General features: G+C 50.2%; 1 long non-coding RNA gene and 1 other non-coding gene across 2 annotated transcripts; one reads left to right on the plus strand and one right to left on the minus strand.

Moving 5' to 3' along the window:
- Positions 1-13760: 13760 nt before the first annotated feature.
- Positions 13761-21240, minus strand: LOC127042496 (uncharacterized). Its single transcript, XR_007771957.1, has 2 exons — positions 21203-21240; positions 13761-14222 (listed from the first exon to the last, which is right to left on the minus strand). It is a non-coding gene; the product is annotated as an uncharacterized LOC127042496 (long non-coding RNA).
- Positions 21241-29082: 7842 nt separating this feature from the next.
- Positions 29083-29164, plus strand: TRNAG-GCC (transfer RNA glycine (anticodon GCC)). Its single transcript has one exon. It is a non-coding gene; the product is annotated as a tRNA-Gly (tRNA).
- Positions 29165-71653: the final 42489 nt, after the last annotated feature.

Consider the following 71653-nt stretch of genomic DNA (forward strand, 5'->3'; position numbering starts at 1 on the left):
AGTTTTGGGGGATAGCTGGAGCAGAACACAGGTCGGCTGGCAGAGCAGCTGGTGGACCGAGCTGAGCAGTTTGTGGGGAAGGCAAAAGCAGAATCCCATGGAGAGGCAGAGCAGTCAGCAGTGGACCACATAAGGTGCCCCTTTCTACTCAGGCTGGCAGGGGGAAAAACCCTGCAGATAGACTCTTGAACTCTGGGGTTGCGCAACTGTGGGTGATTTTGGGGTTGCTGGACTCTTGAAACGTTGGAGATATTGGACTTTGGAGCCTTGGGGTGATTTGGGGATTGCTGGACTCATGAGCCCAGGGAAAAGGACACGGCCCAGTTGAGGTGTTTTCCCAATTTAATGCTATGTTGTTTATCTCACGTTATTAAACATTTTCTGCTACACCCAGACTCTGTGCTTGCGAGAGGGGAAGTATTGCCTCTTTGAGGCACCTAGGAGTGCGTATGTAAAATTTTCCCATGTCACTGGGTGGGGACTCGAGCTGGTTTGCATTACATTGAAGGCAAGGGACCCCTATGTATTGAACCCAGTCCTTGCTGCTATCAGTTCAGCCTGGCAGAAGGGTTCCACCTACGTCCAGGCTCAAGGGGTCCCTGGGGGGCTTAGGGAGTTCGTGGGGGGCACAGATATCTAGGTCCAGACTGTAGGGGGTCGGGGGGGGGCTCAGGAGTTTGGTGGGGGGCACAGATACCTACGTCCAGGCTGCAGGGGTCCCAGAGGGACTTAGGGGGTGTCACGTAGTGTGGTGGAATCTGGCCCTGCACCCCTCTTCCTGGGACACACAGTGACTCAGCCAGCCAGTAAAACAGAAGGTTTTTTTGGCCAACAGGAAGGAAGGATACAGCAGGGCTTTTGGGCACAACCAGGACCCCTCAATCGAGTCCTTCTGGGGGTTCAGGAGGCTTAGTTCCCAGTTTGGGATTCCCTGAATTCCAACAACCCAGCTCCAAACCAAAACTGAACTAACTCCCTCCAGCCAGCCCCTTCCTTTATTCAGCTTCCTGGGCAAAGGTGCTGACCCCCTCCCCGCTGCCTAACTTAAGTTACAGGCTTTGGTCCTGTCCCTCACCTAAAGTCACCCGCTGCTCTCCCATCCCCCACACAGACAGTCCCCACTCCATCACAGTAACGCCCAGAGCATTTCGCGCATGGAGCAACAGTAACACTGTGTGGCCATGCAGGGTAATGCCCAGAGCATTTCCCCTGTGGAGCAACAGTGACACCATGTGGCCACACAGGGTAATGCACAGAGCATTTCCCGCATGAAGCAACAGTGACACCGTGTGGCCATACAGGGTAATGCACAGATCATTTCCTGCATGGAGCAACAGTGACACTGTGTGGTCACACAGGGTAATCCACAGAGCATTTCCTGCAAGGTGCAAGAGTGACACCGTGTGGCCATGCAGGGTAATACACAGATCATTTCCTGCATGGAGCAACAGTGACACTGTGTGGTCACACAGGGTAATCCACAGAGCATTTCCTACATGGAGCAACAGTGACACCATGTGGCCACACAGGGTAATGCACAGAGCATCGCACCTACGTGGAGGCTGTAGAGATCCCTCGAGGGCTTATGGAGGTTCGTAGGGTCACAGATATCTACATCCAGTATGGGCGGGACCCTGTTAGAGTTAGGGGGGTTGTGAGGGGCATAGGTACTTGCGTCCAGGCTGTAGAGGTCCTGGTGGGGATTAAAGGCTTCCTGGAGAACAGCAATATCTACGTCCAGTCTGAAGGGGTCCCTGGACGCTTAGGGGGTTGTGGTGAGCACAGTGATCCCTGGGGGTATAGGGACTTGGTGAGGGGCACAGATACCTATGTATTTCCTGGAGAGGTCCCTGGGGGGGGGCTTAGTGGTACTGTAGGAGACACAGATACCTACATCCAGGCTATAGGCATTCTGGGGGGTCTAAGGGCTTTGGGGGGGCACAGATACCTACATCCAGGCTGGAGGGGTCCCGGGGGGCTTAGGTGGTTTGTGGGGAGGGGCACAGATATGTACATCCAGGCTGGAGAGGTTCCAGAGAGGATTAGGGGTTTTTGCGGATGGCAGAGATACCTATCTCCATACTCTAGGGGTCCCGGGGGGCTTAGGGTTTTTTGGGAGGCACAGATATCTATGTCCAGGTTGGAGAGGTTCCTGGGGGGTTTAGGGAGTTCCTGGGGGGCACAGATACCTAGGTCCATGCTGTAGGGTTCCCTGGGTGGATTAGGGGTTTTCTGGGTGGCAGAGATACCTACGTCTAGGCTGTAGGGGTCCCTGGGAGGCTTAGGGGGTTTGTGGGGGGCAGAGATACCTACTTCCAGGCAATAGGTCTTCCAGGGGGAATTAGTGTGTTGCGGGGGCACAGATACCTAGGTTTAGGCTGGAGGGTTCCCGGGGGGGGGCTTACGCCGTTTGTGTTGGGCACAGATATCTGCATTCAGGCTGGAGTGGTCCCTGGGGGGGCTAAAGCGGTTTCTGGTGGGCACAGATAACTACCTCCAGGCTGGAGGGGTTTCTCGGCACTTAGGGGTTGTGGGGGCACAGATACTTCCATTCAGGCTGGAGGGTCCCTGGGGGGCTTAGCGGGTTCATGTGGGGCACAGATACCTAAGTCCAGACTGGATGGGTCCAGGGGGGGCTTATGGGGTTCAGGGAGCACAGATGCTTATCTCTAGGCTATAGGGGTCCCTGGTGGGCTTAGGGGGTTTTGGGAGGCACCAAATACCTAAGTCCATGCTGTAGGCCTCCCTACAGGTGCTTATGGGTTCGTGGGGTGCACAGATACTTATGTCCAGTCTGGAGGGGACAGGGGGGGTTGGGGTTTCATGAGGGGCACAGATACAAACCTCCAGGCTGTAGGAGTCCCAGGGGGGCTGTGGGGGTGCAGATACCTACATCTAGTCTGGATGGGTCCTGGGGGTTATAGGGGGTTTGTGGGGGGCACAGATACCTAGGTACAGGCTGTCGGTGTCCCGAGGAGATTAGGCGGTTCACTGGGGGCTCAGATACATCCAGGCTGGATGTGTCCCGAGGAGCTTAGGGGGTTTGTGGGGTGCTCAGACACCTGTGTCCAGGGTGTAGGGATCCCTGGGAGGTTAGAGGTTCGTGGGTGTCACAGATAGGGACTTCCAGGCTGAAGGGGTCGCTGGGACGTTTAGGGGGTTTGTGGGAGTACAGATGCCTACGTCCAGGCTAAAGGGGTAATGGGGGTGCTTAGGGAATCGGGGCGGACACAGATACCTACGTCCAGGGTCTAGGGGTCCCGAGGGGATTGGGGGTTGAGGGGGGAACAGATGCCTACGTCCTAGCTGAAGGGGTCCTGGGTGGTTTAGGAGGTTCGTTGGAGTCACAGATCCCTAAGTCCAGGCTGTAGGGGTTCCTGGGGTATTCGGGGATTTCTGGGGGTCACAGATACCTACGTTCAGACTGGAAGGGTTCCAGAGGGCTTAGGAGATTTATAGGGGGACAGATACCAACATCCTGGCTGTAGGGGTTCCCATGGGGATTAGGTGGTTTATGGGGGGCACAGATTACTCATAGACTCATAGACTCTAGGACTGGAAGGGACCTCGAGAGGTCATCGAGTCCAGTCCCCTGCCCTCATGGCAGGACCAAATACTGTCTAGACCATCCCTAATAGACATTTATCTAACCTACTCTTAAATATCTCCAGAGATGGAGATTCCACAACTTCCCTAGGCAATCTATTCCAGTGTTTAACTACCCTGACAGTTAGGAACTTTTTCCTAATGTCCAACCTAAATCTCCCTTGCTGCAGTTTAAGCCCATTGCTTCTTGTTCTATCATTGGAGGCTAAGGTGAACAAGTTTTCTCCCTCCTCCTGATGACACCTTTTTAGATACCTGAAAACTGCTATCATGTCCCCTCTCAGTCTTCTCTTTTCCAAACTAAACAAACCCAATTCCTTCAGCCTTCCTTCATAGGTCATGTTCTCAAGACCTTTAATCATTCTTGTTGCTCTTCTCTGGACCCTCTCCAATTTCTCCACATCTTTCTTGAAATGTGGTGCCCAGAACTGGACACAATACTCCAGTTGAGGCCTAACCAGCGCAGAGTAAAGCGGAAGAATGACTTCTCGTGTCTTGTTTACAACACACCTGTTAATGCATCCCAGAATCACGTTTGCTTTTTTTGCAACAGTATCACACTGTTGACTCATATTAAGCTTGTGGTCCACTACGACCCCTAGATCTCTTTCTGCCATACTCCTTCCTAGACAGTCTCTTCCCATTCTGTATGTGTGAAACTGATTGTTCCTTCCTAAGTGGAGCACTTTGCATTTATCTTTATTGAAGTTCATCCTGTTTACCTCAGACCATTTCTCCAATTTGTCCAGATCATTTTGAATTTTGACCCTGTCCTCCAAAGCAGTTGCAATCCCTCCCAGTTTGGTATCATCCGCAAACTTAATAAGCGTACTTTCTATGCCAACATCTAAATCGTTGATGAAGATATTGAACAGATCCGGTCCCAAAACAGACCCCTGCGGAACCCCACTTGTTATACCTTTCCAGCAGGATTGGGAGCCATTAACAACTACTCTCTGAGTACGGTTATCCAGCCAGTTATGCACCCACCTTATAGTAGCCCCATCTAAATTGTACTTTCCTAGTTTATCTATAAGAATATCATGCGAGACCGTATCAAATGCCTTACTAAAGTCTAGGTAAATCACATCCACCGCTTCTCCCTTATCCACAAGGCTCGTTATCCTGTCAAAGAACGCTATCAGATTAGTTTGACATGATTTGTTCTTTACAAATCCATGCTGGCTATTCCCTATCACCTTACCACCTTCCAAGTGTTTGGAGATGATTTCTTTGATTACCTGCTCCATTATCTTCCCTGGCACAGAAGTTAAACTAACTGGTCTGTAGTTTCCTGGGTTGTTTTTATTTCCCTTTTTATAGATGGGCACTATATTTGCCCCCTTCCAGTCTTCTGGAATCTCCCCCGTCTCCCATGATTTCCCAAAGATAATAGCTAGAGGCTCAGATACCTCCTCTATTAACTCCTTGAGTATTCTAGGATGCATTTCATCAGGCCCTGGTGACTTGCAGGCATCTAACTTTTCTAAGTGATTTTTTACTTGCTCTTTCCTTATTTTCTCTTCTAAACCTACCCTCTTCCCGTAAGCATTCACTATACTAGACATTCCTTCAGACTTCTCAGTGAAGACTGAAACAAAGAAGTCATTAAGCATCTCTGCCATTTTCAAGTCTCCCGTTACTGTTTCCCCCTCCTCACTGAGCAGTGGGCCTACCCTGTCCTTAGTCTTCCTCTTGCTTCTAATGTATGACAGATACCAATGTCCTGGCTGTAGATGTTCCTCCACGGTGGCCTCAGGGCTGGAAGAGCTCCCACTCCCTTCTATTACCTGGGAGCTGCAGCAGGGGCACAGAGCTTCTCTGGTCTCACTCCTTTACCCCTGCCCCGCTGTGGCCCTGACACCAGAGAAGCTCTGTGCCCCTGCTGCAGCCTCTGCGCCATATCAGGGAGTGGGAGCTCCTCCAGCCCTGGGGCCACCGTGAGGGAGACTTTTCCAGAGGGACCCAATTTGGCCAGGGGTCCCCGGGACCCCGACAGCCTGGATGTAGGGTTATGTGCGACCACAGCCCCTCTATGTACCCCAGGAACATCTACAGCCAGGACATTGGTATCTGTACCCCCCGAACCCACAAAGCCCCCCAGGGACCTTTACAGCCAGTATGTTGGTATCTGTGCCCCCCATAAATCTCCTAAGCGCTCCAGGACCCCTCCAGTCTGCATGTAGGTATCTGTGACCCCCATAATTCTCCTAAGACCTCTGGGACCCCTCTAGTCTGCACGTAGGTATCTGTGACCCCCAGAAATCCCTGAATGCCCCAGGAACCCCTACAGCCTGGACTTAGGTATCTGTGACTCCAACGAACCTCCTAAACCACCCAAGACACCTCCAGCTATGACGTAGGTATCTGTTCCCCCCTCAAACTCCAATCCCCTCGGGACCCCTAGACCCTGGACGTAGGTATCTGTGTCAGCCCCGATCCTTTAAGCACTCCCATTACCACTTCAGCCTGGACGTATCTACCTGTGACCCCCACGAACCCCCTAAGCCCCCAGGGATCCCTACGGCCTGGACACAGGTGTCTGAGCACCGCACGAACCCCCTAAGCTCCTCGGGACACATCCAGCCCTAAGCCCCCCGAGACCCCTAGAGTATGGAGATAGATATCTCTGCCATCCGCAAAAACCCCTAATCCTCTCCGGAACCTCTCCAGCCTGGATGTCCATATCTGTGCCCCTCCCCACAAACCACCTAAGCCCCCCGGGACCCCTCCAGCCTGGATGTAGGTATCTGTGCCCCCCCAAAGCCCTAAGCCCCCCCAGAATTCCTATAGCCTGGACGTAGGTATCTGTGTCTCCTACAGTACCACTAAGCCCCCCCCAGGGACCCCTCCAGGACATACATAGGTATCTGTGCCCCTCACCAAGTCCCTATACCCCCAGGGATCACTGTGCTCACCACAACCCCCTAAGTGTCCAGGGACCCCTTCAGCCTGGACGTAGATATTGCTGTCCTCCAGGAAGACTTTAATCCCCACCAGGACCTCTACAGCCTGGACGCAAGTACCTATGCCCCTCACAACCCCCCTAACTCTCCCAGGGTCCCGCCCATGCTGGATGTAGATATCTGTGACCCTACGAATCCCCGTAAGCCCTCGAGGTATCTCTACAGCCTCTACATAGGCGTGATGCTCTGTGCATTACCCTGCATGGCCACATGTTGTCACTGTTCCTCTATGAGAGAAATGCTCTGTGCATTACCCTGCGTGACCACATGGTGTCACTGTTGCTCCATGCGGGAAATGTTCTGTGTATTAGCCTGCGTGGCCACACGGTGCCACTGTTGCTCCATGCGTGGAAATGCTCTGTGCATTACCCTGCGTGACCACATGGTGTCACTGTTGCTCCATGCAGGAAATGCTCTGTGCATTACCCTCTGTGGCCACACGGTGCCACTGTTGCTCCATGCGTGGAAATGCTCTGTGCATTACCCTGTATGGCCACATGGTGTCACTGTTGCTCCATGGGGGAAATGCTCTGGGCATTACCCTGCATGGCCACACAGAGTTACTGTTGCTCCATGCGCGAAATGCTCTGGGCATTACTGTGATGGAGTGGGGACTGTCTGTGTGGGGGATGGGAGAGCAGCGGGTGACTTTAGGTGAGGGACAGGACCTAAGCCTGTAACTTAAGCTAGGCAGCGGGGAGGGGGTCAGCACCTTTGCCCAGGAAGCTGAATAAATAAAGGGGCTGGCTGGAGGGAGTTAGTTCAGTTTTGGTTTGGAGCTGGGTTGTTGGAATTCAGGGAATCCCAAACTGGGAACTAAGCTTCCTGAACCCCCAGAAGGACTCGATTGAGGGGTCCTGGTTGTGCCCAAAAGCCCTGCTGTATCCTTCTTTCCTGTTGGCCAAAAAAACCTTCTGTTTTACTGGCTGGCTGAGTCACTGTGTGTCCCAGGAAGAGGGGTGCAGGGCCAGATTCCACCACACTACGTGACACCCCCTAAGTCCCTCTGGGACCCCTGCAGCCTGGACGTAGGTATCTGTGCCCCCCACCAAACTCCTGAGCCCCCCCCCGACCCCCTACAGCCTGGACCTAGATATCTGTGCCCCCCACGAACTCCCTAAGCCCCCCAGGGACCCCTTGAGCCTGGACGTAGGTGGAACCCTTCTGCCAGGCTGAACTGATAGCAGCAAGGACTGGGTTCAATACATAGGGGTCCCTTACCTTCAATGTAATGCAAACCAGCTCGAGTCCCCACCCAGTGACATGGGAAAATTTTACATACGCACTCCTAGGTGCCTCAAAGAGGCAATACTTCCCCTCTCGCAAGCACAGAGTCTGGGTGTAGCAGAAAATGTTTAATAACGTGAGATAAACAACATAGCATTAAATTGGGAAAACACCTCAACTGGGCCGTGTCCTTTTCCCTGGGCTCATGAGTCCAGCAATCCCCAAATCACCCCAAGGCTCCAAAGTCCAATATCTCCAACGTTTCAAGAGTCCAGCAACCCCAAAATCACCCACAGTTGCCCAACCCCAGAGTTCAAGAGTCTATCTGCAGGGTTTTTCCCCCTGCCAGCCTGAGTAGAAAGGGGCACCTTATGTGGTCCACTGCTGACTGCTCTGCCTCTCCATGGGATTCTGCTTTTGCCTTCCCCACAAACTGCTCAGCTCGGTCCACCAGCTGCTCTGCCAGCCGACCTCTGTTCTGCTCCAGCTATCCCCCAAAACTGCTAGACTCATCTCATTCCATGGGACACTCCCACAAACTGTTCCTGTCTGTCAACTACTGTGTTCTGCAATACAGTTTCAGAGTCCCCCACAAGCTAACACATCTTTTCAGTGATTTCAGCTCAAGAACCTAGAAATTCAACTTTTAAGAGAATAAAAAATCAATACTGCTATTCAACTGTTAAAAGTAAAAAGAGTGCAATTGGTGACTCTAGCTCACCCAAGGAGCCCACTCCCTTGTCTAGTGAGTGCCACTCAACTGATGGTGAGAATCCCTGTCTCAAAACTGTTTCACAGTTCCTCATCCACACAATCAGGGTGACAACACTCCACATCTCACACCCCAACAACAAATAAACTGGGGATACCATAGCTGCCAAAGTAACCATCCCAGGCTGCCGTGGCCGTGTCACGCACGGTGAGTGTGTCTATGCAAACATGATCAGACCCTGAAATCCTTTTCCACACTTGCCATAATTCACCACCAGATGTGAGGATAGAGTTCATCCTGCTTCTGTTTACATAGGTATCTGTGCCCCCCACAACCCCCTAATCCCACCAGAACCCATCTAGCCTGGATAATGGTATCTGTGCTCTCCACAAACCTCTAAGCCCCCCAGGGAACCCACAAGCCCAGATGTAGGCATCTGTATGCCCCACATAACCCCTTAATACCCACAGGAACCTTCCAGACTGTAGGTAGGTATCTGTGTCCCCTAGAGCCCCACAAAGTCCCTCGGGACCCCTACAGCATGGATGTTTGTATCTGTGACCGACAAAAACCGCCTAACCTACCCAGGGCCACCTACCATCAGGATGTAGGTATCTGTTCCCCCCCCAAACACACCTAATCCCCCCGGAACCCCTCCAGCCTAGATGTAGGTATCTCTGACCCCACGAATCCGCTAAGACATGACAGGACCCCTCCAGCATCGACATAGGTATCTGTGCCCACACGACCCTCCTAAGACCCCCAAAACCCCTCCAGCCTAGACGCAGGTATCTGTGCCCAGCATGAACCCACTAAGGTCCCTAGGACCCCTCTTGCCTGGATGAATGTATCTGTGCCCCTTACAAACCCCTAAGCCGCCCCCAGGATCCCTATAGACCGGACGTAGATATCTGTGCACCCTCACGAACCCACTGATCCTCCCAGCGACCCCTACAGCATGGAAGTAGGTATCTGTACCCCAAAATTCCCCAAAGCAACCCCAGGACCCCTACAGCCTCGATATAGGTATCTGTACCCCCGCACAACTCCCTAATACCCCCAGAACTCCTCCAGCCTGGACGTAGATATTTGTGACTTCCAGGAACCCCCAAAGCCCTCCCCAAGACTTCTCCAGTCCCTACATAGGTATCTCTGCCCCCCACCAGCCTTCTAAGACCCATAGGGCCCCAACCAGCCTGGTTATAGCTATGTGTACGCCACACAAACCCCCTAAGCTCCCCAGGGCCCCCTCCAACCGGTACGTAGGTATCTGCGCAACCACAAACCCTTAAGTCCCCCAGGGACCCCTCCAGACCATACGTAGGTTTCTGTGACCTTACCAACTCCTTAAACCCCCAGAGACCACTACAGCATGGACGTATGTATCTATGCTCACCACAACCCCCTAAGCCATCCAGGGACCTCTCCAGCCCTGACGTAGATATTTGTGCCCCTCATGAAGCCCCTAATGCCCACCAGAATGTCTCCAGCCTGGACGTAGCTATCTGTGCCCCCCATGACCCCTAAGTCCCCCAGGGATCTCTACAGCCTCTACATAGGCGTGATGCTCTGTGCATTACCCTGCATGGCCACATGTTGTCACTGTTCCTCTATGAGAGAAATGCTCTGTGCATTACCCTGCGTGGCCACATGAAATCACTGTTGCTCCATCCAGGAAATGCTCTGTGCATTTCCCTGCTTGGCCACATGGTGTCACTGTTGCTCCATGCAGGAAATGCTCTGACGATTAGCTGGTGTGGTCACAAGGTGTCAATGTTGCTTCATGCGGGAAATGCTCTGTGCATTACCCTGTGTGGCCACACGGTGTCACTCTTGCTCCATGAAGGAAATGCTCTGTGCATTACCCTGTGTGGCCACATGGTGTCACTGTTGCTCCACGGGGGAAATGCTCTGGGCATTACCCTGCATGGCCACACGGTGTTACTGTTGCTCCATGCGCGAAATGCTCTGGGCGTTACTGTGATGGAGTGGGGACTGTCTGTGTGGGGGATGGGAGAGCAGCGGGTGACTTTAGGTGAGGGACAAGACCTAAGCCTGTAACTTAAGCTAGGCAGCTGGGAGGGGGTCAGCACCTTTGCCCAGGAAGCTGAATAAAGGAAGGGGCTGGCTGGAGGGAGTTAGTTCAGTTTTGGTTTGGAGCTGGGTTGTTGGAATTCAGGGAATCCCAAACTGGGAACTAAGCTTCCTGAACCCCCAGAAGGACTCGATTGAGGGGTCCTGGTTGTGCCCAAAAGCCCTGCTGTATCCTTCATTCCTGTTGGCCAAAAAAACCTTCTGTTTTACTGGCTGGCTGAGTCACTGTGTGTCCCAGGAAGAGGTGTGCAGGGCCAGATTCCACAACACTACGTGACATCCCCTAAGTGCCTCTGGTACCCCTGCAGCGTGGACGTATGTATCTATGCTCACCACAACCCCCTAAGCCATCCAGGGACCTCTCCAGCCCTGACGTAGATATTTGTGCCCCTCATGAAGCCCCTAATGCCCACCAGAATGTCTCCAGCCTGGACGTAGCTATCTGTCCCCCCCACGACCCCTAAGCCCCCCAGGGATCTCTACAGCCTCTACATAGGCGTGATGCTCTGTGCATTACCCTGCATGGCCACATGTTGTCACTGTTCCTCTATGAGAGAAATGCTCTGTGCATTACCCTGCATGGCCACATGGAATCATTGTTGCTCCATCCAGGAAATGCTCTGGGCATTTCCCTGCATGGCCACATGGTGTCACTGTTGCTCCATGCAGGAAATGCTCTGTCCATTAGCTGGTGTGGTCACAAGGCGTCAATGTTGCTCCATGTGGGAAATGCTCTGTGCATTACCCTGCCTGGCCACACGGTGTCACAGTAGCTCCATATGGGAAATGTTCTGTGCGTTACCGTGCGTGGCCACATGGTGTCACTGTTGCTCCATGCGGGAAATGCTCTGTGCATTACTGTGATGGAGTAGGGACTGTCTGTGTGGGGGATGGGAGAGCAGGGGGTGACTTTAGGACCGGACACGTGCTCAGCCTGTAACCTGAGCTAGGCGGGGGGAGGGGTCAGCACCTTTGCCCAGGAAGCTGGATACAGGAAATGGCCAGCTGGAGGGAGTTGGGTTAGTTCAGTTTCGGTTTTGGTCTGGGTGGTTGGAATTCAGGGATTCCCAAACTGGGAACTAAGTTTCCTGAACCCCTAGAAGGACTTGATTGTGGGGTCCTGCTTGTGCCTCCAAGCTCTGCTGTATCCTTCGCTCCTGTTGTCCAATAAACCTTCTGTTTTACTGGCTGGCTGAGAGTCACTGTGAGTCCCAGGAAGAGGGGTGCAGGACCGGACTCCCCCAAACTCCGTGACAGACCCTAAGCCCCTCCGAGACCCCTGCAGCCTGGACGTAGGTATCTGTGCCTTCCACCAAACACCTAAGACACTCAGAGATCCCTCCAGCCTGAACTTAGGTATCTGTGCCCCCCACAAACCCCCTAAGCCCCCGAGGGACCTATACAGCCAGAACATTGGTATCTGTTCCCCATATAGACTCCATAAGCCCCTTGCGACACTCCAGTGTGCACGTAGGTATATGTGCCCCTCAGAAACCCTCGAAGCCCCCAGGAACCCCTACAGCCTGGACATAGGTATTTGCACTCCCACAACCCCCCTAACCCCCCCCTCCCGGGACATCTACAATCTGGACGTAGATATCTGTGCCCCTCACGAAACCTCTAACCCCCCCTGGGAACGATACAGCCTGGACATACGTATCTGTGCCCACTCGAACCCCTAAAACCCACTGGTACCCCTACAGCCTGGACATCATAGGTGTCTTTGGCCCCCACAAATCCCCTAAGACTCCCAGGATGCCTCCAGCCTGGACGTAGGTATCTTTGCCCCCCACTAACCTCCTAAGCCCCCCTGGTAACCCTACAGCCTGGATGTAGGAATATGTGCCCCCCACGAACCCTCTAAGCCCCCATGGGACCCCTAGAGCATGGAGATTGGTATCTGTGTCCCCCCCAAACTCTCTAAGCCCCCCAGGGACCGCTATGGCCTGGACATAGGTATCTGTGCACCCCAAGGCCCCTAAGATCCCCCGGACCTCTGCAGCCTGGCTGTAGGTGTGACGGTGCTGCCCGTGGGAGCCAGCTCAGCTCACTCAATCAGAGTGAATTGCAAACAAAACAGGGCAGACAAATCCCAAACGCTGCTGGTTATTTCAATACTTAGATTTACCAAGCCAGCACAAAACAGCTTCTGTAGTACCTCACTGGTTACTTAGAAGTTTAAACCACGCCGTTCCCTTAAAGTACCCAGCCTCAGGCCTCCGTCCAGACACACCTGTTAGATATGATGATGATTCCTGAAAATCTTACTTCATCATATAAAAGAAAAGATTCTTCCGATCCCAAAGGATCAGCCACATAACCAGGTTCAATTATAACTTAGATTTTACCTAAAATACATGCTATAGCCAATTCTTATTAACTAAGCTAAAATTTATTAGAAAAGAAAAGAGAGAGAGTGAGTGTTGGTTAAAAGATTAATAGACATATAGACTTGAATTCAATTTTTGAGGTTCAGATACAAAGTAGACATGAGCTTGTAGTTGCCAAAAGTCCTTTTAGAAATAGTCCATAGGTTATAATCCACTGTCCATATTCAGGGTGGCTCCAGTCAATGACTGGGGATCTCAATCCTTGTGGCTTAAGGTTTCCCCCTCTTGAAACCCAAAGCAGATCTGAGATGAAGAAGGATCGTGTCCCAGGTTCTTAAACATTTCCAGCAGCCTTTCAGCCTGAGAAAACAATAGGCTTAACTCTTCTTCCAAACATCCTGGCAATTAGTACATCCATCAAACAGTCCAGATACAGATTACCACAACCTTCAAAGAGACACAGACAATAATACTATTTCACTCAAGTATCATCATAAATGTTAATATTCCTTTTTTGCTCTTTGAATTAAAACTATAGCAATAGACAAGACTTGTTTGCTGACATCACAAGACCTGAGCAAACACCTCCCCTTCTACCTCTAACACTGCAGACTTGCATTTCAAAGCTCTGTTCATTTACATATCTTGTTAACCAGTTTTTAAGGTTCACCCACGGGTCAGGTCAGTCGGTGAGGTGAGTTAATTAACTCTTTCTGGCCCTGTCACCTTTCAATGAGATATTAGATTATACTTATGTCAGGGACTCTAACCCAGACGGCAAAGTTCGTTGTCTGAACGCGAGAGAGACAGGCAACACCAGCAAGGTCCAATCAAAAGCTCTTTATTGACAAGTGCACGCATCAATAGAGAGCAGCTCGTCTCCAGAGAGAACCAGCCTGCTCTTTACATCTTAGTATAAGCCTATATAGACAGTTCCGTCGCGTCATAAATTATTCACTGGAGCAACCCACCCCCTTCTTCTAACAACTAGAAACTAGACACCTTTAGTATACATGCATGCCTAAAGTTAGAAATGTAGGGGAGTTAAAAACAAACAAAGAACAAAACCAGGGAGCGAAAACAAGGAGGCTGGGAAACTAGGACTCTTATCAGTTCTTCGAAGGAGCTGCCCGAACACAGCACATCTGGTACTATGCCAGGAATGCAGCTTCTCTCTTATCTCACTTTTTCCCAGCGCTTGTGAGACATGCTGCTGCTTCTCAGTCTTTTCCACTCAGGGATTACCCACAAACCTCTGTTAGCCTGACTTTGGTCAGGTTGGCATACCTGCTTTTGTCTGCTATATCTTTATTCAGGCCTAACAATCCCCCCTTTGTCCCTAGAGGACCATAATGGGACTCTTGGGACACATATCCATTTAACAATTGTACGGGGGAGGCTAGTAAACCATGACCCAAGGTCTGAGTGGAGGTCCTTAAAACTAAAAGTGTGATCAAGAGATATAGCATGGAAAACAACAGCAACATTCTTAATAGCTTGTAAATCTTTGTCAATTAAGCCAGAGTGATTAACAGCAAAGCAACATTTTTCCCCAATGCGAGCACAAGCCCCTCTCTAATTCAGCATTCATGGCATTTAGCACACGTCTATTTTGCAAAGTTACTTCTGCTACTTCATCAGTCTTTCGTTGCAACTTTTGGAAAGCGTCTATTAATGCATTAGCTGGTTTTTTTCAAGCTCTGCAGAAATATTTACAACTGCTCTCTTGATCTTAGCCACCCACAATCCAGGAATGAGTGCACGGACAAAAGAGTGGAATCCTGTTTGTCTGACAACTAAGGGATTGGGGCACTGACTATAAATCAGTTAGGTATACCAAGTGGTCTAATTTCCCAGATGTTTCGGTGAATAATCCAGTCCCATGTGCATCCTCCCCATGGACCCGTCAGGATTCGGTATGTGGAAGCCCACACCCCCCAGTCCAAATGCTTGGAAGGAGCACTGTAAATGTTTACACTTCCACCCAGAAAGTCTTTAGTATATCTCCATGACCACAGATCAGATGGTACTCCTGATGTGTCTGTAAGGGCAGTGGGCCAAGTCTGGTACTCAAGATCACTCCAAATGGCCATCAGCTGGTCATTCAGGAAATTCTGAATCTCCAAATATACTAGATCCCACTGCAATGCCTTCCCAGCCTCAGTGATATTTAATACCATCTTTCCTTGGTGTAGTACTATATTACATTTGTTATTTAACTATTTTCAGGTACTTTTAAAAGGCATTGACATTAATAGCATAGGAGGGGGTTACATTATTAGTCACTGGAATGGTTTCAATACAGGTAAAATTTCCAGTGGCAGAACAAACTCTTCGGGTACTTGTTATTTAAAATCCAATTAGAGAGAGCAATACATGCTGAAGAATTTATCCACAACACAGGGCACAGCCTGTAGAATAAACCCCAAAATCCAATCAATACCACATTCCCAAGCATGGGTCCCTCAAATTTTTTCTGCCAGTGTACAATTCTTTGTTTCTTCACCGGGGTCAGTTCTTAATGCCCTTTCTAGTCAGGAATTCCTGGACTTTAGCAATTTCAGTGGAGTGAGTGTTCCTTCTTCTTTCCCAAAACAGTCTTGGTGCAGCATCATATAGGGGAGAGGTTACTAGCACATCACCCTGTAATGGTTTTGCTTTTTCTAGAAAAATTCAAAGGCACAGTAGATCTGTCAGTGGATAAGGGAGAGGCTACTAGCACTTCACCTCGTACTTTTTCCCTACTGTCCAGAAGGCACAGTGGAGCTAGAAGGTGAAATAGGCTAATCATCAGTAGGAGAATTCTCCCAATGTGAAGGGGTCTTTTTGCAGTGAGAATCTTGGGTCCAAGCAGTCAGTCTTTGGTACTTCACAGCGGTGTTGGTAGTCATCAGGACTTAAGGGCCTTTCCAGCATGGAGCCAAGGCAGTCTTTCGTTGGTGGACCTTTACATCAATCCCGTCTCCTGGTTCCAAGGAGTGGCAGGGCTGCTAGGGTCTTTGGGTAGCGCTTCCTTACCTGTGAGAAAAAAAACTTAACACATTTCATTAGTGCCTGGCAGTGTTTTTCAGATCTCATAGCTGCATGGGCAAATTCAAGCCCTCCTTTTCCTGGTTGTTAACCAAGTCTTAACTGTGAGCAGTGTCCTTGAATGGAGTCAGTGTCTTATCTATAGCCTGAGCTTGCTATTTTATTTTATTTTATTTTTTCAGTTAATTCATTCTGTTCTTTGTGCTTCTTCCCTTCTTGGCTTCTTTTAACCTGCAAAGGAAACTTTCACTTTTTACTCATACACCTTTTTCCCAACAATGATTGTCATTATACAGTACATTAGTCTTATTATTTAATATATGCCACACACACTCTTTTACTAAAATAACCTTATTACAGAGCTTTCGAGCAACAAGCCAGGACAAGCACACCCACTTTGAGGAGTTCACTCAATACAACCTCTAGTCCAATAGCCTTCCACCATCCCCAGCCCTCTGGCTAGAAATCTGAGGTAGCCAGAAAGATCCCATGTACAATATGGGGAGTGGGTTAACTTTTCATGTCCTTGCTTTCAAAGACTGTTGGTATGCAAATTTTAACAACAATTTTTGCAATTAACAATTTGACCAATAAAGTTTCTTTTCCTTACTTAAGGAAATGCATTAGACTTTAGTATATCACATTCTCCTGATTTACCTACACACTTTGTATTCCAAGTTGAACAAAACAAGTATCTGCATTTTAATTTAAACTTTTTGTTTGCTTTTAAACTAGATTATTTTATAAAAATACTAAACACAAAAATTCCGGCCACAAGACAAACACCACAAGACAGAACATAGAACACAAAACATAATTTCTATTGTGCCAGTAAATGCATGGTACGTTGAATGCTGTTTAGCTGGCATCAGTTTTCTCTGATTATCTGAAAGACAAAAAAACAGAGGTCTACCCCTTCTGGGCAGACAATCATTGCTTAAAATAGACAAATACCCTTGTTGATTTCAGGAAAAACAGAGGAATTATCCCATATTTTATGTGTTTCATAGGCAGCCCAGGTTTCAGTGGCTCCTACCTTATCAGTTAGATAATTTGCATGAATACAGATGCTTTCTGGCTTGCTTTTTACTTTTAACTCTTGCTTTCAAACACTGAAAGAAAACATCACTACTTATAGTGCCCTTACAGCCTAATAAAATTTCAATTACATAGCACTATATACATTCTTCAGCTAATTTAACTAAATTCTAAATGATTGCAATTAACAATTTCTTTGCCTCAATTTATTTACAAACATTTCAAAGACACCAAGAACTTTCCTCTTCAGCATTTTTGCAAAGTTCAACTGCTGTTTCCTCCAGCAACTACAGAGTTAACTTCTCACTCTCCCTTAAATCACTTGCTTGTCTCCCAACAGCCACTTTTATCAACTCAAATCACCATTCCAAGTAAGTTCTGGGTATTTGAAATCCCCATGCTTACACTTACTTACTCCTTCCTTCCACTACACCCTTAAAGTTTTCCAACCTGTTTTCCAATCTCTCTGTCTGTTGCCTGCCCGCCTGGGCCCGATCCTGCTTTTCTCACTGAACCGTCCCTTCCATAGGCACCAACTTCTTCCACTACCAGTTTAGCTAGGAGGGTGGGCTTCTCAACTAGCCCCCCACCCCTCCTGGTCTCTTCCCTTAAACATTCTTACTCACAAGACTACCCGAGTCCTCCTTCATGAGGCTTGCCACCTAGACGAAGACACATGGCCCATTGGGCAAAGGCCATTTACTTAACATATAATTTGAAGGACTACTCTTAGAGGGTTTACCCAGAGACTCATTCATCTGTTTGACACTTAAACAGAAAAGAGAATTACACAGAGAGCAGAGGGAATTACAGTCTAAGACAGACTTTCCCACTTCTATACACTGACCGCTACAGGGGACAGGACAGAAGGATCTCAATTTAACCTCAGAGCTGTCTCGCACACATGGCTTCCACTCCGAGGAATTACGAACAAGAGGTTCAGTTCCACCCACACTCCTAACACCCAAATGAACAGAGAAAAAAAACAACAACAGTAACTGGTTAAATAGAACAGAACCAGAACCAAATAGTGTTTCCTTATCCTATTAGGACTCACTTTTACTCGTGCAGTTCTCAGCATATAACACCAACAGTACCAAGCAAAGCAAACACAAAATAACAAGGGTAAAACAAATAGATGGTGCAAATTCTGCAGGGCTCCCCCCTTCTTAATTGCTCACCAAACTGTGACAAATTTCTGTTACCAATCTATCCCTCATGTCAGATGATCAGGCTGACACTACAGGATCGTTGGGGGAAGATAAGGAAAACACACCATATAACTGAATTTTAAAGCTTCATTAATAAAATAATAAAACAACAACGGAGAGTGTTGGGAACGCTCCCACATCACTCAGGAAAATATTAATGCCCCAAGCCCGAAGCTCCTTTCATACTTACACACGTACGTCCAGACTGGCCACTTCTGTGTATAATGTTCAGAGGAGGGGGAGAGGTGGAAGGGAGATTATCCTGTATACAGCTTGTCCAGAATTTCCAACATGCTTCTGCTCTTGGGAGGGCTGTTCTTTTACACCCTGGAATCTCCTGCGGCGTCTCTTTCAGAGATTCCAGTCCAGGTCGGCTGCCTGTGGCTTCTTTGGTGTCACCAAGCCACACCGACTCCAGGGTCACAAAGGCACACTGTTGGATCTTACTGGACAGTTAAGCTTTGCAAATGTAATTTCAGTTCTGTAACTTGTATTTCCTTTGCTTCGCCTCTGTCTATATTTTTTCCTTCACAGCCAGCTGGGGCCGAAAGCAGCCCCTCCCTGCACCAAGCACAGTCCGCGCCGATTCCTGACCCTGAACGCAGAGCACCCCCCTCCTTCCATCCCGGGGCCAAGATGATTTTTAAATTAACCCATTCCTTATGTCTTTTTCTTTCTTTTTCTCTTTCCCATTAAACATTCTAGTAGCAATGCTAACTACTTCAGACAAACTTTTCCCTTGCGTACCATCTGGATGCTTTCTAAATCTTTTTGCAATATCCTTTGCACATTGTGACATGAAAACCATTTTAACCATCTCCTTTCCATGATCAGTTTCAGGATTTAAATTCCCATGCTTTTTAACTTCACAAATCAGTCGAGCACAAAAGTCAGAGAGGTGCTTATCTGGATGCTGAACACAAGCAGTCACCTTGCTCCAATTTGGAGTAGCCTCCCCTGCATCTCTAATACCATTCAAAACAGCTTTTAAAAATCTATCCAACTTTGTCTTTTGAGCTGGATTATTGGGATTCCAGTTAGGGTCAGTAATTAGCCAAGGTGCATTCAAATGAGCTGCAGATTTTTCTTTTACTTTTTGTCTTTCATCTTCTGTCATGAGAGTATCTAATAACTGATTTACATTTGCCCAAGTGGGCACATGAGTGAAAAAGATTGTGCAGAACATTCTTTCCACTGCCTCAGGATTGTCTCATAAGTGAGGCATAGTGCACTGCCAGTTAAACAAATTTGAAGTTGCAAACAGGGTATGGGTAAAACCATCTCATATTCCCCAGCAACCAGTAGAACCAGATAAGTTCTCAATGAGGCTTGTAATATCAGAGGTGTCTCAGAAACATTCTCTCTCATGGAGTTAAGTAACCTAGTGGGGGTCCACAAGGGCAAGGACAAGGGCTGCTGTAATATTGGGGGTGTTTGAAAAGCAGTCCCTGACCAAGTTTGCAAAAGGCTGGCTGGAGGCTGCACAGAGGGGGTGAGGCTGCCTGATTCCTCTGAAGATGAGGGAACATCACTCTGAGCTCCCCCTTGATTCTCCTCTGTCCCTGAACTGTCCCTAACCTGCTTTTGAATCCTTGCACTCCATCAGACGGGGAAGAACAGGAACAAAATTGTCCTCCTCCCGGTGCGGCTCTGGTGCATATGGTGGGTGATTTTTTTACAAGAGCTCTCCATACAAACAGCTTCAAAAGCTACCCATCCCTCCATGGGTTTATAATTATACCATACAAACAAGTAATCCATTTGTCTCGGCCTAAGATCAACCAAAATATCCCTTAAGGAGTTCCTCCTATCTGTGGAAAAGGTTTCACCCACCGGCCAGTCTCTAGTTGGGGACAAATGAAAGGTAAATGATGGCCATTGGATCCAACACAGATTTCTCATCTTAAATTTAACTAGATCAGCTGTCTCAGAAATCTCTTTCCAATCTCTAAGTATCAGAGACAACGGGGCATCCCCCGGGCACTTACTGCCAACTTGTCTCATTTTAATGAAGGGACTCTAACCCCTCCTCCCCGGGTCGAGGTAAAGGGACTCTAACCCCCACCTCCCCGCATCGAGCGCTCGCTTACCTCTCCAGGGACTTGAACACCTGGACTGAGACTCAAACCCAGACTGGGACTCTAACCCAGACAACTTGGATCCTGTGCAAACCTGGACTGGGACTCTAACCCAGACCTGGACTGGGACTCTAACCCAGACCTAAGTAGTCAGGGACTCTAACCCCGACAACCTGGACCCTACTCAATGGGTAGGTGGACGTTGCTGGATTTCCAAGAGTTTCATCTGGTTCACAGAACACGCCTTATCGCCAACGCAGAGATCAGATCACCAGGCAAGGCTCCTCTAAACTGGAGGATGCGCGCTGCGTTGCCTCAGGGTCCGATCCCCCGCTGGAGAGTCAGACGGGTCCCGGCGGAGTCGCCAAAGATGTCAGGGACTCTAACCCAGACGGCAAAGTTCGTTGTCTGACCGCGAGAGAGACAGGCAACACCAGCAAGGTCCGATCAAAAGCTCTTTATTGACAAGTGCACGCATCAATAGAGAGCAGCTCGTCTCCAGAGAGAACCAGCCTGCTCTTTACATCTTAGTATAAGCCTATATAGACAGTTCCGTCGCGTCATAAATTATTCACTGGAGCAACCCACCCCCTTCTTCTAACTACTAGAAACTAGACACCTTTAGTATACATGCATGCCTAAAGTTAGAAATGTAGGGGAGTTAAAAACAAACAAAGAACAAAACCAGGGAGCGAAAACAAGGAGGCTGGGAAACTAGGACTCTTATCAGTTCTTCGAAGGAGCTGCCCGAACACAGCACATCTGGTACTATGCCAGGAATGCAGCTTCTCTCTTATCTCACTTTTTCCCAGCGCTTGTGAGACATGCTGCCGCTTCTCAGTGTTTTCCACACAGGGATTACCCACAAACCTCTGTTAGCCTGACTTTGGCATACCTGACTTTGGCATACCTGGTTTTGTCTGCTATATCTTTATTCAGGCCTAACAATTATAATGTCACAGTCTCGGGGAGTTGACTGCTGCAGCTCCCCGTAGACTCTGCCTGCGCCTCTCACCAAGCTGGAGTACAGCAGGCGAGGGGAGAGCACTCAATGTATTGCATCTACACTAGACGCGATATATCAACCGCCGCTGGATCGATCGCTGCCCACCGTTTCGGCAGGTGGTATAGACATACCCCGAGTATCTGGTGATCGGAGCTGGACCCCCGAGGGGGACACATTGAAGGAACTCAGGGGTTAAGGTGCCTCTATTGTCAACTGTCAGGGCTGCTGTGGCTCAGAGGAGGGTGCCTGACTGCCTGGCAGGCTTAGGCGCCGCAAGCCTTAGAGGTGGGAGAAGTGAAGCGGCCACGGCGTGCTCGGGGTGCTCGTGCTCGGAGCAGGGGTGAGCTCGGGCGACGGGGGTGCCGCAGGGCAGAGCAGGAGAGTTGCCACAAGAGGGGAGCCTCAGGGTGGAGGGGGGAGCTGCCACAGGTGGGGCGCCTCAGGGCAGGGGTGCGGGGGGGGGGAGGGTGCAAGGTGGAAGTTTCGCCTAGGGCATGAAACTTCCTTGCAACTGCACTGCCCCACGCCCTGCCTGCAGCCAGCCCTGCACCCCCTGCCCTGCCCTGCCGGCAGTCAGCCTTTGTCTCCAGCCAGCCCTGCACCTTCTGCTTTGCCTGCACCAGCCGCATCCTCCCTGCCCTGTCTCCAGCCAACCCCTGATGCACCCCCCTGCCTGAAGCCAGCCAGCCACGCAGCCCTTGCCCTGCCTGAAGCCAGACCCTACCTCCAGCCAACCCCACATCCACTGGTGCCCTGCACTTCCCAGGGCAGTAACCCTGCACATCTGCTTCAATGAGAGGGGCAGGGAGCAGCTGGGACCCACACATGTGCACACCCTAGGGTGACCAGACAGCAAGTGTGAAAAATCGGGACGGCGTGGGGGGTAATAGGATCCTAGATAAGACCCCAAAATTCGGACTGTCCCTATAAAATTGGGACATCTGGTCACCACAGCACACCCCCAGGACTCCTGAGTTCCATTGCTGGGTTTCCTATTGGTTCCTCTGCTGGTTGTTTTCCTTTTCCTGGGGACTTTGGGCAAGTTGCTCCCCACTCTCGGGCTCTGTCCCCAGCAGTCAAATGGGGATTTCATACCTTCCCGCTATTGGAAAGTGCTGGGAGAATCCCCCAGCAAAAGCTGCTCTGACAGTGCTAAGCAGCATCTGACCATTCAAGGTCGGAGCTCACTGCCCAGGAGGAGTGCTTGGCTCTGGGGTTTCACTTCAGCCCAGTGTAGAGAGAGAGCCCTAACCATGGAGTTTGGCTCAAGAAGACCAAGTCTCCAATTTGTTAAGGGTGTTTTGAATTTCAATCCTGTGCTCCAAAGTGCTTGGTGTCAGTTGTAAACTTTAGGAGCATGCTCTCCACTCCATTTTCCAAATCATTCATGAAAATATAGAATAGTACCTGACACCGGACTGATCCCTGCCAGACCCACTAGGTTCACCCTCCCCGTTGGGCAGCTAAACATGGAGAAGGGCTCCTGGAGTCTTGGCTTTCAACCAGCTCTGCACCCACATTACACTGATTGCAGCTGGACTACATTTCCCTCGTTTGCTTCTGAGAATGTCCTATGGGACTGTGTCGAAAGCCTTAGTAACACCAAGCTAGATCCCATCTATTGTTTACTCACCTCTACCAGGCCCAGAACCCTGCCAAAGAAGGAAAGAGGATTGGTTTGGAATGATTTGTTCTTGACAATTCCACGCTCACTAGTCATAAGAACCAAATCATCCTGTAGGTGCTGCTGACAAACTGAGTGTTTAAGAATGTATTGCAGGATCTCTCCAGCTATGGCAGTCAGGCTAGCTAGTCTGTAAGTCCCAGAGGTCTTTTTGTTCCCCTTTGAAAGATAGGTCCTGTCTTGTTCATGGATGGGAAGATGTTCTTTTTCAGGGGTCTCAGACGAGAACTGGGGCACAACACCTGGTTTGTTAAGGCCACAAAAACGGAGGCAGGAACCTCTTCTCTGCTGCTGGCAAAGAACCACAGGTACCTAAAAGATAGGGACTCACATCTTTGAATGGGCTTTAAAAAGGCAGTGGTTAATAAGTTTGGCCCCGATCATTTCTTGTTTCCACAGACTAGACATTTTAGCAAACTTTAGAATTCCTTGGTGCTAAACACTGTGAAACTCCCCTTTCTCCTTCACAGAGGGCTTTAATACCCCTTATCTCACTTGGGCTCTAAACTGCCCATAGTTCGAGAACTGTTCCTGTTCCGATTGGACAGATGGGAGAAGGGAAGTGACCTACCCAAGGCCTACACAACAAGGCGATGGCAGAGCCAGAAAGAGAAGCAACCAGTTCTGACTCCTGTTCTAACAGATGAAAACACCCCAGAGCCCAGGAATCGAGATGGTGGGAAAATTTCATTCAAACCGTTTCTGTCCGAAAATCCCATTTAGACTAAACCAGTTTGTTTCTCAAAATCATAACAAGTGGGATGAAAGATCTTTGCAAAAATATTTTGTTGCAAAACAAAAGCATCTCCTCTTTGTCAGAGTGTGTTAAATTGTCTCCTCGCACACAAAGAGGAGACACTTACATCTCAACCATTAGATAAGATGCTTCAATCTGAGCTAAGTCGTTGCTACTATTAACAATTTCAAAATAAAAAAATACAAATAAAATAGACGATTTCAGCTAATCTATTATGTCATAATCTGGGAAACTTCATATTATGCACTACTTCTAGTGACACTCCCAAATGGATCCGCATCCTTCACCCACCATGAGGTAGGTAAGAGCGGATCATTATTATCCCTACTTGAAAGAGGGAGAAGCTCAGGCTGAGAAAGGAGAATTGACTTGTCTTAGGTCACACAGCCCGTCAGAGGCAGTGTTGGGAATAGGACCGAAGAGCCCTGATTTTCAAACAAACCATCGGATCTTGAATTTCAGACATTGAATGACCTGAATACTGTGCTCTCAGATGAGCTCCAGACCAACAACAGTGACAGTAATTATTCAGCAAGTATTTGAGGAGAACTGCAATGTTAGAGGGAATCATCAACTGCTCAGAGACAATTAATGCAGAGAAGCAGCAAAATTAATCAAAGATAGAACTGGTTCTGACTTATTTACTTGATCTTAAAAGAGAACAACAAGGACCTGAGTCTCCTCCCTGTCAACATCCCCCTGCTCAACGAATCAGGGTAGAGACGGAGGACGGGAGGCTGAGGGTTCTCACCAGAGAGCCCAAAGGATGGCCCAGGTCACCGGTGGGGATCACTGCCCGAGCACTATTTCAGTCCCACATTTTTGGGTGGACCTTCCATAGTGGGAGCTGCAGAGGACTTCCCTGCAACACACACACACACACCTCCGTCCTGTTGTTGGGAAGGGAACAGGAGAAAGGACAAAAGAAGCAAGAGAAGAAGAGGAGGGAGGGATGGAGGAAGAGGTGAAACAAAAAGGACAAACCCTAATGTCCCCAGCGATTCTAAGGGACAAAATCCCAGGTGCGCAATAAAATTCTGCCTCCTTAAGCTCGTGTTTTCCATGCCTAGAATTCACTTGTCACCAGATAGATCAGACTGAACAGGTTTCAAACCTCCAGGAGGCTCTTACCTTCTAAACAGGGACGGCTGTTTTCTAGTAAAATCACTACAAGGGAAGGAGGAAACTCGGAAGAGGTTCCTCCTGGCGCTCACGTCCATGACCCCAAATAATCTCTCAGTCCTCAAAGAGAGACCTGGAGAAGGAAACGTGCTGAAGCAAAGCCACAGAGGTCTCTGAGGTTTCCCTGGCCCCTCGCCCCTGTCCTGCCTGGCTGATGTCAGCATCTCTCTGTGAGGTCACCACCTCCCCACCACCTTTGACCAATAGTCTGAGGTCCTGCAAACGGCCTTTGTGATGTCACTGCCACACCCCTCCCTTGCTGGGCTAATGTCCTGCCCCTGGCCAGGCACTTTGGAGGTTTGAGCTACTCCCTGTGGATCACCCCACTCAAGGAGCGTTCGTTCTAGGCAGCAAGCCGGCTAGACAGGAAAACATCAGACGCTGCTCCCAATGCTACACTCAGTTTTTCAGAAATTAGTCGACTTCATGGTCAGAAGACACCATTAGAGCATCTAACCTGCATATCACAGGCCTCCTGTATGACATAACAGCTACTTTGGGGGCAAACACATTCCAGAAAGGCATCTAGTCTTCATTAAATGACATCAGGAGATGGTGAATCCACCACTTTCCTTGGTAGCTTGCTCCTGTGGTGAATCATCCTCGCTGTTGACTATTGTGCCTCAGTTGTAATGTGAATTTGTCTCTTTTCACTTTCCAGCCATTGGGTCTTGTTATGCCTTTCTCTGCTCCATTCAAGAGCCCGTAAATACCCAATCTTTTCTCTCCATTAAGGCCCTTCAACATTTCAATGAAATCACCGTTCAATCTTCTTTTGATAAGCTAAACAGGTTGAGCTCTTTCAATAGCTCACTGGAAGGCATTTTTCTCCAGCCCTCAGAACATTTGGTGGCTCTTTGCTGCCCTAGCTCCAATTTCACAACATCTTTTTCAAATGAGGATACCAGAACTGGAGGCAGTATAAAGGTTGTATAAAGGTAAAATTAAATAGGTTGCAGAGGAGTTTTTTTTAAATTTCGGCTTTTGTTGCTAAAAACTTTGTCTCTCTGCGGTGAGAAAAAACACTCCCCGAATGCCAAAATTTGAGCCATGAAAAGCGGCAGTGTGAACAGCGCATCATAGGTGGAGCTGTGCTCCCGGTGACAAAGCTCCTGCCCCTCATTGGAGGTAGTTTGGCTTTGTTGCAGGGGAAGCTCTCTCTCAGCGATAAGGACGGCCACACAGCGCACCTTACAATGGCATGGTTAGAGTGGCACAGCTGCACCGTGGTAAGGTGCGCGGTGTAGACACAGCCTCAGAGCTGGGGAAAGCCGACAGGCGCTGAGCAACACAGGGTTCAGACAGAGACATCCGTTAGGAGAGGAACTATTCACAGGGATTCTCTATAGCCTAGTAAGGTGGAGAGGATGGAAGATGATAATGTGCAGGTAGGTTCTGATGAGAAACAGTGAAATGAAAGAGTCTCCCTCAATTACATCATGTAATAGCAGACAGCTAAAATGGGACACATTTTAGAAGTGCTTAAATACAAACGCTAAACGTCTAAGTACTAAGACTGGTGAATTTGAGTGCCTGGTATTGAGTGACGATATTGATAGAATAGGGATCACAGAAACCCTTGCACCCCCTCCTGCACCCACATGGGGAGACTGACCTGTGTGCATGGAGCAGCTGGCATTGCTGTCCCCCACTCCTCCCTGGAACACTGCTCATCTGAGCACCCCTAGGGGCTGTGGGATGTGGGGGCAAGAAGTGAGATCATCCGAGCTCCCTGCATCCAGGTCACTTTCCTCAGCCGGGCTGCATTGCGGGAGGGCAGAGAGCAGCAGCTTCTGATGCTCCCCTCACAGCACAGCCCAAGTGGGAAAAGTGACCAGGACGCATGGAGCACATAGGGTTGCTCCTTACTCCCCTCAAACCTCTATGGACCCATGGAGGAGTATTGGGGCAGGGGAGAGCAGTGAGCACCTTTGCACTGCCACACGGTGCCATTTGACCCCTGGAGCCCTGGGCGGCTATCGGGGGGCACCACCCCTAAGGCCGGCCAGGCTCCCCAGAACGAGCAGCAGAAAACACAGAGACTGGCCACACACTGAGCAGTGGTAGCCTGGGCGGCTCGTAATGGAGGCTCAGGGGGGAGGGGCGTCATAACATTTTTTCCCAGATTTGGACCTTAGCGTCCAAAATATGGGTGTTAGCATGAAAACCTCCAAGCTTAGTTACCAGCTTGGACCTGGTAAAGCTGCCACCAGCCAGGGATTTATACAGTGCCTGGCTCGCTGTGGTCTCCCCAAAACCTTCCCCGGGGGACCCCCAGACTCAGATGCCTTGAGTCTCACAACAAAGGGGAATAAACCATTTCCCTTCCCCCTCCTCCCCTCCAGGTGTTCCCTCTCTGGGTTCCTGGAGAGATATACAGAAGCAAGCTCCGTGAATCTAAACAGAGGGACTCCCGCCTCCCTGTTTCCAGTCCTGGAAATAGAAGTACCAAGATAGCTAATCTCTCTTCCCCCTTACCCAGAGGGTATGCAAAGTCAGGCTAGTAAATCTAACACAACGAGATTTCCCCCCTGACTTCTTCCTCCCACCAATTCCCTGGTGAGCTGCAGACTCAATTCCCTGGAGTCCCCACTAAAGAAAAAATCCAACAGGTCTTAAAAAGAAAGCTTTATATAAAAAGAAAGAAAAGGACATAGAAATGGTCTCTCTGTATTAAGGTGACAAATACAGGGTTATTTGCTTAAAAGAAAAAAATGAATAAACAACCTTATCCAAAAAGAATACAGTTTAAACATTCCAGCAACTACACACATGTAAATACAAAAAAAAACCAATATAAACTTATTGTCTTATTATCTTTGTACTTACAACTTGGAAACAGAAGATTAGAAAGGCAGAAGATAGAAAAATCACTCTCATAGCCGAGACGCCACAGACACAAGACAAAGAACAAAGAACTCACACACAAACTTCCCTCCACCCAGATTTGAAAAAGTCTTGTTTCCTGATTGGTCCTCTGGTCAGGTGTTTTAGGTTACTGGTGTTACCCCTTTATAGGTAAAAGAACATTAACCCTTAGCTATCTGTTTATGACAAGGGGGCTCAGCCTCCCCAAACCTTGCACTGCCAAGGGGACAGTGGGGCCCATGATCAGGGGCCCCGGCCAAGTTAGGTCCCCCTGGAAAAGTGTCCCCTATGTCAGCCCCAGGGCTGGAGGAGCTCCCACTCCCTGCTACAGCCCGGGGGCTGCAGCAGGGGCACAGAGCTTCTCTGGTCTCAGGGCCACAGCGGGGCAGGGGTAAAGGAGTGATAGGGTGGGGCTGGTGGGGGAAGGGGTGGAACAGAAGTGACAGTGGATAGGGCCATGGGTGGAAGGGGGTAGAGCCACAGACAGAAGGTAGGGGCATGGTTCTGGTGCTGGGGCCCCCACACTTGTTCTCCCTTTCCCGGGGGTTTGGCATCACTAGCCCCGGCTTAGCGAGTAGGGTTCAGTGGTCCCCATAATGTGGGGTGCGACTCCTAGGGGGACACAGAGGAACATTCATGGGGGCACCTCAGGACCTGAGCCAGCCCACATAGAGGGCAGGGAGGGAGCACCACTCTGCCACAGCTCTTCCCCAACCCCACCCTCAGCCTGAGACTCTGGCTCCCAGCCCGGCGTCGACCCCTTTACCCCTGTCCGCACCCCTCACCCCAGCAAGCAACAGCCCCACTCCTCCCAGCCCCGGTTCTTGACCGTGGCTTCCGAGGGGCCACAGCCATGGCTAAGAGGGCACAATGTGAAATGTTTGGGCACCACTGGTTTAGGGTGACGTCCTCAATCACTTCTCTGCAGTCCAATAAAAGCTATTCCTCGCTCACCTACCCCTCCATCAGGACGGACTAGGTATGTTCTGCTGCCCTTCACTCATACAGGAAGGAGAATAACATTTCATTCCACTCAATCCTAAAGTCATTTGTAACCCAAGACCATCCCAAACTGGTCATTTTGGGGAAGCGGCCCCATCATGCTGCATAGCTAGGCAGAGTAGGTGTGTCTATGCAAACACGGTCTGTTCCGGAAGTCTTTCCCCAGCTCCTCACTAGGTGAGAGAGGGGAGCTCATTCAGACCCTGCTTTCGCTTAGTATTTAAAAACTCCTTAGTGTCCCTATCTCTGCCGGCCTTAGATTTCTCCTCCTGTCTGTTTTTTGACAGCTCAGATGAGGTGACCGAGTGGTTAAGGTGATGGACTGCCACCCCATTATGCTCTGCCTGCATGGGTTCAAATCCCATTCTCATCAGAGGCATTTAGTCTTCACCCTCCTTTATAGACAACCATCTCCCCCTTTGGTACAATAACAGATCAAACAATGTTGCTTGTGTTACCCAAAATTGGGTCAGTTAGTAAGCTTAGAGAGGACTAATAATGCCCCTCCCCCCCAGAGTTTGGCAGAAAGCAGCACATTTATTAGCTTGATAGCTAAGCGCAAAAGAAGGGATGGGGGAGGGTGTCACACTCATACTCACGCTCCCAGGACAGGTCTGGCAGTGGAGATGTCAGGATCCTTTAAGGTAAGTGTCCCACAGCGCAGCGATGGACGGTGCGATGAAGATCAGTCTCCCTGAGGTGCAATAGAATGTAACACAGCGAACCACTGGCCAGATGGGCCGGGTGAAGGGCATTCACTGGAGGTACAAAGGAGAGTGGGAAAGCCACTTCACAGGCATTCAAAGCGGGAAAGGACACAAGCTGGGGGAGTTTAACAGACCTTTTGAGCATACAGGTTATACAGAGCATACAGATCACTGCTGCTCCTACAACGTGATAAGTTCTCAAGCACCATGTTTCTTACTTTGCCCATCTGTCAATTTTGATGATTATTGATGGAAATATTTTGCCATTGGGTTGTGTGTTTACACAGAAATTGACATTTACCAACAAATACACAATTCTTCCAAGCCTGCCTAGTCTGCAGTTGATGGGTTTAGAGGGACACATTCACTCTTCCAGGTCCCCATTCCAGGCCTGTGCTCTCCAGGTTGTCAACTTCCCGCACTGCTGGGATCCTTCCCTCATCTCCCCCCAAACCACTGCCCCACCCCCACTTCTGGGGTCCCCTCCCTACACTGTCTAACTCCACTGCTGGCAGGATCCCTTCCTGTTCCTTTCATTTCCTGCCTCCACTCTGGGCAAAAGCTCTGCACTCTTCCCACACCAGAAGCTGAACCCAGGCCACCTGGGTGAAAACCAGGAATCCTGACCACTAGCCCATATGGGACTATTGTTGCATCTGACGAAGTGGGTATTCACCCACGACAGCTCATGCTCCAATACGTCTGTTAGTCTATAAGGTGCCACCGGATTCTTGGCTGCTATTATTACTACAACTCAGGCCTTGGCTACACTTGAGAGTTACAGTGCAGGTGGTGGCTTTACAGCGCTGTAACTTACTCCCCGTCCACACTGGCAAGGCACATACAGCGCTGTATCTCCCTGGCTACAGTGCTGCATGTGCTCCACCTCGACGAGAGGAATAAAGAGAACAGAGCTGGTGATGCAGCGCTGGGGTGCCAGTGTAAACAGTGATTAATCTTACTACGCTGTCACTGACCTCCGGAACCTTCCCATAATGCTTTTAAGTAGAGATAACGCTCTTTGTTTTGGTGTGATGCCTCTGTTTGCTTTGCTGTGAGCTCAAGGCTCCCGGAGCTGCTTATCTAAAAACCAAACACAGTTACTGTTTGCAGTGAATGAGCAGAGGCAGGGGGATCCCTTTGGAACACCCACAGCTGGTGTTTGCTTGAGGAGAGAAGCAGCCGGGTGGGCACGGGGGAGGGGGGGTCTGTTTTGGATCAGCGGCTTATCTGGTCTGTGAGGAAAAGAACAAAGGCGGCTATTTGCATTTAGTGAATGAGAGAGGGGTGGGGGAGGAGGCTTGAACTTGCCAGGCAGGGAGCTGACATAGTGTCAGCTCCAAAAATCCACTCGCTCTGTCTCCCCCACGCTCCGTGTCACACTCCACCCCACCCTCCTCTTTTGAAAAGCACATTGCAGCCACTTGAATGCTGGGATAGCTGCCCATAATGCACCACTCCCAACAGCGCTGCAAATGTGGCCATGACAGAGTGCTGGTAGCTGTCAGTGTGTCCACACTGCAGCGCTTTCCCTAAACAACTGTAGGAAGACAGCTTTAACTCCCAGCGCTGGACAGCTGCAAGTGTAGCCAAACCCTCTCTAAGCCTACCCCTTATGAGAACAGCAGGGACTAGCATGACTAGATGTCCCGATTTTTGGGTCTTTTTCTTATATAGGTGCCTATTAACCCCACCCCCATCCCAATTTTTCACATTTGCTGTCGGATCACCCTAGCAGGGGTTGCACACAGGGCTGCATTAACCTTCAGGTGCTGAGGTTTCCCTCTCTCCATTCCCAGAGCCTGTGATCAGGAAACAGACATCAGGGCTCCCAGGTGCTGCACAGACCATGACTGAGATCAGACCCCATATTATGCAAGGTGCTGTACAAACCCTGGGCAACGCTGAGACACCCAGGAGGTTCCCCTCAATTTCCCTGAGCCTCTGCTGCCCAACTTCTTCTGAATCCCTCTGGCTCACCCCCCCCACAAAAAAAACCCACCTTTCCAAACAGTCCTTCTTTCCTTGCCCCCTGATTCTCGTTTCACACCCTGGGACCATCTCCTCTCTTTGTCTCTCCCCCTCCAGGTGAAGCAGAGATGGAGGCAACTTCAGCCACTGGAGTCAGCCTCAGCAAGCACTGCAGCCGGCCCCGGGGGAGGGGGGGTGTTTGCAGACACAGGAAGGGAGCAGGGGGTGCTGGGAAGAAGGCGGCAGGAGAACAAAGCTCAGAGACCCAACATGGGGAAATTCCAGGGGGCGGGGCTCTGACACATCCCAGGTGCGGACAGCTCCTGGGGGCGGGGCTCTGGCTCAGCTCGGGAGCAGGGCAGCTCCTCGGGGCGGGGCTCCAGCACAGAGCAGGGGCAGGGCAGCTCCTGGGGGCGGGGCTCTGGCACATTGTGACACCGAGCCCGGGCCAAACAGCTGCTTCTTGGTTCTCCACGTGTTGCCAGCAGCGCTGGAGCTGCCCGAGCCGCAGCGGAGCCGCTGTTCTCAGCTGCAGCCAGGATCTGCCCCCGGCCCCGCTGGGATCCAGGTGGGGACAGAGACTGGGACCCGGGGGTTCCCCTTGGTGTGGCTGGCGGGGGCGGGAGGGGAGAAGCCGGAGCTGCAGGCGGGGGAAGGGCGGTGGGACATTGTGACCCGGAGCCCCCGGGGAATGAGAGGTGCTGGGGGGCAGGAAAGTGACTCTGCCCCAGGGAGCCTGGGAGAAGCCTTGAAGGCGCCTCGGCCCCAGTGGAGCTGCAGGAGGATCCGTCCGCCCGCCCCGCTGGGATGCGGGGGCCGGGGCACGGCCGTCGTGTGGGGGGGAGGGGCGGACCCCGGGCCAGGCTGGGGGGGGGCGGTGTATTAAATCCCTCCCCATAGCAATGTGCTACTCCCGGGCACTGCGCATGCCCAGTAACAGCCGCTGAAGCCGCTGCCCTTCCCCCTGCCCGGACCAGCCGTAACGTTCCGCCGGCGCTGGGGGCGGGGCTGGAGCGGGGCGGGGGAGTAACAGGGAGCTTGGGAGGGGCGGGCGCAGAGCAGGAAATTGATGGGCGGGGGGGGTCAGGCAGCTGGAGGCAGGGTTCGTGGGGGGCTAAAGGGCACAATCCGGGCTGGGGGGAGGAGCAGGAGTTGAGCTCAGGGGGAGGCGCTGGCAGAGCCCCCCCTTTGGTGTGAGGGCGGAGGTGTCGAGGGGGGAGGAGAAGCCGGAGTTGCAGGGGGGGGAGGTCACTGGGGTGGGGGTGTAGATCTGTCTCTGTGCAGCCAGGATATTCCCGGGGTGGGAGGGAGGTGAGTTAACTGGATCCTGTCCCTGTTTTTGCCACTTCCTCCCACACACACATTCTCTCAAGATTTCCCCTTTTCTCTCTCATTATCACACGTGGCTATAAAATCCAGGGAGATTCTCCTCTCCCCCCCGCCAATGATCAGCTCTCTAATTGCCTCTGATTTTCCCTTTTCTCTCCATACTTCTCAAATGTCAATTTAAAATCTCTCCGATGGGGGGTGGATTTTCCCACCCATTTCATCTGCAGCGATTTGTCCTTGTTTGGGTGGGAAATTGTTGCCCTGGGTCATTCCCCAGAACATGGCTCCCACTGGAGTGGGATGGGATGAGGTTCCCGTTCTCTGCCAGGGCAGGGAAGGGAAGGGAGGAGCACATCCCCCATGGAGACTGCCCAGACCCCATTTCCCAATTCCCCTGCGGCCCCCTTCCATTGTCCAGGGAGCCTTCCAGCTCCCCCCCCCGCCCTTAAATCAGCTCCTCAAAGGGCTCTGAGCTGCTCACGTGAATGGTTGCCCCGTGGCCGGGGGGGACCATCACATTCTGTTTATGTATTGGACAGTCATATAAAATCCAGTCCAACAGTCCCCCTTTTCCACTAGTTATTTAATAGCAACATCAAATCCCCTCCGATCTTGGTGGTTTTCTCTCATGTTATCAAATGTCGTTTGTGACAGGGTTCTCTCTGCGTGTCTCAAAGATTGATATAAAATACCCCAAACATTTGCCCCACTTCTCTCTAGTTGTTTTATTTCTAATTGAATATGATGGGTTGTTTCCCAATGTGCTAAGATGCAGCCGCCTCTGGGGTGGATCCATGGTGGCCATTATTTGCTAGTGACAGCCCGTGGATCTTTCTTGCCCTCCAGGCCTTCCATTCTCCTGTTAAAGAAGCACTCCCCAGGCTCCCTCTGCCTGTGTGACTGGCCAGCAGGAGGTGGTGTTAACTTTCTAGCCACTTCTCACACTCTGTGAGGTAACACTTGCAGAGGCAGGGAAGGTGTCTGTGTGGGGAGATTGCAGCTGAAGGGGCATTGTGGTAGGGGGAGGCCTCTGGGTGGCTGGGCAGGGGGTACCCTAGTCAGGTTGGTGGGTTGTGAAGGTTTGGGGTTTTCGGGGGTGGTGGTTCTGATGTGCCCATCCCTGAGGCTATGGGTCCTGGAGGTGGGTATCGCTGGGGGCCTGGTGGCTGCAGAACAGTGGGGGTGGGTGTCTCTTGGGGAGGCGGGACAGAGGGTTAGAGGGAGCCTGGTTCTGTGCCAGGGGCTCTGTCTGTGCTTCCCCCGCTGGTTCCTGGTTTTGTTGCCATGCCCAGTGCACAGAGCTGGGGGAGGGGATCCCTGGCACTAGGTGAGGGCATGCCAGGGAAGCAGAGTGATGGGTCGCACTGTAAAGCATCAGGGGGTCACACTGGGCAGAGGAGGGGGTCCCAGGCAAATGTCAGGGTAGATCGTTCTGGAGGGTGGGGAAGTTCCTAGGCAGGCAGTGAGGGACTGAGTTCCCAGTGTGGGGGTGGGTCCCTTGAGGGGGTCCCTGGCTGCTGGGGGCTCTTGGTGGGGGGAACCCTTTGGGATTCCCAACCTGGCAATCATGGTGTGGTGGGGGTTCTCTGGCCGGTGGGGCTTTGAGGGGTATCTGGGGTCCCTGGCCAGGGACTCTGGGGGCTGCGTCCCAGGGACTATCTGATGGGATCCTGGCTGGGGGGTGTCTGGGGCCCCTGGCTGGGGGGTCTGGGCTCTGGGTACTAGGGGGTGTCTGGGGGCTGCTGCTAACCATGATCCTTCTCTCTGGTCAACTTGTACCAGAGTCCTGGCTCCTAGTCACCAGGTCACCAAGTCCATTCCCCAGTCACGTGCCCTGTCACTGTGATAACTTTCTGTCCACTTAGCAAACACTGTTAGTGTGAATTCACAGAATTTACTTTTCTCCTCTTTTGAAAACTGCAGGAACTTTCGGTTCCTTTGGAAAATTTTTGCCCCCAGTCCTTGTCCTAGATCTGCGGGGGTGAGGGAGGTGGGAAGGGAGTCAGCACTGCCACACGATGGTCTTTTCCACAGCGTTCTGAACTCATTCTTTCTGAAATCCGGTGTCATTGAGACCGTTGTTAATCCAGAGTCACTGTATGGAAAGACAAGGAGTGATTCCAGATGGACAGTGGGTCAAATGAGATCAGCCATTCTCCCTGTGAGGAGGGGCTCCCATTAGCTGCTCTCCCCAGAGAGCTAAAGGAGGGAAGCTGCTCATACACTCCGTCCCTCTCTGCTCAGGATATTGGGGTTCAGCTTCCTGGGTCAGATGCTGCAGCCTCCATTGTGATCTGGGAGACCAGGCTTGGCAGCTGCTGCTCCCCCAGTGGGGCTCTGTGCTGGGAAGTGACCTTAATTAAAGCTTCTTCTCTGCCCGGCCCAGGGGATGACTTTCTGCAGCTGGTCCTAGCCCCCTAGGGCAGTCCTGGGCCCTGTTACTACTAAATTCTGAGCCAGAGTCTCCAGGTAACTGAAAGACCTCAGGGAATGTCCTAGGGTCTGGCAAGAAAGTGACTCTGCACAAACACCACCACCTCATTTCTCCTCCCATTAGCGGTGGCCAGGAGGAAATCCAGCCATGGGAGAGCAAAGCCCCCAGGAATAGGACTGTCCCAGCCAGAGGGGCAGGGAGAGAGGACAGGGGAAGGAGAGACTGAAAGGGGCAGTGGGAGAAATGAATGTGGGGGAGAGATTTCCAGCTCTCTAGTCCACCCAGACACATGTATTGCTGCATCCTGGGGCAGAACCACTTTCCAGTGAACAAAACAAGGATCAGACAGAGCAAAAGCCAGTTCCTGACTCCATATTCCCCCTGCTGGGGTGTGGCTGCCGTGGGGTCAGTGTCTGAGGGAATCCCCCACAGTGACTCCTTTGGTTCTGCTCTTTTCTAGCCTTGTGTTCAGAGAAGGGGTGAGGGGAGAGAGAAGGGAGGTTAAAAATGTGTCTGTGGACTTAGCCTGGCAGGAGGGGCCAGGTCTAAATTGTAATAAACAGATTGAGCATTTCCCAGCATGACAGAATCTAGGGTGTCTGTCTGCAGGGAAAGGGCCTGGGGGAATTGTGATGTGAAATTAACTAAAACCGGTTCTGAAACGCCCACAACTGCCCTTCTCCCCCAGACAGGCTGCAGAATGTTTTGCTCCAGCTCATCCCAGCCTGGCGTGGGACAGGGAAGAGAAATGGCTGCAGTGGAGTCAGTCCAGGTAGAGATTATCGGGGGGTTGCTGGTGGGTTCCTGCTGGAGGAAAGGGAGAGCAAATACACCAGAGGTGGGAAGGTTTGCAGAGTCTGATTTGGAGGTTGGAGCGGGGCAGGAAATTCACAGCGTGGGGAAAGGAGGAGGCCAGGGTGTGGCAGACCTGCTGGGAGTTATTTACTAAGTGGCCTAGATTCTAGGAACAGACCCAGGAGGTTTGGAGGTGGAAATGCCCTAATTTGTGAAGAGAGAAAATAACCCTACCTACATGGAGCTAGTCAAACTGACCAGACTCCTAGTGCTGGAGCCTGACCTCATTAACCATCAGCTGCTGTGAGATATAAAGGGGACACCCATGAGTCAGGCTTATTGGAGCTGCCTCTCCCTTCATATCCCGCTCCTCACAATGAGGAGGGTGTTGGGCATCCTACCAGCGAGCTCTCCCTGGACCCTGCTAGGGGCTCCATCTCCTGTATCAGTCAGTGGCTAGTAGGGGGGTGATGGATATGCTGGGAGAGATAAGGGGCTCTCTCTTCATCCCCTCACCCTGGCATTTGCTGGATACTCTGAGCCAGGTCGAGGTGGGACTCTCCTGACTATGATCCACCCAGAGCTTCCATTTGATTCACTCTTCTCTGCCACAAATAGTGGGGCAGCAAGTCCTTAGTGTTGGACTCTTACTCTTTCAGGGGCTGGTGACCTTCAAGGAGATGGCTATGTATTTCACCAGGGAAGAGTGGGCTCTGCTGGACCCCACTCAGAGAGCCCTCTACTGGGATGTCATGCAGGAGAACTATGAGACTGTGACCTCGCTGGTAAGGGTTCCTGTCCCTTCTGTTCTTGGAAGGGGAAATGAAGAGTGAAGGTTCACGCCACCCCCACAATGCCATCTGTACCCTGTCCTGTTTCAGCATCACCCCAATAGGCCAGTGACACACATAATACCAGAGACCCTCCTCTGCTGCAGAACACTTTGGGAACAGAGCACAGGAGCCGTATTGCACAGTGTCAAATATCTCCTGTTTGCTCAAGTGAAACTGGGGGTTAGGTCTGGCATAACTGTCCCATACCCCTAATCATTTTTCTTGCCCTTTTCTGAACCTTTTCCAATTCCAATATTTCTATTTTTGAGATGGGGTGACATGTGCATGCAGTATTCAAGATGTGGGTGTATCATGGATTTATTTGCTGTTTTTGCAAATATGATCTATGAGATATTCTGTCATATCTATCACTTTCTTAATTATTTCCTACATTGTTCACTTTTTTTCACTGCTGCTGCACATTGAGTGGATGTTTTCAGAGAACTATCCACAGTGACTCCAAGATCACTCTCTTGAGTGGAAACAACTAATTTAGACCCCATCATTTTGTATGTATAGTTGGGATTGTGTTTTCCAATGGGCTGCACTATGTGCTATCCTGTCATCTAGTACTGCTAAGATCCTGGATTCAGTAATATCCCTGCCCTTCCTGTTCCCTTTCTCCACCGAACCCCGCCAGCCCATGCTTCCTGTTCCCAGCTTCCCCAGGATCTCACACTGTCTCTGAACCTCTCTGTCAGCAAGAAGCAGTGCCAGGGACACTTGCCCTCTGTCTGGAGTCTTCGATTTCTGGGACATGGATTTACTCTCTCTGTGTTGTAAGAGGCTCTGTCATAATGAGTGTCTGTGATGTTACCCAGAGTACAATCTGGACTGTTAAATAGCTGTACCTCAGTCCTCCAGCATGGGGTGCCTTTTCCACTGTTTTCCCGCGAGAACAGCCCCTCTTGGCCAATTAACACACAGTCTGCAGCATGTAACTCACTCCCAGCTACACAGTATTGAGTGCTGCTAGACAGCCACTCATGAATTACACCTCAGGAGAAAACCAGCAAATTCTCAAGTGCCCAACTTTCCCCCAGAAATGTGCATCTTGCACTGTCCAGCACGCTACTGAACGACCCAAGCTCATATGAAGTCTGTCATTTCATCAGCGGAAAATGACATGCACCAGCTTGTTATCCCAAACAGAGTTTCCAACACACTTCAATCCACACATACTGGTTAGATGAACAATAAACCAAGCTTGTTAACTACCAAAAACTAAAACTAGGCCCAGTCCATGAAAGGGGCACTCCCAGGAGAGACTGTACAAAGGCTGGAACATGAAACACCTTTGTAAACCTGAGACAGCTGCCTTGGGGACGATGACAGGGAGAATCCCCCAAAGTGACTCCTTTGTTTCTGCTCTTCTCTGGCCTCCGATTGTTCCTTCCAACGTGGAGTACTTTGCACTTGTCTCTACTGAATTTGATCCTATTTACTTCAGATCATTTCTCCCGTTTGTCCAGATCATTTTGAATTTTAATCCAATCCTCCAAAGCACTTACAACCCCTCCCAGCTTGGTGTTGTCCGCAAACTTGATACGTGTAAGAGAGAGACTGTTACTGGGAGGGTTTCCCCATGTGACAGAGGGTTACACCCTGGTGGGAGGGGGCTAGGCCTGTACTGGAATAAGGTCACTCTGTGCTTCACAGTGTGCTAGAACCTAGAATGTGCATTAGCAGGGGAAAAGCTGGGGGGAATCGGCTTGTGGAATGGACAAAAGCCTAGTCTGAATTCTCACACCTTGCCCTTTTCACCCCGGCAGGCCAGAGAATAACATCCATGTTTCGCTGCAGATCATCTCGTCCTCCCAGGGGCAAGGAAATGGCTGCAATGGAGCTGGCTCAGGTAAGAGATTATCAGGGTGGCGGGCTTTGCTTGGAGGTTGAGGAGCAGTAAATGCATAAGAGGGTGGGAATTGCTAGAGGTGGTGGGAAGCAGGAAATATCTCGGGTGGAGAAAGGGAGGGGACAGCATGTGACAAACCTGCTGAGACTTGTGTAGTGTAGGGCGTGATGGGTTGTCACCCCCAGGAGGCAGTTTGTGGAGCTTCTGGGAACTGCTGTGTCCTCTAACCCTCACGCTGGGCTGGCCCTTCTCACACTGCTTTGCTGGAGATTTCGCCAGCCTCTCCAGGGCCTGTTATCACCCAACACAACAGCAGGTGGCGCCATGCAGCCAACTAAGCTACCTGAGTGCGTTACCTAAGCCACTCAAGGACAGATAGAAGACAAGAGCCAATTTCCCACTCCCCAACCTTGCACACTTGCTGTAGTATAAATCCAGAATGATACCATCTTATAGTGCACAGGGATCTCTATAATACAAGCTCATTAATGTAGTTCCCCTTCCCCTCGATATGGGACAGATGTGCACAACAAGCTGAGATTTTCCCCAGACACTTCACTCAAAATACGCTGGTTAAGATAAAGCATCAAACAAGTTTATTAACTGCAGAAAGATAGATTAAGTGATTATAAGTGATAACAAACAGATCAAAGCAGATTATTTAGCAAATAACCAAAACTCAGACTAAGTCTAACATGCTAGATGGATAGAATTTGAATTAGCAATTTCTCACCCTGACTGATGGTACAAGCAGTCCCCCAAGTTTCCATACACAAGCTAGAAATCTCTTGATCCTGGGAGCAGCACTTCCCCCACATCCGTTTTTGTTTCTCAGGTGTTTCCAGAAGTTCTCTTGTGTGGAGAATGAGGCCAAGAGATGATGTCACACCCCACCTTATGTAGCTTTTCCATATGGTGGGAACCTTTTGTTCCAAACTCAGTTCCTAGTCCAGTTTGTGGAAAAATACAGCTACTAAAATGGAGTTTAGTGTCATGTGGTCTGGTCACAGGCCCTGCTGAGTCATAGTAGCCATGACTCATAGGCTGGCTGAAACATTCACAGGAAGGCTAAGCTCTTCCACAGTCCATTGTCTTTGTTGAGCCATCAGCACTGTCTGGCTTCTTCATTGTTGTAGCCTGAAAGGCTCATTGTGGGTGTTACCCAGAGTAAGCACATTTGAAATACAGATACAGAGTCAATATCCATAACTTCAGATACGAACATGATATGTGCACACAAATAGGATAATCATATTCAGCAAATCAGAACTTTTCCAGTGACACCACACATGATGCATCTTCTACAAAATAGATCATAATTATGTCCTAACCATATTATAATCATACCACTATGATGAATATGGGGGTGTAGTGTCAGATAGGTCCTAATTTCAAGGCACAGGAGTTGGGAATGGAACTTCCCCTCTTTGTGGAACAGGAAATAACCCTCCAGCCAGGGCTGGGACAACTTCCCAGACTCTCAGCGATGGAGCCTGAATCTACTGACATTTCATTAATTACCACCAACCCCAATCTTTGTGGCAACTGTAAACTTTATCAGTGATGATTTTGTACTCTCTTCTAAGTCATGGATAAGAATGTTAAATAGCACAGGGCCAAGAACCAATCCCTGCAGGAACCTGCTAGAAAGAAATCCACTCGATCATGGTTCCCCATTTACTATCAGAGTTTTTAATCTATTTAATGTATGCCGTGTTTATTTTGTATCATTCTAGTTTTTTTTAGTAAAAATATTGTGCTAATCAAGTCATGTCCCTTACGGAAGTTTAGGTATATTACATCAATACTATTAGCTGCAACCAAACTTTTGATCTCATCCAATAAGGATATCCCGTTAGTTTGATAGGCTCTATTTTCTCTAAACCTTTGTTAATGGGCACTACAATTCTGACCTTCTAACTTCTATTCTTTATGACTGACTTCCCCTTTCTTCCATATATTTTATTTGGAGAGTGCTTGGATTCCTACCAGGGAGCCACTATCAGGGTCCAGAGACAGCCCCATCTCCTATATTAAGCTCTGGCTAGTAGCTATGTGATAAATGTGAAGACCCTGCTTCTGTCTGTCAGATGGGAGACACAAAGGTTCTCTCTTTCTACCCTCTGATGCCTCCTGGCTGCTGTAAGCAAGGTGGGGTGGGACTCTGTTAACATGTGCCTCCCGGAGCTTCCATTTCCCTGGTGCTGCTGTTCCGTGAATAGTGGGGTTGTGAGTGGGTCAGCAGGTACTGAGTATTGGACTCCTGCTCTTTCAGGGGCCGGTGACCTTCGAGGAGGTGGCTGTGTATTTCTCCAGGGAAGAGGGGACTCTGCTGGACCCCACTCAGAGAGCCCTCTACAGAGATGTCATGCAGGGGAACTATGAGACGATGGTCTTGCTGGGTAAGGATTCCTGTCCCTTCTGTTCTTGGAAGGGGAAATGAAGAGTGAAGGTTCATGCCACCCCCACAATGCCATCTGTACCCTGTCCTGTTTCAGCATCACCCCAATAGGCCAGTAACATACATACTACCAGAGACCCTCCTCTGCTGCAGAACACTTTGGGAACAGAGCACAGGAGCAGCATCACACAATGTCAAATATCTCCTCTTTACTCAAGTAAAACTGGGGTTAGGTCCAGCATAATGAACAGAAGCTTCCTACCCCCAGCCTTCTCTCAAACCCTGAGCCTTCTCTACCCAAACCAGAATGTGCTTGGGGTGTAACAAGCAGGCGGCTGGAGTCAGAGCTGCCAGTCCAGGGTTACTTATCATACAGACACTCAGTGCGTCCTTGAACGCTGGCTGGGAGTATCCAGACAGGGGAGCTCCAGCAGCAGAACACTGAATCTCACCCAGGATTACAGATGACACAACTCCTCGCCGATCTGGATTGCACCCCAGCATGTGAAAATGGCCTAGGTTGGTAGTGACATTTCTTGAGACATGGAGAGTCTTGCTCCCATATCACCAGGTGTAATAAAAATAACAGGAAAGGCCAAATATGGAAAACTGATTGTTCAGCTTGCTTTTGACCTGCATCATATTTTGCAATATATTCCAAATAAGGAAATTAACGTGCAACGTATGTGTCATTGTTTGTGGTTTTAAGCTGTAAAAGGCTTGTGTGATTTTTAGCTCAGGAACAGTATTCCAATAGCTGTCGCCCCCTGCGTGCTTGTAACCAAGAAAAGAGCCTCAGGCTGAGCTGATTCAAATATTAATCCTGTGGTCGTTTTCCACAACAGCCTCAATAGGTCCCTGTGATGGAATGTAAGGCTACATCTAGACTACCCACCGTATCGGCGGGTTAAAATCGATTGCTCGGGGATCGATATATGGCGTCTCATCTAGACGCCATATATCGATCCCCGAGCGCGCTTATATCGATTCCGGAACAACACCAACCCCAACGGAGTTGCTGATTTGACAGGGGGAGCCGCGGACATCGATCCCGCGCGGTGAGGATGGGTGAGTAATCCGATCTTAGATATTCGACTTCAGTTACGTTATTCACGTAGCTGAATTTGCGTATCTAAGATCGATTTCCCCCCGTAGTGTAGACCAGCCCTTAATGTCTTCACACCTTCCCGCTGCAGGAGAATGGCTGTTGACCAGCTGTTTGCCTTGCTGTCTCTGAGGAACTGGTCTGTGGGTGTTCCCCAGAGCTGTAAATTTTTCTTAATATCTTACTGTAAAATCTCACAATTTTACATACAGTGTTACTACACATTTTAACAGGAGGATAATATTCAGTAGGTTATGCGTTTTCTAGAAGAGTGAACACAGGGGTACAGATTGACACAGTGTCTGTGTGTGTGTTCCCAGCAGATATGTGGGTATTTCAATCCCTCATAAGCACAATGTTTGGCATCTTCAAGGACCTGGGGAACTGGTCCTGGGAATTCACTAGTTTAGCAAGTGTGAGACTGCATGAAATTGTGAGACACTTTGGTATTAATAATAAATAATATAATCTGATAAAATTGGAAAGAATCATGCTAGGTATGCCATGTAAAGTGTCAGTGAAAATGTTATGATTTGCCAAGTATGATAATTTTGTTTCTATGTTTCTATCACCTTTGTATTGTGAGTTACAGATATGTAAGGTATATCTGTATTTCCAGACTTGTGCAGTTTTTCTGGGTGACACCCCCAGACATATTGGCATCAACATTGCCTAGCATGTTTGATGGCCCATTGAGGGTCATCAGCTGTACAATGAACCTATGGACCAGGGGACACACCTATTGAGTCAGCAAGACATGCCGGGGTTTGCCTGTGTAATGAAACCTCCAAAGCTTTTCCATGCCATGTGCTGTGAAGCTTGTGTTTGGGACACAGGAAGTACAAGCCACATGGCAAAAGGAATATAAAGCGCAGCTGCATCATCTCCATCTTGTCTTCAATCCCCCTTCCTACCTCTGGAGCAACTTCTCTACAAACTGAACCCTGGAACAAAGGACTGAATGACCCATCCAAGCTGTGGATGCGTTCCAGACAGACTTTCAAGCCAGCAACTCACCAATACTGCTAAGAACCTGATATATCCATTTGGAATGTATCTGACTGCTTTTCCATTTAAATTCTTTCTGTCTTTCTTTCTTTTAAACCTTTAGTTTAGATGCTAAAGAATTGTCTGGAAGGATGGAATTTAACTTCATTCTTTCATTTGTTCTTTCTTCTAAACATTTAGTTTAATTGCTAAAGGATTGGCTGGCAGCATGGTATTTTGGATGAGATCCAAACCTGGGTAATGTGGCTAACCTTCTACCCACCCACTTCCTGGATCCAATTAGGATCACTCTCCTGCTGCCCTCTGGCCATGCTGTATCACAGTGAGCAGAGTTTTTAAATAACCTCTCACTGTACGGGACCTAGTTGCTGATTAGGAGTCAGAGAACTGTCATGCAATAAAGGGGGCCGTGTGATTTCTTTTTTCAGAGTCTCGTTAACCAGTGTGTGGGATCAGAAGCACAGTTTGTGACTGGTCAGTGAGTTTAACTTCAGTGTTAACCACCAGTATGGGGAGCATCTGCTCTCCCTTTTTCAGCCTGCTCTGACCTTGGCATTTTCAGTGAGGACTGCCCCAGGCACACTAGGTCACACTAAGCACTGAAGATAAATTAACAGAATGTTTTTGATGATCAAGATGTATGAAATCAACTGAACTCCTTTGTTTTCTTTCATCTGAGCGGAGTTTCTGGTTTCCAACGTGATATGATCTCCCAGCTGGAACAAGGGGAAGAGCCATGGGTCCCAGAGCTCCAGGGTTCAGAGGAAAGAGAGATCCTGAGATCTCCCCGCACAGATGAGGAAACATTAAACCAACTCAGAATCTGTAAGTGCCTGAAGGAAACATCTAGGATGCCCTACAAAGCTCTTGGGAAGTCTCTCAGTTCATTATTGTCCATAGCAGGGGTCGCATCCGCAGGGTAAATATAGCTCAAGGCTTCCTATAGATGCTAGCAGACACCGGGCAGTAGCTTTCTCCCTTCCCCCTGTGAAGTTGGATGGGATGTGAAGGCTGAATTGATCCCCTCCTCTCTCCTGTTGGGGGGAGCTGAGTTCCTGATTTTTATTTGTCCTCTCTCCAGCACTTGTTTGGTTTGGCCTTCCCCTTTCCATCCCTGTTTGAGGTTTCTGTCTCTATCACAGCAGGTGATGCAATGACGTGTGAGGTTCAGCACAGACCAGAAAAAGAGCAGGGAAACCAGCCAGGGGAGAAAATGGATAAATTTATTTCCTGTCAGGGAACTCAGAAGGGCCTTAAGGAAACCAGAATACAGCAGGAAATCTGCAGGGAAAAGCAAAAAAAATACATGTGCTGAGTGTGGGAAAAACTTCACTTACAGATCAGGCCTTTCTCAACATCAGAGAATCCACACAGGGGAGAGGCCCTGTGAATGCAATGAGTGCGGGAAAACTTTCAGTCGCAGCTCGCACCTTATTGGGCATCAGAGAATCCACACAGGGAAGAGATCCTATCATAGAATCCTAGCTTATAAGGGTTGGAAAGGACCTCAAAAGATCATCTAGTCCAACCCCCTGCTCAAAGCAGGACCAATTCCCAAATGGTTCCCTCAAGGATTGAACTTACAACCCTGGGTTTAGTAGGCCAATGCTCAAACCACTGAGCTATCCTCTCCCTCCTGAATGCAGTGAGTGCGGGAAAACTTTCAGTCGCAGCTCACACCTTATTCGGCATCAGAGAATCCACACACAGGAGGGGTCCTATGAATGCAGTGAGTGCGGGAAAACCTTCAATCGCAGCTCTCACCTTATTCAGCATCAGAGAATCCACACGAGCAAGAAGCCCCGCGAATGCCGTCAGCAGGCCTGCACAACTCGTAAAGTGGTGATGTAGAGAAATCTCTGTATTAACTATCTCTATAAATCTTTATAACGTTGCATTGTGTTATTTTGTATTAAGTATCTTTATCTTTATGACATTGCATCCGGCATGATGTTATTTTGTAATTCATATGACTTGGCATTGTGCCTCTCTATTTTCATACAACTTTGTATTAGATCCCTATATAGAGAATTGGTAGAAAACTTTGTATCAAATGTTATAGCCCCTAAGGATAGTATAGTTAAAGTAAAAGAAAACATGTGCCTTTTTGCTAGAAGTAGAATAAGATCTTCCCCCGCACTCTGTAATCAATTGCTCTATTGACTGAATGAGGTGTGAATGAGTGAGGCTTGGAAGACACCCACCTCCAGACAGCTACAACAGTTGAAGAGGGAATGGGAGCCAGAGCAAAGGACAATACAACTTGTCAAGTGGGCCCAATAAAGAAGAGCAGACATATTGATGGCCTGTCATAAACAGATAGCTAAGGGTTAATGTCTCTTTCACCTGAAGCACCTGACCAGAGGACCAATCAGGAAACCGGATTTTTTTCAACTCTGGGTGGAGGGAAGTTTGTGTCTGAGTCTTTGTTTTCTGTCTGCCTGCTTTCTCTGAGCTTTGGAGAAGTAGTTTCTACTTTCTAGTCTTCTGTTTCTAAGTGTAAGGACAAAGAGATCAGCTAGTAAGTTATATGGTTTCTTTTCTTTGATATTTGCATGAATATAAGTGCTGGAGTGCTTTGATTTGTATTCTTTTTGAATAAGGCTGTTTATTCAATATTCTTTTAAGCAATTGACCCTGTATTGTGTCATCTTAATACAGAGAGACCATTTGTATGTATTTTTCCTTTCTTTTTTATATAAAGCTTTCGTTTAAGACCTGTTGAAGTTTTCTTTACTGGGAAATTTCAGGGAAATTGAGTCTGTACTCACCAGGGAATTGGTGGGAGGAAGAAAGCAAGGGAGATCTGTGTGTTGGATTTGCTAGCCTGATTTTGCATTCCCTCTGGGGGAATAGGAAAGTACTTTTGTTTCCAGGACTGGGAACAGAGAGGGGGGAAGGGAAAAAGGATTATTTCCCTTTGTTGTGAGACTCAAGGGATTTGGGTCTTGGGGTCCCCAGGGAAGGTTTTTCAGGGGGACCAGAGTGCCCCAAAACACTCTAATTTTTTGGGTGGTGGCAGCAAGTACCAGGTCCAAGCTGGTAACTAAGCTTGGAGGTTTTCATGCTAACCCCCATATTTTGGACGCTAAGGTCCAAATCTGGGACTAAGGTTATGATAGAAGCTAGCACCTTCTTTAGAAAACACCCTCTTTGAGCAGCATTGGGACAACACCCAGAGAAAAGCAGCACAAAGACCAACGGACGCAGACCCAGATTTTGAATCTGGTCTAGATTTGCATAAGAGGGAAGCTGCTATAAATGCGAGGTGTCTTGCAGAAGGACCCCGGATCTCGTCTTGTCACCATCGGACCATTGATTTGGATCGGTAGAAGCCCGGCTCCACCCCTCCCCCATCTAACTCACCTGGCCAGTGCAGTTAAGGGGAGCAACTAGTTGGTAACAACAGCAAGACGGAGTGTGTTTATGTCTGTGTGTGTGCGTGAATGCATGACTGTGATATATATCTCATGTGCATATCATAGAGTATTAATTGATACCTGTATTACTAATAAATGTGGCATTTTGCCTTAATCCCCCTGAAAAGTTCCTGTACAGTACTTTGAGTAAAACAGCGAGGGCCACAATGCTCCAAAGAAAACAGCTGAGGACCGAAACCCCCCGGCCCTGCGGAAACACCCCCCACTCAGGACCTCCCAGCCTGGTGGAAACACCCCGCCCAGTCTTGCAGAAACAAATCCTCCTTCCCCAGCGCCGCCCCACCAAAACAGCTGTGGGTCAAAAAGGAAGGTTGGTGGTGGGGAGGTGTTACTTGATGTTAAATCAACCAGGGACTCCCAGCCAAAGAGGTGGCTGGGAGCTCTCAGGGTCAAATTAAAGGGCCTGGGGCTCTGACGACTGGGGGAACCCGGAGCTTTTCAGGGCTGGGGCAGGGATTTAAAGGTCCCAGAGCTCCTGCTGCTGAGGGGAGCCTGAGCCCTTGAAATCCCAGCCTCACTCCATCCCCTGGAGCTGCCGCGAGGATTCAAAGGGCTCTGTGCTGCCTGCAGCCACAGGGATCCCTGAGCCCTTTAAATCTCAGCTGCTGCCGGGATTCAAAGGGCTCTGGGCTGCCCGTGGCGGTGGGGAGCCCTGAGACCTTTAAACCTCAGCTGCGGCCGGGAATCTCTGCGAGCAGCCCAGAGCCCTTTGAATCCCGGCCGTGGCTGGCAGGCCGGCTTTAGGAAGTGCGGGGCCCCGCAGGGATGACTGGGGAAAAAAAAGCCTTTCAGTTCTTAACAACCGGTTCCCTATAAAAAGTTCTGCCACAGTATGTATTTTTTGTACCAGTAGGGTTACCATACGTCCGTATTTTCCTCCCAGATGGCGATTTAAGAACCAAAAAGCCTGACATGTCCGGGAAAGTACAGATGTATGTTAACCCTACCTAAAAGTTCTTTTTTAAAAAGATGGGTCTGAACTAGAAATGAGCTCTGCCACTCCCTTAGGGTGTGCTAGGGTGCACATGTGTGGGTCCCAGCTGCTCCCTGCCCATCTCATTGAAGCAGGTGTGCAGGGTTACTTCCCTCGGAACTGCAGGGCACCAGTGAACATGGGGCTGGCTGGAGGTGGGGGAGGGGGAGGATGCGAGAGGTAGGGTCTGGCTGCAGGCTGGGCAAGGGGTGTGGGGCAGGCTGGAGACAAGAGGTGTGGGGTGGGCTGGCTGGCTTCAGGCAGGGCCACAGGGAGGGTGCGGCATGGGTTGGCAGGGCTGGAGACAAAGGAGTGCGGGACTGGCTGGCTTCAGGCAGCGGGGTGTGGCAGGGGTTGGCTGGAGACGGGTTGGTGCAGGGCTGAAGGCAAGGCAGGGGGTACGGGGTTGGCTGGAGACAGGGCAGGGGGTGCAGAGCTGGTGCGGGCAGGGCAGGCAGTATGGCAGGGGTTGGCTGGAGACAGGGCAGGGGGTGCAGGGCTGGTGCGGGCAGGGCAGGCAGTGTGGCAGAGGCTGGCTGGAGACAGGGAAGGGGGTGCAGGGCTGGCTGGAGACAGGGGTTGGTGCAGGGCTGAAGGCAAGGCAGGGGGTGTGGGGCTGGCTGGAGATGGGCAGGCTGCAGGCAGGAACTGGTGCAAGCAGGGCAGGACGTGCGGGGCTGGTGTGGGCAGGGGGTGCAGCAGGGGCTGGCTGGGGACGGGCTGGCTGCAGGCAGCGCAGGGGGTGCAGGTACAGGGGGTACAGCCCATCCTCTATGGTGAGTGCCTCCTTCTCCTCCTCCTCCTTCCCCCTCTCCCACTAGGGTAGCAGCAGCAGCCTGGGGCTTGGGGGCTATTTCAAGGGCCCGGGGCGCCCCTGCTTCCACTGCCCCAGCTCTGTAAATAGCCGCGGGAACCCTGGAGAAGCGGCGGGGCTCCAGTGGCTATTTAAAGGGCCGGGGAGGTAGGAGCAATGGGAGTCCTAGACTTTTTAAATAGCCCCCAGAGCCCCGCAGCCATACCCCAGGGCTCCAGCAGCAGGGCTCTAGTGGCAATTTAAAGGGCGTGGGCTTCCAGCCCCTGCTGGGAGCCCCAGGCCTTTTAAATTGCCCCCTGGGGAAACTGGGCCACCCTGGTACAGCGCACTGGCTTTTGCTGGTACTGGGGCTTGGGTGCGGGGTCCTCTTAGGAGCGAGGCCGATTCAAGGGAATTGGTTAAATTGGCCTAAAGCCGGCCCTGGTGGCTGGGATTTAAAGAGCTCTGAGCTCCCCGCCCGCCTGCCCAGAGCCCTATAAATCCTGGCCGCGGCTGAGATTTAAAGAGCTCTGGGCTCCCTGCGGCTGCCGGCAGCTCAGAACCTTTTGAATCCCGGCCGCGGCTGAACTTTAAAGGGGTTTGGATTCCCCGCGGCTACGGGCAGCCCAGAGCCCTTTGATTCCCGGCTGCGGGACGCACAGTGAGACTTCACGGGCTGCACGTTGCCCGGTGGGCCTTATGTTGTGCAGGCCTGGCATGGAGGGGCAAAATAGGTAAGAAATTTCCGTGGCCTGTCACTAGCAAATAGTAGCCACCATGGATCCTGCCAGAGGTGGCTACATCTTAGCACTGTGGGAAGCAACCCTTCACAGAGACCATTTGTCTTGTGGTTTGGGATACTTCTCAAGACATGCTGCACTCAGAGTGACCCCCTCATCCTGTGCCAGCTGGAGAAAAGAAAAGGGGCCAGCCAACTCTCCCACTACCAGCTGCGAACCACTGATCCCCAAACAGGGGGAGGCCTCCGGCTTTGATGTGTATTAAATATCAGGCTGGTCTCTTTCTTTAGCTAAAAGAGGGAACAAATGATCCTCAAAGGAGAGGGGAAAGACAATCACTGGGAAATATAATCCCCTGCAACATCCAGAATGGAGAGCGACTCAGGGCAACAGGTTCCCCCGAAGGAAGAAGTTTTTGGGATTTAGAAACATAAGGAACAGCACAAAACTTGAGAGGATTGTTAATTGACATTTGATAATGACACAGAGGGAAAACCTGAGCTTTCAGATCAGTGTTCAGAAATGAAAGACAAAGGGTGGAAATCAGAGATTTTGGATCCATTTTGCAAATTATAGAGAGGAAAGTGGAAAATCAGAGGGATTTTATATCAGTTGTTGATAGGAGGTAAAATCTGAGTGTTTCACATGAATACTTGATAAATGAATAAAGAGGAAATGGGCAACATTTGCAAACATTTTGTGTTCAATAATCTGAGAAAAGGTGTAAATCTGAGATTTTCTTATTATTTTATAATTAGAGACAGGAAAATCTCAGGGCATATTCAATTAGAAATAGACAACTAGAGAGAAGTGGGGCAAATGTTTAGGTTATTTTATTTGAATCTTTGAGATTTGCAAAGAAATTGTGTCACAAACTGCATATTTGATAACATGAGAGGAAAACACCAAGATCTGAGGGGAGAGAGTCACTTTCCTGTCAGGGCCCAGTGCTCCCTCCTCCTCCCCCTCCGGGGTCTCTCACTCACTGGGGGCTCCAGGCGGGGCTGGTGCGGTCAGAGCCTGGGGCTGCCTAGGGGGCAGGTCCCAGCTGGAGAAAGCCCCCCCCCCCGGCCAGGATAGGAATGTGCTACTGGTAGCAGCCTGGGGCTGGACCCTCTCTATGGGGGACACTTGCTCCCCCCTCCCCTTCCTGGCCCTTCCCACGCCCTGTTGCCAGCAGAGAGTGGCCCCCCCAGCCCAGCCCAGAGGTGTCCCTGTCTCAGGCCCCCCCCAGCCTCTGCCCAGTTCAGAAAGCACTCGGGGGAACCATTTCCCACCTACACAAGGACAAATCACTGCAGGTGAAAATGGGGGGAAACACCCCAAACCTGAGATCTGAACTGGCCATTGGCAAAGGGGAGAGAAAATGGGGCACAATGGGGGGAGGGGAACAGGGAACTTCTCAGGGGTTTGAGGGAAGGGGGTGTCAGCCTGGATGTTGCTTGTTGCTCTCTAGGGAGAAAGGGGGCAGGACAGGAGAGGAGGGGGGTCTCCACGGAGCGGGCAGTGGTAATTCCGAGGGGATCTCAGCCCTCCCTTTTTCTCCCCGCTCCTCAGGGGTCACCTGCTCTTCTCCCCTCGCCCCCCGGCCATGTCCCGGCTGCACAGACATTTTCCATCCATCCCTTTCCCAGGTCTCCGCCCTCCGCAGCCCCTGCCCGACCCCACGCAGGGGCTGCTAGGTGTAATGCATGTTCAGTAGGGATTTCTCCCCTACTAATGCTGGGGTGTCCTTCTCCTATAGGTTAGTCTACTAATGATCTCATCTTGGTGCCATGTGTGTCAGTTCATTGCCATGGCACTCGTGTGCTTAGACATCTGAGGATGCTCTATAGAAAAGCTCCTTGAGTGAGGTGATCCACAGGGAGTAGCTCAAAGCTCCAAAGTGCCTGGCCGGGGCAGGACATTGGCACAGCAAGGGCGGGGTGTGGCAGTGACATCACAAAGGCCTTTTGCAGGACCTCACACTATTGGTCAAAGACTGTTGGTGAGCAGGTGGTGACCTCACAGAGAGATCCTGACATCAGTCAGGGGCCAGGGGCTAGGGAAACCTCAGAGACCCCTGTGGCTTTGCTTCAGCAAGTCTCCTTCTCCAGGTCTCTGTCTGAGGACTGAGAGAGTATTCGGGTTCACGGACGTGAGTGCCAGGAGAAACCTCTTTCCAGTTTTCTCCTTCCCTTGTAGTGATTTTACTAGAAAACAGCCGTCCCTCTTTAGAAGGTAAGAGCCTCCTGGAGGTGTGAAACCTGTTCAGTCTGATCCATCTGGTGAGAGTTGAATTCTAGGCATGGAAAACATGAGCTTAAGGAGGCAGAATTTTATTCCGTACCTGGGATTTTGTCCCTTAGAATCATGGGGACATTAGGGTTTGTCCTTTGTGTTTCACCTTTTCCTCCATCCACCTGTCCCTCCCTCCTTTCTCTTCATCTCTTCTTTTGTCCTTTCTCCTGTTCCCCTCCCAACACCAGGACGAGTGTGTGCGTGTGTGTTGCGGGGGAGTGCTCTGCAGCTCTCACTGTGGGAGTTCCACCCAAAAATGTGAGGCTGAAATAGTGCTCAGGCAGTCAGGGCTGGATTAACCTTTTGTTGGCCCTGGCACCAAACATATTTGTGGGCCCCAATATAGTCACTGTGGGCTCCGAGTGTGGGCCTGGTGGGGCAGTGCCATTGGTGCCTTCGTATACCCGGTACTGAACCTCAGAGACATTTTTCATTTTGATCACACACCTCTCCATGACTATATGCATTGCCATACACAGCTCCCTCAGCCCGCGGGTTTTCTTATTGAGCTGTACACCCATGTGGGTTTACCAGTGTCCACAGTGAGCAGAACTTTCATAGTGACCAAGGAAACTCCCCACAGATTTATCTCTTTTCTCATTCAGACCTTCTCTAGCCATGTCTCCAGTACCCCCCCATGTCACCAGTCACTGCATGTGGTCCTAGTCTCAGCTCAAAGTCCTAAAGCCAGCAGACACCTGATCAGTTCTGACAGATCCCTCCCTCAGCCCCCATCCTGCCATGTGAGCAAGCCACCTGCAAACACCATTTCCCCAAAGTGAGGACTTAGCCCTTGGGAATCTGAAGACACCAGCGTCTCTCCCTCTGCTCCCATCTACGTGCTAGTCTGCTACCTGGTCACCACCACCTCTCCCCATACTTGTTTCCTTTCTACTTTGGACATGCTCCCAACCAGCTGGAAGCTCCCTCTGCAAGCCTGACCTGCTCCCGCCTTCCCTGCTCCCCCGACATTCCTTTCCTACTGGTGACCTCTGTTCCTTGAGGTTAACTCCAGTGTCTTTAGGTGCTCTAGCTTTATGGCCCCAGGAGTCATAGAGCCACTTGTAGTTTCTCTAGCTACAGCCATGGGGCAACTGCCAGAGGCCAGCCTTAGACAGCTGCAGCTACTAGCCGCAGGAGCGGAGGCAATGCCAAGGCTGAGCATGCTTGAACCTTGCAAGGGCAGCACTAGGGACTCTAAATCCTCAGCACTGGCCCTAGGCAGCTGCAGGCTCTGGAGTTAGACACTTTCCTCCTCTAGGTTCCTGCATGGTTACAGAACTGCAGTAAAGTGGAACAATTATCAGCTTCTGTGATTGGAAGATGTCTGGATCCATCTAATAAGACCGTCCTACATAAATGAGGAAAGTTGAGGTGCCTTTATTATTCTTTTGTTCCATTCTTTGTTTCTATGGGGAATTTGCCAGTGCAATATCACTGTCTTCCTTTTAAACAAACAAAACTAAAAAAAAAAGTGTAATGGCTGTTGAAAATAGCAATTCCAGCCCTCGTTAGCACTGTGAAGACCCCATCGTTTGTTGCTCAATTTTCTCCTACTTTTTCTACAGTAAATGACAGTGGATCAGCATATTTGATTTGGGAGAAATGAAGTAACAGCTGCCCAAATTGAGCTAGAGCACTCCTGATTTTGAGGTGTTCAGATCTGGAAGGCAGGGGCTAGATTCCCTTTATGAATATTAGATACATCTGGAAAGGAAAAGTCAATTTCTATTTTCATGGCTCAGAAGTGGAAATCCTCCTGTCCTGTATCTGAAGCTGTCCAGGTCCAGTAGAGCCTCCCCTTCCTTACTTACCATTTTACCTTCTGGTGGGATCCACATACCTCCCTTGCCCAGCTTCAGATAGAGAGGGGCCCTGTCCAGTTAGTCCACCCAGTTCCATCTTTGGGGGCTGCCAGGCGAGGTCACACCAGCATCCCTAAGCCTGTCTGGGGAAGTCTTCTGAGGGTGCTACCTGGGCCAAAGCCTTCTACTCCCTGGTCACACCTCTTCCCTATTCATAGGTGGCACCCCCTTCTAGCAGCCAGCCAGCCCCCCAGCCCCAGCAAGCTGCAGCACATGGAGTCTCACAGCTTCCCCCCTCCCTTTCCTGTTGCTCTGGGGATTACTGTGATGGAGTGGGGACTGTCTGTGTGGGGACTGGGAGAGCAGCGGGTGACTTTAGGTGAGGGACAGGACCTAAGCCTGTAACTTTAACTAGGCAGCGGGGAGGGGGTCAGCACCTTTGCCCAGGAAGCTGAATAAAGGAAGGGGCTGGCTGGAGGGAGTTAGTTCAGTTTTGGTTTGGAGCCGGGTTGTTGGAATTCAGGGAATCCCAAACTGGGAACTAAGCTTCCTGAACCCCCAGAAGGACTCGATTGAGGGGTCCTGGTTGTGCTCCTTGCTTTCAAAGACTGTTGGTATGCAAATTTTAACAACAATTTTTGCAATTAACAATTTGACCAATAAAGTTTCTTTTCCTTACTTAAGGAAATGCATTAGACTTTAGTATATCACATTCTCCTGATTTATCTAAACACTTTGTATTCCAAGTTGAACAAAACAAGTATCTGCATTTTAATTTAACCTTTTTGTTTGATTTTAAACTAGATTATTTTATAAAAATATTAAACACAAAAATTCCGGCCACAAGACAAACACCACAAGACAGAACATAGAACACAAAACATAATTTCTATTGTGCCAGTAAATGCATGGTACGTTGAATGCTGTTTAGCTGGCATCAGTTTTCTCTGATTATCTGAAAGACAAAAAAACAGAGGTCTACCCCTTCTGGGCAGACAATCATTGCTTAAAATAGACAAATACCCTTGTTGATTTCAGGAAAAACAGAGGAATTATCCCATATTTTATGTGTTTCATAGGCAGCCCAGGTTTCAGTGGCCCCTACCTTATCAGTTAGATAATTTGCATGAATACAGATGCTTTCAGGCTTGCTTTTTACTTTTAACTCTTGCTTTCAAACACTGAAAGAAAACATCACTACTTATAGTGCCCTTACAGCCTAATAAAATTTCAATTACATAGCACTATATACATTCTTCAGCTAATTTAACTAAATTCTAAATGATTGCAATTAACAATTTCTTTGCCTCAATTTATTTACAAACATTTCAAAGACACCAAGAACTTTCCTCTTTAGCATTTTTACAAAGTTCAACTGCTGTTTCCTCCAGCAACTACAGAGTTAACTTCTCACTCTCCCTTAAATCACTTGCTTGTCTCCCAACAGCCACTTTTATCAACTCAAATCACCATTCCAAGTAAGTTCTGGGTATTTGAAATCCCCATGCTTACACTTACTTACTCCTTCCTTCCACTACACCCTTGAAGTTTTCCAACCTGTTTTCCAATCTCTCTGTCTGTTGCTTGCCCGCCTGGGCCCGATCCTGCTTTTCTCACTGAACCGTCCCTTCCATAGGCACCAACTTCTTCCACTACCAGTTTAGCTAGGAGGGTGGGCTTCTCAACTAGCCCCCCACCCCTCCTGGTCTCTTCCCTTAAACATTCTTACTCACAAGACTACCCGAGTCCTCCTTCATGAGGCTTGCCACCTAGACGAAGACACATGGCCCATTGGGCAAAGGCCATTTACTTAACATATAATTTGAAGGACTACTCTTAGAGGGTTTACCCAGAGACTCATTCATCTGTTTGACACTTAAACAGAAAAGAGAATTACACAGAGAGCAGAGGGAATTACAGTCTAAGCCAGACTTTCCCACTTCTATACACTGACCGCTACAGGGGACAGGACAGAAGGATCTCAATTTAACCTCAGAGCTGTCTCGCACACATGGCTTCCACTCCGAGGAATTACGAACAAGAGGTTCAGTTCCACCCGCACTCCTAACACCCAAATGAACAGAGAAAAAAAACAACAACAGTAACTGGTTAAATAGAACAGAACCAGAACCAGATAGTGTTTCCTTATCCTATTAGGACTCACTTTTACTCATGCAGTTCTCAGCATATAACACCAACAGTACCAAGCAAAGCAAACAAAATAACAAGGGTAAAACAAATAGATGGTGTAAATTCTGCAGGGCTCCCCCCTTCTTAATTGCTCACCAAACTGTGACAAATTTCTGTTACCAATCTATCCCTCATGTCAGATGATCAGGCTGACACTACAGGATCGTTGGGGGAAGATAAAGAAAACACACCATATAACTGAATTTTAAAGCTTCATTAATAAAATAATAAAACAACAACGGAGAGTGTTGGGAATGCTCCCACATCACTCAGGAAAATATTAATGCCCCAAGCCCGAAGCTCCTTTCATACTTACACACGTACGTCCAGACTGGCCACTTCTGTGTATAATGTTCAGAGGAGGGGGAGAGGTGGAAGGGAGATTATCCTGTATACAGCTTGTCCAGAATTTCCAACATGCTTCTGCTCTTGGGAGGGCTGTTCTTTTACACCCTGGAATCTCCTGCGGCGTCTCTTTCAGAGATTCCAGTCCAGGTCAGCTGCCTGTGGCTTCTTTGGTGTCACCAAGCCACACCGACTCCAGGGTCACAAAGGCACACTGTTGGATCTTACTGGACAGTTAAGCTTTGCAAATGTAATTTCAGTTCTGTAACTTGTATTTCCTTTGCTTCGCCTCTGTCTATATTTTTTCCTTCACAGCCAGCTGGGGCCGAAAGCAGCCCCTCCCTGCACCAAGCACAGTCCGCGCCGATTCCTGACCCTGAACGCAGAGCACCCCCCTCCTTCCATCCCGGGGCCAAGATGATTTTTAAATTAACCCGTTCCTTATGTCTTTTTCTTTCTTTTTCTCTTTCCCATTAAACATTCTAGTAGCAATGCTAACTACTTCAGACAAACTTTTCCCTTGCGTACCATCTGGATGCTTTCTAAATCTTTTTGCAATATCCTTTGCACATTGTGACATGAAAACCATTTTAACCATCTCCTTTCCATGATCAGTTTCAGGATTTAAATTCCCATGCTTTTTAACTTCACAAATCAGTCGAGCACAAAAGTCAGAGAGGTGCTTATCTGGATGCTGAACACAAGCACTCACCTTGCTCCAATTTGGAGTAGCCTCCCCTGCATCTCTAATGCCATTCAAAACAGCTTTTAAAAATCCATCCAACTTTGTCTTTTGAGCTGGATTATTGGGATTCCAGTTAGGGTCAGTAATTAGCCAAGGTGCATTCAAATGAGCTGCAGATTTTTCTTTTACTTTTTGTCTTTCATCTTCTGTCATGAGAGTATCTAATAACTGATTTACATTTGCCCAAGTGGGCACATGAGTGAAAAAGATTGTGCAGAACATTCTTTCCACTGCCTCAGGATTGTCTCATAAGTGAGGCATAGTGCACAGCCAGTTAAACAAATTTGAAGTTGCAAACAGGGTATGGGTAAAACCATTTCATGTTCCCCAGCAACCAGTAGAACCAGATAAGTTCTCAATGAGGCTTGTAATATCAGAGGTGTCTCAGAAACATTCTCTCTCATGGAGTTAAGTAACCTAGTGGGGGTCCACAAGGGCAAGGACAAGGGCTGCTGTAATATTGGGGGTGTTTGAAAAGCAGTCCCTGACCAAGTTTGCAAAAGGCTGGCTGGAGGCTGCACAGAGGGGGTGAGGCTGCCTGATTCCTCTGAAGATGAGGGAACATCACTCTGAGCTCCCCCTTGATTCTCCTCTGTCCCTGAACTGTCCCTAACCTGCTTTTGAATCCTTGCACTCCATCAGACGGGGAAGAACAGGAACAAAATTGTCCTCCTCCCGGTGCGGCTCTGGTGCATATGGTGGGTGATTTTTTTACAAGAGCTCTCCATACAAACAGCTTCAAAAGCTACCCATCCCTCCATGGGTTTATAATTATACCATACAAACAAGTAATCCATTTGTCTCGGCCTAAGATCAACCAAAATATCCCTTAAGGAGTTCCTCCTATCTGTGGAAAAGGTTTCACCCACCGGCCAGTCTCTAGTTGGGGACAAATGAAAGGTAAATGATGGCCATTGGATCCAACACAGATTTCTCATCTTAAATTTAACTAGATCAGCTGTCTCAGAAATCTCTTTCCAATCTCTAAGTATCAGAGACAACGGGGCATCCCCCGGGCACTTACTGCCAACTTGTCTCATTTTAATGAAGGGACTCTAACCCCTCTTCATGAAGGGACTCTAACCCCTCCTCCCCGGGTCGAGGTAAAGGGACTCTAACCCCCACCTCCCCGCGTCGAGCGCTCGCTTACCTCTCCAGGGACTTGAACACCTGGACTGAGACTCAAACCCAGGCTGGGACTCTAACCCAGACAACTTGGATCCTGTGCAAACCTGGACTGGGACTCTAACCCAGACCTGGACTGGGACTCTAACCCAGACCTAAGTAGTCAGGGACCCTAACCCCGACAACCTGGACCCTACTCAATGGGTAGGTGGACGTTGCTGGATTTCCAAGAGTTTCAGCTGGTTCACAGAACACGCCTTATCGCCAACGCAGAGATCAGATCACCAGGCAAGGCTCCTCTAAACTGGAGGATGCGCGCTGCTTTGCCTCAGGGTCCGATCCCCCGCCGGAGAGTCAGGCGGGTCCCGGCGGAGTCGCCAAAGATGTCAGGGACTCTATCCCAGACGGCAAAGTTCGTTGTCTGACCGCGAGAGAGACAGGCAACACCAGCAAGGTCCGATCAAAAGCTCTTTATTGACAAGTGCACACATCAATAGAGAGCAGCTCGTCTCCAGAGAGAACCAGCCTGCTCTTTACATCTTAGTATAAGCCTATGTAGACAGTTCCGTCGCGTCATAAATTATTCACTGGAGCAACCCACCCCCTTCTTCTAACAACTAGAAACTAGACACCTTTAGTATACATGCATGCCTAAAGTTAGAAATGTAGGGGAGTTAAAAACAAACAAAGAACAAAACCAGGGAGCGAAAACAAGGAGGCTGGGAAACTAGGACTCTTATCAGTTCTTCGAAGGAGCTGCCCGAACACAGCACATCTGGTACTATGCCAGGAATGCAGCTTCTCTCTTATCTCACTTTTTCCCAGCGCTTGTGAGACATGCTGCTGCTTCTCAGTGTTTTCCACTCAGGGATTACCCACAAACCTCTGTTAGCCTGACTTTGGTCAGGTTGGCATACCTGGTTTTGTCTGCTATATCTTTATTCAGGCCTAACAATTATAATGTCACAGTCTCGGTGAATTGACTGCTGCAGCTCCCCGTAGACTCTGCCTGCGCCTCTCACCGAGCTGGAGTACAGCAGGCGAGGGGAGAGCACTCAATGTATTGCATCTACACTAGACGCGATATATCAACCCCCGCTGGATCGATCGCTGCCCACCGATTCGGCAGGTGGTATAGACATACCCCGAGTATCTGGTGATCGGAGCTGGACCCCCGAGGGGGACACATTGAAGGAACTCAGGGGTTAAGGTGCCTCTATTGTCAACTGTCAGGGCTGCTGTGGCTCAGAGGAGGGTGCTTGACTGCCTGGCAGGCTTAGGCGCCGCAAGCCTTGGAGGTGGGAGAAGTGAAGCGGCCACGGCGTGCTCGGGGTGTTCGTGCTAGGAGCAGGGGTGAGCTCGGGCGAGGGGGGTGCCGCAGGGCAGAGCAGGAGAGTTGCCACAAGAGGGGAGCCTCAGGGTGGAGGGGGGAGCTGCCACGGGTGGGGCGCCTCAGGGCAGGGGTGCGGGGGGGGAGGGTGCAAGGTGGAAGTTTCGCCTAGGGCATGAAACTTCCTTGCACCGGCCCTGCCCGCAGCCAGCCCTGCACCCCCTGCCCTGCCCTGCCGGCAGTCAGCCTCTGTCTCCAGCCAGCCCTGCACCTTCTGCTTTGCCTGCACCAGCCGCATCCTCCCTGCCCTGTCTCCAGCCAACCCCTGATGCACCCCCATGCCTGAAGCCAGCCAGCCACGCAGCCCTTGCCCTGCCTGAAGCCAGACCCTACCTCCAGCCAACCCCACATCCACTGGTGCCCTGCACTTCCCAGGGCAGTAACCCTGCACATCTGCTTCAATGAGGGGGGCAGGGAGCAGCTGGGACCCACACATGTGCACACCCTAGGGTGACCAGACAGCAAGTGTGAAAAATCGGGACGGCGTGGGGGGTAATAGGATCCTAGATAAGACCCCAAAATTCGGACTGTCCCTATAAAATTGGGACATCTGGTCACCACAGCACACCCCCAGGACTCCTGAGTTCCATTGCTGGGTTTCCTATTGGTTCCTCTGCTGGTTGTTTTCCTTTTTCTGGGGACTTTGGGCAAGTTGCTCCCCACTCTCGGGCTCTGTCCCCAGCAGTCAAATGGGGATTTCATACCTTCCCGCTATTGGAAAGTGCTGGGAGAATCCCCCAGCAAAAGCTGCTCTGACAGTGCTAAGCAGCATCTGACCATTTAAGCTCAGAGCTCACTGCCCAGGAGGAGTGCTTGGCTCTGGGGTTTTACTTCAGCCCAGTGTAGAGAGAGAGCCCTAACCATGGAGTTTGGCTCAAGAAGACCAAGTCTCCAATTTGTTAAAGGTGTTTTGAATTTCAATCCTGTGCTCCAAAGTGCTTGGTGTCAGTTGTAAACTTTAGGAGCATGCTCTCCACTCCATTTTCCAAATCATTCATGAAAATATAGAATAGTACCTGACACCGGACTGATCCCTGCCAGACCCAGTAGATTCACCCTCCCCGTTGGGCAGCTAAACATGGAGAAGGGCTCCTGGAGTCTTGGCTTTCAACCAGCTCTGCACCCACATTACACTGATTGCAGCTGGACTACATTTCCCTCGTTTGCTTCTGAGAATGTCCTATGGGACTGTGTCAAAAGCCTTAGTAACACCAAGCTAGATCCCATCTATTGTTTACTCACCTCTACCAGGCCCAGAACCCTGCCAAAGAAGGAAAGAGGATTGGTTTGGAATGATTTGTTCTTGACAATTCCACGCTCACTAGTCATAAGAACCAAATCATCCTGTAGGTGCTGCTGACAAACTGAGTGTTTAAGAATGTATTGCAGGATCTCTCCAGCTATGGCAGTCAGGCTAGCTAGTCTGTAAGTCCCAGAGGTCTTTTTGTTCCCCTTTGAAAGATAGGTCCTGTCTTGTTCATGGATGGGAAGATGTTCTTTTTCAGGGGTCTCAGACGAGAACTGGGGCACAACACCTGGTTTGTTAAGGCCACAAAAACGGAGGCAGGAACCTCTTCTCTGCTGCTGGCAAAGAACCACAGGTACCTAAAAGATAGGGTCTCACATCTTTGAATGGGCTTTAAAAAGGCAGTGGTTAATAAGTTTGGCCCCGATCATTTCTTGTTTCCACAGACTAGACATTTTAGCAAACTTTAGAATTCCTTGGTGCTAAACACTGTGAAACTCCCCTTTCTCCTTCACAGAGGGCTTTAATACCCCTTATCTCACTTGGGCTCTAAACTGCCCATAGTTCGAGAACTGTTCCTGTTCCGATTGGACAGATGGGAGAAGGGAAGTGACCTACCCAAGGCCTACACAACAAGGCTATGGCAGAGCCAGAAAGAAAAGCAACCAGTTCTGACTCCTGTTCTAACAGATGAAAACACCCCAGAGCCCAGGAATCGAGATGGTGGGAAAATTTCATTCAAACCGTTTCTGTCCGAAAATCCCATTTAGACTAAACCAGTTTGTTTCTCAAAATCATAACAAGTGGGATGAAAGATCTTTGCAAAAATATTTTGTTGCAAAACAAAAGCATCTCCTCTTTGTCAGAGTGTGTTAAATTGTCTCCTCGCACACAAAGAGGAGACACTTACATCTCAACCATTAGATAAGATGCTTCAATCTGAGCTAAGTCGTTGCTACTATTAACAATTTCAAAATAAAAAAATACAAATAAAATAGACGATTTCAGCTAATCTATTATGTCATAATCTGGGAAACTTCATATTATGCACTACTTCTAGTGACACTCCCAAATGGATCCGCATCCTTCACCCACCATGAGGTAGGTAAGAGCGGATCATTATTATCCCTACTTGAAAGAGGGAGAAACTCAGGCTGAGAAAGGAGAATTGACTTGTCTTAGGTCACACAGCCCGTCAGAGGCAGTGTTGGGAATAGGACCGAAGAGCCCTGATTTTCAAACAAACCATCGGATCTTGAATTTCAGACATTGAATGACCTGAATACTGTGCTCTCAGATGAGCCCCAGACCAACAACAATGACAGTAATTATTCAGCAAGTATTTGAGGAGAACTGCAATATTAGAGGGAATCATCAACTGCTCAGAGACAATTAATGCAGAGAAGCAGCAAAATTAATCAAAGATAGAACTGGTTCTGACTTATTTACTTGATCTTAAAAGAGAACAACAAGGACCTGAGTCTCCTCCCTGTCAATATCCCCCTGCTCAACCAATCAGGGTAGAGACGGAGGACGGGAGGCTGAGGGTTCTCACCAGAGAGCCCAAAGGATGGCCCAGGTCACCAGTGGGGATCACTGCCCGAGCACTATTTCAGTCCCACATTTTTGGGTGGACCTTCCATAGTGGGAGCTGCAGAGGACTTCCCTGCAACACACACACACACACCTCCGTCCTGTTGTTGGGAAGGGAACAGGAGAAAGGACAAAAGAAGCAAGAGAAGAAGAGGAGGGAGGGATGGAGGAAGAGGTGAAACAAAAAGGACAAACCCTAATGTCCCCAGCGATTCTAAGGGACAAAATCCCAGGTGCGCAATAAAATTCTGCCTCCTTAAGCTCGTGTTTTCCATGCCTAGAATTCACTTGTCACCAGATAGATCAGACTGAACAGGTTTCAAACCTCCAGGAGGCTCTTACCTTCTAAACAGGGACGGCTGTTTTCTAGTAAAATCACTACAAGGGAAGGAGGAAACTCGAAAGAGGTTCCTCCTGGCGCTCACGTCCATGACCCCAAATAATCTCTCAGTCCTCAAAGAGAGACCTGGAGAAGGAAACGTGCTGAAGCAAAGCCACAGAGGTCTCTGAGGTTTCCCTGGCCCCTCGCCCCTGTCCTGCCTGGCTGATGTCAGCATCTCTCTGTGAGGTCACCACCTCCCCATCACCTTTGACCAATAGTCTGATGTCCTGCAAAAGGCCTTTGTGATGTCACTGCCACACCCCTCCCTTGCTGGGCTAATGTCCTGCCCCTGGCCAGGCACTTTGGAGGTTTGAGCTACTCCCTGTGGATCACCCCACTCAAGGAGCGTTCGTTCTAGGCAGCAAGCCGGCTAGACAGGAAAACATCAGACGCTGCTCCCAATGCTACACTCAGTTTTTCAGAAATTAGTCGACTTCATGGTCAGAAGACACCATTAGAGCATCTAACCTGCATATCACAGGCCTCCTGTATGACATAACAGCTACTTTGGGGGCAAACACATTCCAGAAAGGCATCTAGTCTTCATTAAATGACATCAGGAGATGGTGAATCCACCACTTTCCTTGGTAGCTTGCTCCTGTGGTGAATCATCCTCGCTGTTGACTATTGTGCCTCAGTTGTAATATGAATTTGTCTCTTTTCACTTTCCAGCCATTGGGTCTTGTTATGCCTTTCTCTGCTCCATTCAAGAGCCCGTAAATACCCAATCTTTTCTCTCCATTAAGGCCCTTCAACATTTCAATGAAATCACCTTTCAATCTTCTTTTGATAAGCTAAACAGGTTGAGCTCTTTCAATAGCTCACTGGAAGGCATTTTTCTCCAGCCCTCAGAACATTTGGTGGCTCTTTGCTGCCCTAGCTCCAATTTCACAACATCTTTTTCAAATGAGGATACCAGAACTGGAGGCAGTATAAAGGTTGTATAAAGGTAAAATTAAATAGGTTGCAGAGGAGTTTTTTTTAATTTCGGCTTTTGTTGCTAAAAATTTTGTCTCTCTGCGGTGAGAAAAAACACTCCCCGAATGCCAAAATTTGAGCCATGAAAAGCGGCAGTGTGAACAGCGCATCATAGGTGGAGCTGTGCTCCCGGTGACAAAGCTCCTGCCCCTCATTGGAGGTAGTTTGGCTTTGTTGCCGGGGAAGCTCTCTCTCAGCGATAAGGACGGCCACACAGCGCACCTTACAATGGCACGGTTAGAGTGGCACAGCTGCACCGTGGTAAGGTGCGCGGTGTAGACACAGCCTCAGAGCTGGGGAAAGCCGACAGGCGCTGAGGAGCACAGGGTTCAGACAGAGACATCCGTTAGGAGAGGAACTATTCACAGGGATTCTCTATAGCCTAGTAAGGTGGAGAGGAAGGAAGATGATAATGTACAGGTAGGTTCTGATGAGAAACAGTGAAATGAAAGAGTCTCCCTCAATTACATCATGTAATAGCAGACAGCTAAAATGGGACACATTTTAGAAGTGCTTAAATACAAACGCTAAACGTCTAAGTACTAAGACTGGTGAATTTGAGTGCCTGGTATTGAGTGACGATCATAGAATCATAGACTATTAGGGTTGGAAGGGACCTCAGGAGGTCATTTAGTCCAACCCCCTGCTCCAAGCAGGACCAATCCCCAGATTTTTACCCCAGTTCCCTTAATGGCCCCTTCAGGGATTGAACTCACAACTCTGGGTTTAGTAGGCCAATGCTCAAACCCCTGAGCTATCCCTCCCCCCAATATTCATAGAATAGGCATCACAGAAACCCTTGCATCCCCTCCTGCACCCACATGGGGAGACTGACCTGTGTGCATGGAGCAGCTGGCATTGCTGCCCCCCACTCCTCCCTGGAACGCTGCTCATCTGGGCACCCCTAGGGGTTGTGGGATGTGGGGGCAAGAAGTGAGATCATCCGAGCTCCCTGCATCCAGGTCACTTTCCTCAGCCGGGCTGCATAGCGGGAGGGCAGAGAGCAGCAGCTTCTGATGCTCCCCTCACAGCACAGCCCAAGTGGGAAAAGTGACCAGGACGCATGGAGCACATAGGGTTGCTCCTTACTCCCCTCAAACCTCTATGGACCCATGGAGGAGCATTGGGGCAGGGGAGAGCAGTGAGCACCTTTGCACTGCCACATGGTGCCATTTGACCCCTGGAGCCCTGGGCGGCTATCGGGGGGCACCACCCCTAAGGCCGGCCAGGCTCCCCAGAACGAGCAGCAGAAAACACAGAGACTGGCCACACACTGAGCAGTGGTAGCCTGGGCGGCTCGTAATGGAGGCTCAGGGGGGAGAGGCGTCATAACATTTTTTCCCAGATTTGGACCTTAGCGTCCAAAATATGGGTGTTAGCATGAAAACCTCCAAGCTTAGTTACCAGCTTGGACCTGGTAAAGCTGCCAGCAGCCAGGGATTTATACAGTGCCTGGCTCGCTGTGGTCTCCCCAAAACCTTCCCCGGGGGACCCCCAGACTCAGATGCCTTGAGTCTCACAACAAAGGGGAATAAACCATTTCCCTTCCCCCTCCTCCCCTCCAGGTGTTCCCTCCCTGGGTTCCTGGAGAGATATACAGAAGCAAGCTCCGTGAATCTAAACAGAGGGACTCCCCCCTCCCTGTTTCCAGTCCTGGAAATAGAAGTACCAAGATAGCTAATCTCTCTTCCCCCTTACCCAGAGGGTATGCAAAGTCAGGCTAGTAAATCTAACACAACGAGATTTTCCCCCTGACTTCTTCCTCCCACCAATTCCCTGGTGAGCTGCAGACTCAATTCCCTGGAGTCCCCACTAAAGAAAAAATCCAACAGGTCTTAAAAAGAAAGCTTTATATAAAAAGAAAGAAAAGGACATAAAAATGGTCTCTCTGTATTAAGGTGACAAATACAGGGTTATTTGCTTAAAAGAAAAAAATGAATAAACAGCCTTATCCAAAAAGAATACAATTTAAACATTCCAGCAACTACACACATGTAAATACAAAAAAACCCAATATAAACTTATTGTCTTATTATCTTTGTACTTACAACTTGGAAACAGAAGATTAGAAAGGCAGGAGATAGAAAAATCACTCTCATAGCCGAGACGCCACAGACACAAGACAAAGAACAAAGAACTCACACACAAACTTCCCTCCACCCAGATTTGAAAAAGTCTTGTTTCCTGATTGGTCCTCTGGTCAGGTGTTTTAGGTTACTGGTGTTACCCCTTTATAGGTAAAAGAACATTAACCCTTAGCTATCTGTTTATGACAAGGGGGCTCAGCCTCCCCAAACCTTGCACTGCCAAGGGGACAGTGGGGCCCATGATCAGGGGCCCTGGCCAAGTTAGGTCCCCCTGGAAAAGTCTCCCCTATGTCAGCCCCAGGGCTGGAGGAGCTCCCACTCCCTGCTACAGCCCGGGGGCTGCAGCAGGGGCACAGAGCTTCTCTGGTCTCAGGGCCACAGCGAGGCAGGGGTAAAGGAGTGATAGGGTGGGGCTGGTGGGGGAAGGGGTGGAACAGAAGTGACAGTGGATGGGGCCATGGGTGGCAGGGGGTAGAGCCACAGACAGAAGGTAGGGGCATGGTTCTGGTGCTGGGGCCCCCACACTTGTTCTCCCTTTCCCGGGGGTTTGGCATCACTAGCCCCGGCTTAGCGAGTAGGGTTCAGTGGTCCCCATAATGTGGGGTGCGACTCCTAGGGGGACACAGAGGAACATTCATGGGGGCACCTCAGGACCTGAGCCAGCCCACATAGAGGGCAGGGAGGGAGCACCACTCTGCCACAGCTCTTCCCCAACCCCACTCTCAGCCTGAGACTCTGGCTCCCAGCCCGGCGTCGACCCCTTTACCCCTGTCCGCACCCCTCACCCCAGCAAGCAACAGCCCCACTCCTCCCAGCCCCGGTTCTTGACCGTGGCTTCCGAGGGGCCACAGCCATGGCTAAGAGGGCACAATGTGAAATGTTTGGGGACCACTGGTTTAGGGTGACGTCCTCAATCACTTCTCTGCAGTCCAATAAAAGCTATTCCTCAGTCACCTACCCCTCCATCAGGACGGACTAGGTATGTTCTGCTGCCCTTCACTCATACAGGAAGGAGAATAACATTTCATTCCACTCAATCCTAAAGTCATTTGTAACCCAAGACCATCCCAAACTGGTCATTTTGGGGAAGCGGCCCCATCATGCTGCATAGCTAGGCAGAGTAGGTGTGTCTATGCAAACACGGTCTGTTCCGGAAGTCTTTCCCCAGCTCCTCACTAGGTGAGAGAGGGGAGCTCATTCAGACCCTGCTTTCGCTTAGTATTTAAAAACTCCTTAGTGTCCCTATCTCTGCCGGCCTTAGATTTCTCCTCCTGTCCGTTTTTTGACAGCTCAGATGAGGTGACCGAGTGGTTAAGGTGATGGACTGCTACCCCATTATGCTCTGCCTGCAGGGGTTCAAATCCCATTCTCATCAGAGGCATTTAGTCTTCACCCTCCTTTATAGACAACCATCTCCCCCTTTGGTACAATAACAGATCAAACAATGTTGCTTGTGTTACCCAAAATTGGGTCAGTTAGTAAGCTTAGAGAGGACTAATAATGCCCCTCCCCCCCAGAGTTTGGCAGAAAGCAGCACATTTATTAGCTTGATAGCTAAGCTCAAAAGAAGGGATGGGAGAGGGTGTCACACTCATACTCACGCTCCCAGGACAGGCCTGGCAGTGGAGATGTCAGGATCCTTTAAGGTAAGTGTCCCACAGCGCAGCGATGGACGGTGCGATGAAGATCAGTCTCCCTGAGGTGCAATAGAATGTAACACAGCGAACCACTGGCCAGATGGGTTCCCCTTGGTGTGGCTGACGGGGGCGGGAGGGGAGAAGCCGGAGCTGCAGGCGGGGGAAGGGCGGTGGGACATTGTGACCCGGAGCCCCCGGAGAATGAGAGGCGCTGGGGGGCAGGAAAGTGACCGCCCCAGGGAGCCTGGGAGAAGCCTTGAAGGCGCCTCGGCCCCAGTGGAGCTGCAGGAGGATCCGCCCGCCCGCCCCGCTGGGATGGGGGGGCCGGGGCACGGCCGTCGTGTGGGGGGGAGGGGCGGACCCCGGGCCAGGCTGGGGGGGGGCGGTGTATTAAATCCCTCCCCATAGCTATGTGCTACTCCCGGGCACTGCGCATGCCCAGTAACAGCCGCTGAAGCCGCTGCCCTTCCCCCTGCCCGGACCAGCCGTAACGTTCCGCCGGGCGCTGGGGGCGGGGCTGGAGCGGGACGGGGAAGTAACAGGCAGCGTGGGAGGGGCGGGCGCAGAGCAGGAAATTGATGGGCGGGGGGGGTCAGGCAGCTGGAGGCAGGGTTCGTGGGGGGCTAAAGGGCACAATCCGGGCTGGGGGGAGGAGCAGGAGTTGAGCTCAGGGGGAGGCGCTGGCAGAGCCCCCCCCTTTGGTGTGAGGGCGGAGGTGTCGAGGGGGGAGGAGAAGCCGGAGTTGCAGGCGGGGGAGGTCACTGGGGTGGGGGGGGTAGATCTGTCTCTGTGCAGCCAGGACATTCCCGGGGTGGGAGGGAGGTGAGTTAACTGGATCCTGTCCCTGTTTTTGCCACTTCCTCCCACACACACATTCTCTCAAGATTTCCCCTTTTCTCTCTCATTATCACACGTGGCTATAAAATCCAGGGAGATTCTCCTTTCCCCCCCGCCAATGATCAGCTCTCTAATTGCCTCTGATTTTCCCTTTTCTCTCCATACTTCTCAAATGTCAATTTAAAATCTCTCCAATGGGGGGTGGATTTTCCCACCCATTTTATCTGCAGCGATTTGTCCTTGTTTGGGTGGGAAATTGTTGCCCTGGGTCATTCCCCAGAACACGGCTCCCACTGGAGTGGGATGGGATGAGGTTCCCGTTCTCTGCCCGGGCAGGGAAGGGAAGGGAGGAGCACATCCCCCATGGAGACTGCCCAGACCCCACTTCCCAATCCCCCTGCGGCCCCCTTCCATTGTCCAGGGAGCCTTCCAGCTCCCCCCCGCCCTTAAATCAGCTCCTCAAAGGGCTCTGAGCTGCTCACGTGAATGGTTGCCCCGTGGCCGGGGGGGACCATCACATTCTGTTTATGTATTGGACAGTTATATAAAATCCAGTCCAACAGTCCCCCTTTTCCACTAGTTATTTAATAGCAACATCAAATCCCCTCCGATCTTGGTGGTTTTCTCTCATGTTATCAAATGTCGTTTGTGACAGGGTTCTATCTGCGTGTCTCAAAGATTGATATAAAATAACCCAAACATTTGCCCCACTTCTCTCTAGTTGTTTTATTTCTAATTGAATATGATGGGTTGTTTCCCAATGTGCTAAGATGCAGCCGCCTCTGGGGTGGATCCATGGTGGCCATTATTTGCTAGTGACAGCCCGTGGATCTTTCTTGCCCTCCAGGCCTTCCATTCTCCTGTTAAAGAAGCACTCCCCAGGCTCCCTCTGCCTGTGTGACTGGCCAGCAGGAGGTGGTGTTAACTTTCTAGCCACTTCTCACACTCTGTGAGGTAACACTTGCAGGGGCAGGGAAGGTGTCTGTGTGGGGAGATTGCAGCTGAAGGGGCATTGTGGTAGGGGGAGGCCTCTGGGTGGCTGGGCAGGGGGTACCCTAGTCAGGTTGGTGGGTTGTGGAGGTTTGGGGTTTTCGGGGGTGGTGGTTCTGATGTGCCCATCCCTGAGGCTATGGGTCCTGGAGGTGGGTATCGCTGGGGGCCTGGTGGCTGCAGAACAGTGGGGGTGGGTGTCTCTTGGGGAGGCGGGACAGAGGGTTAGAGGGAGCCTGGTTCTGTGCCAGGGGCTCTGTCTGTGCTTCCCCCGCTGGTTCCTGGTTTTGTTGCCATGCCCAGTGCACAGAGCTGGGGGAGGGGATCCCTGGCACTAGGTGAGGGCATGCCAGGGAAGCAGAGTGATGGGTCGCACTGTAAAGCATCAGGGGGTCACACTGGGCAGAGGAGGGGGTCCCAGGCAAATGTCAGGGTAGATCGTTCTGGAGGGTGGGGAAGTTCCTAGGCAGGCAGTGAGGGACTGAGTTCCCAGTGTGGGGGTGGGTCCCTTGAGGGGGTCCCTGGCTGCTGGGGGCTCTTGGTGGGGGGAACCCTTTGGGATTCCCAACCTGGCAATCATGGTGTGGTGGGGGTTCTCTGGCCGGTGGGGCTTTGAGGGGTATCTGGGGTCCCTGGCCAGGGACTCTGGGGGCTGCGTCCCAGGGAATATCTGATGGGATCCTGGCTGGGGGGTGTCTGGGGCCCCTGGCTGGGGGGTCTGGGCTCTGGGTACTAGGGGGTGTCTGGCGGCTGCTGCTAACCATGATCCTTCTCTCTGGTCAACTTGAACCAGAGTCCTGGCTCCTAGTCACCAGGTCACTAAGTCCATTCCCCAGTCATGTGCCCTGTCACTGTGATAACTTTCTGTCCACTTAGCAAATACTGTTAGTGTGAAATCACAGAATTTACTTTTCTCCTCTTTTGAAAACTGCAGGAACTTTCGGTTCCGTTTGGAAAATTTTTGCCCCCAGTCCTTGTCCTAGATCTGCGGGGGTGAGGGAGGTGGGAAGGGAGTCAGCACTGCCACACGATGGTCTTTTCCACAGCGTTCTGAACTCATTCTTTCTGAAATCCGGTGTCATTGAGACCGTTGTTAATCCAGAGTCACTGTATGGAAAGACAAGGAGTGATTCCAGATGGACAGTGGGTCAAATGAGATCAGCCATTCTCCCTGTGAGGAGGGGCTCCCATTAGCTGCTCTCCCCAGAGAGCTAAAGGAGGGAAGCTGCTCATACACTCTGTCCCTCTCTGCTCAGGATATTGGGGTTCAGCTTCCCGGGTCAGATGCTGCAGCCTCCATTGTGATCTGGGAGACCAGGCTTGGCAGCTGCTGCTCCCCCAGTGGGGCTCTGTGCTGGGAAGTGACCTTAATTAAAGCTTCTTCTCTGCCCGGCCCAGGGGATGACTTTCTGCAGCTGGTCCTAGCCCCCTAGGGCAGTCCTGGGCCCTGTTACTACCAAATTCTGAGCCAGAGTCTCCATGTAACTGAAAGACCTCAGGGAATGTCCTAGGGTCTGGCAAGAAAGTGACTCTGCACAAACACCACCACCTCATTTCTCCTCCCATTAGCGGTTGCCAGGAGGAAATCCAGCCATGGGAGAGCAAAGCCCCCAGGAATGGGACTGTCCCAGCCACAGGGGCAGGGAGAGAGGACAGGGGAAGGAGAGACTGAAAGGGGCAGTGGGAGAAATGAATGTGGGGGAGAGATTTCCAGCTCTCTAGTCCACCCAGACACATGTATTGCTGCATCCTGGGGCAGAACCACTTTCCAGTGAACAAAACAAGGATCAGACAGAGCAAAAGCCAGTTCCTGACTCCATATTCCCCCTGCTGGGGTGTGGCTGCCGTGGGGTCAGTGTCTGAGGGAATCCCCCACAGTGACTCCTTTGGTTCTGCTCTTTTCTAGCCTTGTGTTCAGAGAAGGGGTGAGGGGAGAGAGAAGGGAGGTTAAAAATGTGTCTGTGGACTTAGCCTGGCAGGAGGGGCCAGGTCTAAATTGTAATAAACAGATTGAGCATTTCCCAGCATGACAGAATCTAGGGTGTCTGTCTGCAGGGAAAGGGCCTGGGGGAATTGTGATGTGAAATTAACTAAAACCGGTTCTGAAATGCCCACAACTGCCCTTCTCCCCCAGACAGGCTGCAGAATGTTTTGCTCCAGCTCATCCCAGCCTGGCGTGGGACAGGGAAGAGAAATGGCTGCAGTGGAGTCAGTCCAGGTAGAGATTATCGGGGGGTTGCTGGTGGGTTCCTGCTGGAGGAAAGGGAGAGCAAATACACCAGAGGTGGGAAGGTTTGCAGAGTCTGGTTTGGAGGTTGGAGCGGGGCAGGAAATTCACAGCGTGGGGAAAAGAGGAGACCAGGGTGTGGCAGACCTGCTGGGAGTTATTTACTAAGTGGCCTAGATTCTAGGAACAGACCCAGGAGGTTTGGAGGTGGAAATGCCCTAATTTGTGAAGAGAGAAAATAACCCACCTACATGGAGCTAGTCAAACTGACCAGACTCCTAGTGCTGGAGCCTGACCTCATTAACCATCAGCTGCTGTGAGATATAAAGGGGACACCCATGAGTCAGGCTTATTGGAGCTGCCTCTCCCTTCATATCCCACTCCTCACAATGAGGAGGGTGTTGGGCATCCTACCAGCGAGCTCTCCCTGGACCCTGCTAGGGGCTCCATCTCCTGTATCAGTCAGTGGCTAGTAGGGGGGTGATGGATATGCTGGGAGAGATAAGGGGCTCTCTCTTCATCCCCTCACCCTGGCATTTGCTGGATACTCTGAGCCAGGTCGAGGTGGGACTCTCCTGACTATGATCCACCCAGAGCTTCCATTTGATTCACTCTTCTCTG

This window comes from Gopherus flavomarginatus, unplaced genomic scaffold (genome assembly GCF_025201925.1).
Source record: "Gopherus flavomarginatus isolate rGopFla2 unplaced genomic scaffold, rGopFla2.mat.asm mat_scaffold_45_arrow_ctg1, whole genome shotgun sequence".
Classification (NCBI taxonomy): domain Eukaryota; kingdom Metazoa; phylum Chordata; order Testudines; family Testudinidae; genus Gopherus; species Gopherus flavomarginatus.